The sequence below is a fragment of the Eutrigla gurnardus genome (assembly GCF_963514095.1).
Source record: "Eutrigla gurnardus genome assembly, chromosome: 15".
NCBI classification, from domain to species: domain Eukaryota; kingdom Metazoa; phylum Chordata; class Actinopteri; order Perciformes; family Triglidae; genus Eutrigla; species Eutrigla gurnardus.
This window is the reverse complement of record NC_139938.1, coordinates 19534572-19590314: the sequence shown is the minus strand read 5'-3', so window position 1 is coordinate 19590314 and position 55743 is coordinate 19534572. Positions and strand designations below refer to the sequence as shown.

Genomic DNA, 55743 nt, shown 5'->3' with positions numbered 1-55743 from the left:
GTTCAGTTGCTTGGGAGCTATCCAATCCATTCAAGGAAATTCTTTCCACAATGAAACAATGCCTTCGAGGCATTTAAGTCGGCTGGAGTCCTCCAACTATCAGTGATATTTGACACAGATAACTTTGTGAAAAGTCATGTGTGTCAAAGTCTCTTCAGGCCTCCATCCAAACACACTCCCACAAAAATGAATGTGGCTATTGTTTGAACTCCCAGCTGTCAAGCTAGCAACAAGAGGACAGGTAGGCAAGTAGGTAGATAGGTAGGAAGGTAGGTAGGTAGGCAGGTTGGTAGGTAGGTAGGTAAGTAGGTAGGTAGGTAGGTAAGTAGGTAGGTAGGTAGGTAGGCAGATTGGTAGGTAGGTAGGTAGGTAGGTAGGTAGGTAGGTAGGTAGGTAGGTAGGTAGGCAGGTGGGTAGGAAGGTATCTAGGAAGGTAGGCAGGTGGGTAGGAAGGTAGGTAGGTAGGTAGGTAGGTAGGTAGGTAGGTAGGTAGGTAGGTAGGTAGGTAGGTAGGTAGGTAGGTAGGTAAGACTGATCCTTCATTGTCTGATCACTTCTGTGTTTTCTTTAATATTTCTTTCATTCCTGACACACAAACAGAATCAAATAAGGTCAAAAAGCGGTACATCAATGAACATGCCAATGTACTCTTTAAAAATGCCATCTCCTCGTTACCACCTCTAAACCCATGTCATGCTGATGATCTTGTAAACATCTTTAATTCCAAAATTCTGAATGTCATAGATGTCATTGCACCTGCTACGGTTAAAACAATTTCTGGTAAGCAAAAGGCACCCTGGAGAAAAGCTGCTGTTGTGACAGCCCAGAGAAGAGAGTGCAGGAAGGCCGAACGAATCTGGCGGAGTACTAAACTTCATATTCACCATGACATCTATAAAGAGAGCCTCCGGGCCTACAATTTAGTCTTAAAAAGTGCGAGAGAAACATACTTCTCCAATATCATAAACAACAACACTAATAAGGCGAAAACCCTATTTGCAACACAAATACCAGCTAAACTCCACTCCACGCAGAAATGCAATGAGTTTGCATTCTTTTATACTAATAAAATTGAAGGCATCAGACGCGCCATCAATATCTCAAACAAAAAAGTTGGATCACCACCCTGTTCAGGCAAAAGTAACACAGCAATGATGGCAAGCTTTAATGCCATAGACTCTAAAACTCTAGTGGAAACGGTGACAAATCTAAAATCATCCACCTGCTGCCTTGATGCTTTACCTACCAACTTTTTTAAGAATGTTTTTGACTGCCTATCAATAGACGTATTGCAAATAGTTAATAACTCCATTCAATCAGGCAATTTCCCAAAGGCCTTCAAAACTGCAGTCATTAAACCTCTTCTAAAAAAGCGGAGCCTAGATGCCTCTATTATCAACAACTACAGACCAATTTCAAATCTACCCTTCATAAGTAAAATAATTGAGAAAGTTGTCCTCCAACAACTAAATCACTTCCTGGCTTCAACTGGCTGCCACAACAACTTCCAGTCAGGATTTCGACCTTTTCATAGCACCGAGACGGCCCTTATTAAAGTTGTAAATGACATTCGTCTTAACACAGACTCTGGCAAAACTTCAATATTAATGCTATTAGACCTCAGTGCTGCATTTGACACTGTCGACCACTCAATACTCTTGGACAGGTTGGAAAACTGGGTGGGGCTCTCAGGCACAGTCTTAAACTGGTTCAAGTCATATCTACAAGATAGGAACTATTTTGTATCCATTGGCGACTTTGTATCAGAACCTACCAATGTAACGTGTGGAGTCCCCCAAGGTTCAATCTTGGGGCCAACTTTATTCAACATCTACATGCTCCCACTAGGACAAATCATGCAAAATAATAACATTGACCACCATTGCTATGCCGATGACACCCAAATCTATGTAGCACTATCACCAAACGACTATCGCCCCATAGATCTTCTGTGCCAGTGCATTGAGCAAGTCAAAGGCTGGATGTGCCAAAACTTCCTACAACTAAATGAGGACAAAACTGAGATAATGGTTTTGGTGCTAAAAAAGAAAGGTTTAAAGTAATTCAACACCTTCACTCTCTGTCCCTGAAAACCTCAAACAAAGCCAGAAATCTTGGGGTTATTATGGATTCTGATTTACATTTCGACAGTCACGTTAAATCAGCAACAAAATCAGCCTACTATCACCTAAAAAATGTAGCAAGACTTAGAGGGCTCATGTCAGCTCAAGACTTAGAAAAACTTGTACATGCCTTTATTACTAGTAGGCTAGACTACTGTAATGGTCTCCTTGCAGGTCTTCCAAAAAAAAAACTGTTAGGCAGCTACAGCTTGTTCAGAACGCTGCTGCTAGAGTTCTTACAAAGACCAAAAAATGTGAGCACATTACACCAATTCTTAAATCCTTACATTGGCTCCCTGTATGTCAGAGGATTGATTTCAAAATCCTCCTGCTCACATATAAATCACTACATGGTCTAGGACCGAAGTATATCACTGATATGCTCCCACTACATAAGACTTCTAGACCACTAAGATCTTCTGAGACCAATCTGTTAGTGATTCCCAGAGTAAACAACAATCACGGGAGAGCATCATTTAGTCACTATGCAACAAATGGCTGGAATAAACTTCCTGAAGATGTAAGACTTGCCCCAACTCTGACCACTTTTAAAACTAGACTGAAAACTTTTATGTTCACCATAGCTTTCTGCTAAATCTTTTAATGTCTGCACTGTTTTTAATTATTGCAAATATGTTTTTATTCTCCTTTCTTTCTGTAATGCATTTTTAATTTTTTTTATTATTTTCTTTTAATTCTTCTATTTTTTTTTATGTGAAGCACTTTGAGTCTGCCTTGTGTATGAAATGTGCTATACAAATAAAGTTGCCTTTGCCTAAGTAGGTAGGTAGGTAGGTAGGTAGGTAGGTAGGTAGGTAGGTAGGTAGGTAGGTAGGTAGGTAGGAAGGAAGGTGGGTAGGAAGGTAGGTAGGTAGGTAGGTAGGTAGGTAGGTAGGTAGGTAGGTAGGTAGCTAGGTAGGTAGGTAGGTAGGTAGGTAGGTAGGTAGGTAGGTAGGTCGGTAAGTAGGTAGGTAGGTAGGTAGGTAGGTAGGTAGGTAGGCAGGCAGGCAGGCAGGCAGGCAGGCAGGTAGGTAGGCCGGTGAGTAGGAAGGTAGGTAGGTAGGCAGGTATGCGGGTAGGTAGGCAGGTGGGTAGGAAGGTAGGCAGGCGGGTAGGTAAGTAGGTAGGTAGGTAGGTAAGTAAGTAGGCAGGCGGGTAGTACGGTAGGTAGGTAGGCAGGCTGGTAGGTAGGTAGGTAAGTAGGTAGGCAGGCAGGCGGGTAGGTAGGCAGGTAGGAAGGACGGTAGGTAGGAAGGTAGGTAGACAGGCAGGCCGGTAGGTAGGCAGATAAGTAGGAAGGAAGGTAGGTGGGCAGGAAGGCAGGTAGGTAAAAATAAATCTATCTAATTATATATTTAATTATATACATACATTCTAAAAAAAAGTTGGTTAAATAAATCAAAAGATCATCTGCATATAAAATGATATTTGTGTTGGCCTATCTTCCCAGATATTAACATGATTGATCTAAATTCAACCTGTACCTCTGTTTAGTTTGTAGACTGTCTATTGTAGTTACCTGCAGGCCAGTTAGTACCTAATATTAATAATCTCTCATAATAAATGTGACATTTTTCCAAAGAGCAGTTTCCATGCATCTGTTTATTATTTGTGTTACGTTGCTGGTGTTGATGATTCACTGCTCTATGTAAAGACATCCAAGGCAGTGACGAACCGTAAAGTTTATGTCCGGTGACGTGTGCAGAAGAGTACTCAAACATGAGTACGGCTCGAGGCATCCCCTCACTGACGTGCATGTGTGCAAAGTGGAAGTACATGTTTGGATTTGGGGAGCGGCGTTGTTGCAATGCAAGAGGTGTGTTTGAAGTTGTAATTGTTTTAATCATCTGAGGAGTGTACTTTTGCAGCATTTTTTTGTTGTTGTTGGAAACAGTATCAACTTCCAACCTGTGAGATAAGCAATATTCCTAAAAATGCATCTTGTCTTGTTATATAACCTGGCATTCAGAGGTGATTATTAACAATAGCTAGCAGCACATGGCTGTTATCTTGATTGTATATCTTTAATCAAGTTTAATTCCCCCCTAAATGTCAGATTTGTCATCATTTATTGCTATCGCATATAAATGATCAATGATTTAGTAACGCTTGTTTTCAGAGAGGTGTGAGAACAAAAGGCCATGGGGGTCATTTAAAAACAATCAAGTGGTTTCATCAGCCGAGTGACTGTGAATACACATACACATTTCATGACAAAAGGGTGGACAGGGGTTCAACCTCTGGGAGCATGAATGGGTTATGTAGTTCCCGCAAAACACATTTAAGCCCCATGTGCAGAATGTGTTTGTTATTAAAGCATAATTCAAATTATTCAGTATTCATTCTCAGTGGTGAGCAGTTTTGCATCGCCATTTGCCCCGTTTTTTTTTGTTTGTTTGTTTGTTTGTTTGTTTTTACCGCAGGCAGCACTGACATTGGACATTTTCAAATCATTCATCCTCTGGAGACCATGAATGTCGGTATTAGAAACCACTATATGAAGGATATAGTGGTTTAATATTACAAATATTTTTTTAAATATTTATCTCATTTGTTTGCTTTTTTTTAACAAGGTGGGGCAAAATCTAATCTACGATTAACAAAGGCATCACAAAATCAAATATCTTCATCATGTGGGTACAATGAATATCCAAAGTGAATTAGGTTAGCCATGTTGGTTCACCATGATCCAGATGGAAATTTCTGAAACAACAATTAATTGGTTAGCCAAGACAATTTGCACTACAGACATTCATGGTCTCCAGAGGATGAAATGAATGACTTTGGTGATCCACTGACTTCCTATCAGCACTGTGAATTTAAGATTTGGTTTTCTGGGAAATATCTTCCAGCTATCGGATGCATCGCCATGAAATTTGATTTGGACATCTATGTTCTCTACCCAGTATGAATTTAAATAACTTTCGTGGTCCCCTGACTTCTCCTTTAGGGTCATCATGGGGATATTTATGTGAAATTTGGTACATTAATTTCCCCCCTCAGGATGAATTGTAACAACTTTGGTGATCCCTTAACTTACCTGCATGTCAAAATGTATAATGTCTCCAGAAACACCTCCAACACTGATCACATTCCTCTCGCTCTCAGCTGTACTTTTAGTTTTTTTGTGGTAGTTCTTTAATGTTAGCATGCTAGCACTCGTAAACACACACCCAAAGTGAGTCTCGCTCGAGGCATTCCCTCAATTGACATGTATGTGTGTGCAGCACGACAGGCCTCGCCTGAGAGCAAAGTGGAAGTACATATTTGCATGTTTGAATTCAGGGAGCGGCGGCGTCGTGATGAAGCAGGTGTGATTGAAGTTGTAATTATAACTAATCACTTGGGGAGTGCTTGCTTTTGCAGCGGTTTACTCTCTCGTGGAAAGCAGTATCAACTTTAAACTTGTGATATATAATTAACATTTATTTAAAATGCATGAACTCTTGTCTTTTTGTTATATAACGTGGCATTCAGAGGTGATTATTAACAACAGCAAGCAGCACATGGCCGTTATCTTGATCGTATATCTCCTTTATCAAGTTTAATCCCACACTAAATGTCAGTTTTGCCACATTTTATTGAGATCACAGAAAAATCATTGTTCCAGTAGAGTTTGTTCTCAGAGAAGTGTTAAAACAAAAGGCCATGGGGTTCTAAAATCAAGTGGGTTCGTCAGAGTTGAAATATGAATGTGCTCAGCACGTTCAGCACAATTGACAATTTTGAGGTGAGTGTCTAAATTATAAAAGGGTTCAAGCTCTGGGAGAATGAATGGGTTTAGTAGTGCCCACTTTACAATTAAAGCTCAATGTGCAGAATTTGCATGTCATTGTAGCATCATTTGAATTATTCTGATGATGTATGTTGTAGTTTTGTTGTTGCAAGCATTAGAAATGTTAACACAAACACAGTGGTTATCACATTTTGTTTGAAAAAGTACACATTTTGACCTGATTTATTTGCTTTTGTTATTACTTGGTGGGAACAGAACAAAAAAACTCTTGAAATGACATGGGTTGATCCTTTGGAGATGATGATTCAAGTTTTGTATTTTCATACTTGAAAGCAATGCAAGCATTTGTTACCAGTAATAAGTGTGCAAACTCTTAGTGTTAAATAAAATGAAAGAAAGTAAAAAGTACAAAATAAAATTAAGGATATAATACTTTCAGTGCAAGAGTGCAAAATGTAAACAGAAATTAATAAAAAAATCCAAAGTACATTAGGAACAGATATTGACATTTTCAAATCTTACATATTGTGGTTTTAATATTTAGTAATCATTTCTTATATTTATCCAATGCTTTTTTGGAAACAAGGTGTGGCAAGATTATACAGTTAAGGCAGCTTTAAAAAAATAAAATATATACATCCCATGGGGACAATGAATATTCAAGGTAAATTAGGTCTGTTGATGGGTCTGATCACCGTGGTCCAGATTGAAACACCTGAAAAACAATTAGAAGGTTAGCCACGATGTTTCCCACTACAGTCATGCATGGTCCCCAGAGGATAACATTCAGTCTGATTCTACTGATCTACTGCTGTAAAGTTGGCATATTTTTGGTTTTCAGTGACGTATCTTGGCAGATATTAGAAATTTGGTTCAGACATGTTCAACCTCAGGTTTAACAGGCAAGCAACTTTTTTGTGGCCAAATACGAAACCGCCAAATTCTCACATTTTTCACCAGGCTGCATGGGCACACCAAATTTGGTGGGGTTTTTTATGCTGAGGCCTTCAAAAGGCACATCAAACCTGTCAAAAAATAATAATAAGAGACATTCAAATTACAATAGGCTTGCAGCCCCAAATTGTCGGTGCTCGGGCCCTAATTACATTATTTGCTGCTATGCTGACATTTCCTCTATCGTGACCTTTGTAGCCACGCTCAAATTAAGCATTTTAGCTAATGTAGTTGACCCACATATGCTGTATGGGACAATGACCCATCATTTAAATGCAATCGATATGTTGTTTGAGCAGAGTAAAAAAATGAAGCTCAATCGGAACTACTTCCTGCTGACGTGATAAACCAGGTATTTTATCTCATTAAAGGTTGGTTCAATTAAGCAGGCAACAATACTCTGCCATGACTGTAAGGTGTCAAAGTTAGCCGGGCAACATTCCTTTTGGAGGCCGTTTGAGGTGTTACCTCGCTGACGCATCTGAACTCTAATTGTTTTCACCGGGTGGCAGCTGGGCGTGAATGGGATGGCCCGTTCTTACGTTTTTGTCCGAGTGGTCAGCTACTGGTCGGATTGGCATCAAATTTGATGCATTAAAAATATGACGTGAAATAAACATCATTTACAAAAATAAACATTTACAAAAAATAAACATTTACGATCTCCTGAGGATAGACCCTAATATTGTTGGTGACGCCAGTAAGCTTTCTTCTTCGTGCCACAATCAGGTCAAAATGTCCCATTTCTACACCCAAGGGAGTAAACGCCTTAACTTATTAGCAGACGCATTGTGTGGTTTCAGCCCTGTTCGAATACAATAATACTCGGAGTATATCACGCTACATGACTGAAAGCACTGGACTCAGTGTTTTTTTAAGGACCTGTAAAAGTTTACAAGGCCATGCTATCAAGGTTCTTATCAGACTCCAAGCTGTTTCGGTGTCAAGTCAGAACCACGGTCTAAAGACCAAAGTCAAGGTCACCAAGTCTCTCTGCTCGGGTTGTTGAGTTCTGGTGGTTTTTAAATCTTTAGAGAAAGAACACATTTGTATTTAGCTACACAATATTTCAGAAAAGAACAATAAAGAAAATGTAACCTTATTTTTAACACCATCTTGAAATGTGAATATTGTTGAATGGTGCAGAGAAATTAGTGTTATATTTATTATAATTATTATTATTACAATTATACTTTACTTGAGTATATACAACATATTTGTAATCATGTTTCTGTATGTGTTGTTAGCACCCCAAAAATATTTCCCCGCTACATTTCTTAGATGGTTTAATTTAAAATAACAAATATCCCCACCCCAAAAAAAACAGACAAAAAAAACAATGAAACAATAAACAATTGAAGAAAAATGTATTTGTGTGGCATAACTTCTTCTTTCTTTCCATAATAATCATCACATTACATTGTGGTGTTTGTAATTAAAAGGGAAGAATTATGAGTTAGGCTACTGTTTTTTCTTTGGCACCGTCAATGCACCAACAGTAGTTCTCACATTCCCCACGGCACCTGAAGGCATCGCCTCGCTGGGTGGGAGGGGATGTTTACAGCACGCAGTAAAAACTCCGCCACACGCCACCTCTGTGTTATTCTTCAACAGGAGCAGCTCCGGGTAAACAGTGCGGCACAGACCGACGAGTCCCGCGAGCCGCAGACGCAGCAGGACGACGAGCGAGCCGCAGACGCAGCAGGACGAAGGAGCGACGCGGCTGTCCGGCCTGTCTGATCACATATCGATTTTTTTCTTTTTTCGAAGAGCATTAAACATGCCGTCTCTGCGACACTCGTACACGTTGACGGTCACGTTACCGGAGGAGCCCGCCGCTTTCTCCATAGACAAGCAGGACTTTCGGCGGAAGAGCCCGTCGTTGTCCCGGTCCAAGCTGGTGTCCACGTTCATGGGTCTTATCATCAACCAGGCCAAGGTGAGTCCTGGTCCTCCTCCTCCTCCTCCTCCTCCTCCTGCTGCTGCACCTCTCCTCTTATTGAATATCTCATATTGATCAATTAAAGTTGATTTAACAGCATTTGTATGTCGGGCCTGCTGTGTCAGACCAGATACCTCCAGGAAGGGGGTCCGGCTGGGCCCTGAGATCTGATTATTTATCTTTTACAGATTATTATTCTCACATGTGCAGTCTTTAAAATGAATGTTATTTGGATGGTTTCCATGTCAGGAAGGGGACAACAACTTGTTTTCTTCAATTTGTTTCTAATATGATGCAACAATGTGTCAGATTGTTAAACCTGGGTAAAGTTTGTTCAGGATACTTGAGTTATGTCATCATGTATGCTGACATAACTCTCTCCACTAAAACAATTATAAAACATATTGATACAATCTCATATTGCTCACTTTAAGTTGATTTAACAGCACTTGTAGGTCCCGCCTGCTGTGTTAGACTACATAGGTCCAGGAAGGGGGTCCGGCTGGGCCCTGACATCTGATTATTTAGCTTTGCTGATTTTCTTTAAGTGCAACATTAATGCTTTTTTTTTATTGTTTTAATGTCAGGAAGGGGACAACAACCCGTTTTCATCATTTTGTTTCAAATATGATGCAACAATGTGTCAGATTTTTAAACCAAGTTTGTTCAGGATACCTAGGGATGGCAAAGTTATGTCATCAGGTATGCTGACATTAACATTTCAGAGTATTTTCCACTTAAATATGGCAGTGAAGTCACTAATATCCAGTAAAAAATACTTAATATATACTAATTCATTCAAACTGGACACCATGAAGCAATATGGTTTTTAAAGTTGAATTAAAACACGCCCCGTTCATCTTTTTGAAACCACATTGGGAAGCCATAGAGGGTGGCCGAGTTACAGCCCTGACCTTTTTGACCCCCCCTTTTCTTTTATCTGCCCTCAAGTGGTGAAGGACGTAGAAAAACCAGCAGTCCGAGTGTGAAGGATTATGTTGCGTAACAGGAGGGCTGATAAGCAACGCGTCCGGACTGTCACCTTTATCGCTTGCACAGAACGTTTCATGAACACACAGCCCGCACATTCTTCTCTGTGTGTGTGTGTGTGTGTGTGTGTGTGTGTGTGTGTGTGTGTGTGTGTGTGTGTGTGTGTGTGTGTGTGTGTGTGTGTGTGTGTGTGTGTGTGTGTGTGTGTGTGTGTGTGTGTGTGTGTGTGTTTTGGTCACAAGGGTGCACTTTAGACTGTTTCGTCCTTGAAGGGGATGTTAGTCGCTCTTTTTCTTTTAAGCTCGTTTATGCTTCTGAATCAGTTTGACAAACTTGCTTTTCTCTGATATTGTTTTCCAAAAATGAGATGATATTTCTGCAGGGAGGTGCAGGTAGAGGCAGTGTGGGCTCCTTCGAGTTTGGATGGGGAACAATTTGCAAATGCTAACATGCTAACACGCTCAACAAAGATGGTGAAGCAAATAACCATTACCTTTTATTGTCAGAACATTTCTATTTATAATACGTTAGCGTGTTGATATTTGTTTTTTCAGAGATGACTTAACTTTTTTATCAAGTTTGTCGCATGCACCAACTTTTTGTTATCACCCTTCAAGCGTCTGTAGCAGAAAAAAACATGGCCCTGCCTCTTTTTTTTAATTCGTCCTCTCTAGTTAGTTACATAAACTTTTGCTGGAGTCTGACAGATTTTGGATCTCTGCCCAGCCTTCTGCTCTTATGTAAGGCAGGCTCTTGTTTTCACTGTCTACAAGGGAGCGGCGAGGTCGCTGCACGAGTGTCGGTGCTGCTTTTCCTCGTCACATGTTGTTCGGCCTTGTTGGCCGGGCGTGAATGTGGCAACATCCTCTTTTGGGGTCTTTTTTAAGATCCCAACCCCCCCGCTGGTCTGGTGTTTACCAGATCGGTGCAGCAGATCGGGGACCGTATGGTCACCTTCAAATACCGCAGAGAGGAAGAGAAACACAATTTCATTGTCGCAGCACTAAACCTCTCCACGAGTGAGCTTTAGTTTAATCGATTCTCAAATAGCAAATTCCTCTAATATTGCAAGGCAAGGCCATTTTATTTCTATAGCACAACAAGGCAACAACAAGGCAATTCAAAGTTACATAAAACAGTGAGAAAGTTTAATCAATTGTGTTGTTTACTGAAAGGCAGCGGCAAACATTAAAGTCTTCGGTCTTGATTTAAAAAGCTGAGATTTTGCAGCAGACCTGCAGTTTTCTGGAGGTTTGTTCCCGATAACGTGGTGCGTTTAAAAACTGAACGCTGCCACTCCATTGTATTTGCATTCTACTTCTTACACGTTCACTTACAAAGGTCACATGTGGAGCTGACCCACAGATATGATGCAACGCTGATGGGGAGGAGCGCTGAGGGCAATTTAAGAATGAAGTGGAATATATTTACACTAAATACAGCGAGGGTTTTATGTGGGTGCGTTCGTCATCGTGTTGTTGCCCTGACGACAGCATGACCTGCAGGGTCACAAGCCGACACGTCACCCGTTGCGTCTCCACCCTGACCGAGAACAACTTCTCTTGCTCGTGACTTCTCCTCCGGTTGCACATAAATCAGCAGGTGTTTGGTGGCTTTCATCAGACGCTTAAACCGCCAGATATAAACTCCACTCTCGGCAGCGATTTGAAACTCTCTGCACAAACAACCTGTCGTCACATCCATCGTCCCCCAGATTCTCAGTAGAGATTTTTTGGTCACACGCCCAGTGTGATGTCATCGATGCAGGGACACGACGGTGCGTGTTGGTATTTCATCCAAACATGTGAAACGGTTGCTGATGATCGCCGCTGCCAACAGTGCGACGGTCAGATGGTGTGTGTTGAATAAACGCCAGACGGTCCTGTGGGGGGGGGGGGGGGGGGGGGGATTATTCACACCGGTTACCTCATGTGGGGGAGGTTTAACAGCGAGCTCCACCGATGAGGTAAAAGATACAATAAATATCTGCATGGACGCTTTTAGATTCGAGCTGCTTCTCTTCTTCATCACTAATACATCATCACATGTGACATGGCGGATTAAATGAGGTCATATACAAGACAATAGCTCGGAAGACTGTCAGACTCTATTAATGGATGCGTTGGAGCAGCGCTCACTCATTTTACATTCACATGACACCAAACGTTTCCCGTTCAGGGCCCGGTCTCGTCCCACAGGGGACCAAAGTAGGGCCAAACAAACCCCCAACTCAGCCCCATTAATATCCTTAACACACACATACTGGGCTGATGTGAAACCGATCTAGAAAAGCACATTCTTTCCCATTTAATGCGCCTGTGAGCAAGTTTGCAGTATTATTGTTGTAGGATATGTCGGCACTTTTGTCCCCCCCTCCACCCAAAGAGGGTAAAAAGTTGATGAAAATTGCCCATATTCCCCTTCAGGACTTCAGTCGTTGCAGGGCTTGACATTAAGAGTTGCCGGGTTGCCATAGGCAACGACGCTCTGTGTGCATTGGCTTGCACGCCCGCAGGCATCTCTTTTAGAGACGATCGTGAAGCATATTTGATTGTTTGACTGTGGGATTATAAATTTGACTAATCCCTGAAGAAACATCCTGCCGTCTTTGAGCCGGACAGCCTGACAAACACTTGTAAATACTACGTGTTTCTGCTGTGTGATACCTTTTTTTTTTTATCTGCGTATAATTCTCCCTTAAATGCACGAATCGACTAAAATTAATGTTTTTTCTGTTTGCATAGAACAAGAGTCCTCAAGGCCTGGTGGGCCTGAAGAACCTGGGAAACACCGTGAGTGAGCATCTACTTCACTTTGCTGTCTAACGCACATAACGCCTATGACGCCATCATCTCATTCATCTTTGTTTATTTCCAGTGTTTCATGAATTCCATCCTCCAGTGTCTGAGCAACACTCCCGAGCTGAGAGATTACTGCCTGAGAAACGTCCACCGCTCGGACCTCAACAACAACAACAACCGCAGCAGCAGCTCGACCAACGCCGCCCTCATGGAAGGTAGGGACGAGAGCTGTCAAAGCGATAACGAGGAACATGTAGTCCCTCAGCCGATGTTGAGTCACTTTATGGCTCAGCGGGAGGTCACATATCATGGGGTTTTATGTGCTTTTTATAGTCTGTGCACTAACTCACTGCTGAAGGTCTGACAGTCGTATACCTCGGATCTCTGGGAGGAGCGCCACAATGATTAAAAACCCACATGAGGATCCCAACCCGACCTCAAAGCTTTTATTTCCACACCAATGAGACACATTTCAAGCCCATCAAAACGCTGAATCTTTATCTAAAGAGTGCAGATTTCTCTCAAAAACCTTGTGACGTTGGAGGAAAATGCAAATTTTGAAAGTTAAAACGGGTTGGATTTTGTCAGGGATGTTATTGTGAGCTTAAGAAACCTCTTTTTTTTCATGATCATGTTGTGATTTCCTGTCTTTCCTCCTCCTCAGAGTTCGCCAAGCTGACTCAGAGCCTGTGGACGTCTGTGAACAACGAGGCCATCAGTCCCTCGGATTTCAAGAGCCAGATCCAGAGATTCGCTCCCAAATTTGTGGGCTGCAAGTACGTCTTCCCTCCTCCGCCTCCTCCTCTTCCTCCTCCTCATTAAATCCACTTGAAGAATAACAATAAAGTAACATTGTCTTCTCCTGTCTCCCTGCAGCCAGCAGGACGCCCAGGAGTTCCTGCGCTTCTTATTGGACGGCCTCCACAATGAGGTGAACAGAGTGACAGTCCGCCCTCAGGTGTCTGTGGAGGACTTTGACCACCTCTCGTAAGTCTGACCCCCCCCCCAGCTCCCAATAAGTCACTCATAACCTGCCCTGTCACCGACACCTGTCACTGCCATGACGCACTGATGAATGAATGAATGAATGAATGGATCATGAATGAATGGTGGAACAATTTGAAATAACCGGTTTCTGAAATAATCCCCCTAAATATGTGAAAATACATGAGCCATATGTACTTATCAATCCCTGAACGACCCTTTGCAATGTCATGAAGTGGCTCCTTATTGAAAATAAACTCTCCTGTTTGGTTTCACCCACAGGGACGATGAAAAGGGCAGGCGGATGTGGAACATGTACTTGGAGAGAGAGGACAGCAAAGTCGTGGGTGAGAGACCTTGACGGGCTGCATTCTAACCTTTAAAACCATCCTTAAAATGTGGATTTAAAGTAATTACTCTGGTTTCCTTTTGTAGATCTGTTTGTCGGACAGCTGAAGAGCTCCGTCACCTGCACCGCCTGTGGCTTCCGCTCCACGGTGTTTGACCCGTTCTGGGACCTCTCCATCCCCGTGGCACAGGTACGGAGAAGGGTTAAACCATCTGGATGGAGTGAAATAGTGTGTATTCCATGTAGTTTGCTGACTCTCTGCTCTGAACTTCGCCCCTCCCCCCCCCCCAGAAGAGCTCCGGTGAAGTGTCTCTCAAAGACTGCCTGAGGCTCTTTACCAAAGAAGACGTGTTGGACGGAGAGGAGAGGCCGGTAAGGAGCCGCCACGGTCCACCTTCCTCTGTGAAGATGATGTATGGATGACGACGGTATCTCACTCTCTCTCTCTCCCTCTCTCTCTCTCAGACATGCAACAGATGCAAAACCAGAAGGAAATGCACCAAAAGATTCAGCATCCAGAAGTTCCCTCAGATCCTCGTGCTTCGTATCCTTTCCTCGCAGATGAATAACTCTCCAGTATGAAAGCTAAAATAGAGCTTATCAGCAACAACAAAAAAATGTTATTTTTGTGCTGCCGTTGGTGGTTCAGGAGGTCTAATTGTACTTGCATCATATCTGTGAAGTAGCTCAGACATAAAATATATTTCCCTCTAAAACGCAGTAGAGCAGAAGTAAAAAAAAAAAAAGTACTCTTAAGTGGTGTTGTGCTCCTTGACTCGGCGTTCCCTCTCAGACCTGAAGCGTTTCTCAGACTCCAACGTCCGAACCAGCAAACTCTCCACTTACGTCAACTTCCCTCTCAAGGATCTGGACGTGCGGGAGTTCGCCTCCGAGAGCAGCGGTGAGTATTTTTTACACAATTCGTGCTCGATTTTTTTTGCCAAGCGTGGCTGGATTTCACTGACGGCGTTGTCCCCTCTTGCAGAGCGCCCCGTGTATAACCTGTATGCCGTATCCAACCACTCTGGGAACGCTCTGGGAGGCCATTACACGGCCTACTGCAAGAACCAGACACTGGGGGAGTGGTACAGCTACAACGACGCCAGGTAAATCACATCTATTCAGACGTGTGTTGTCAGACTAATAAGACCACATTTGCACATGTTGTATGAGAGAAAAACAAGGTGTGGCGTAATTATGTGCAGCGAGGTGTTCTCGTGTTCGGGGTGGTGTAACGAGCGTGGTGTACTGTGTGTTCTGTGCAGGGTGAGCCCCGTGTCCTCCAGCCAGGTTCGCAGCAGCAACGCCTACGTGCTCTTCTACGAGCTGGCCCCATCCCCGCACTGCAAATATCAGATGTGTCGGCTCTAAAGGGAGTTCAGAAATAAATAAATATATATATATAAAACCAGCAGTCCGACGCCGTCCAGCCTGCTGGGAGATGGCTCCGCCTAGTGGAGAGAAGCCCGCCGTTACAGACTGTGAATGCTGAGCACAAAAGACAAAAAGTGTTGCAGAGAGAGGAGAAAACAACCTTCCTCTCCCAAGTTTTTTTTTTTTTTTTAAAGCCGGATGTGACGGTGCATTCTTCAGGATGTCGAGAAGCGACACTTCTCGCATCGTCCCCCCAAAATATATTGTTGCAGAAATTCAGCTCAAGGCACAACTTCGGACCTTCTTCATGGCGAAACATGCAACAGTGGATTCCAAAAACGAGGAAAAACATTTTACAGCTGTGCCTGGACCTGAATCTACACGCTCAATCTTTCTTTTTTTCATGCACTTTGGGCGTGGACTATTAACCTTAAGGACGTCAGAAAAAAAAAAGCCTCACGCAGCCACTGCAAATAAATAATTTATTGTATTGAACAGAGTGCCAGTAACTGAGAGAGCGTGGTGTAAATGTCATTGAACAAAAGCCTTATAATCATTTCCTCTTAGAAACGTAGAGAGGATGTTTTATGTCAAAGCACATTTTATTTTTGTACAGTATTTATGGACAGCGCAGTGAATGTAACTGTACTGTGTGTGTGTGTGTGTGTGTGTGTGTGTGTGTGTGTGTGTGTGTGTGTGTGTGTGTGTGTGTGTGTGTGTGTGTGTGTGTGTGTGTGTGTGTGTGTGTGTGTGTGTGTGTGTGTGTGTGTGTGTGTGTGTAAGCCAGACATACCAAAGCAGCTGTATTAAATAAGTGCATCAACGATACTTCTTCCAGCAATAAAGTTGCTGACTTTGCATCTAAGTCAGTTTCAAGAGTCTATAAATGATTAAACTTCGATGTTAACTTACATTGCATAGTGTGTATTTTTTTTTTTCTCCATTTAAACCCTTATTTATGCAGCCCGGCCAGCCAAAAGGAAGAGTCCATGAGGGTAAAAACGCCACTGAACCAGTGACACTGATGAAGCAGAACAAATGAAAAACACAACATCTGACATTCAACCTTTATTGAGTTGTGAGGCGGGCCTCTCCCTGCAGGAGCCGCTCTGTCTGCAAGACTATAAACCGGTGTTCTTTTCCTGTTTTGGTTTAGTTACGTTTCATTTATCATTCCATAACAAACTTTGTTTTCTTAGTTACAACTCATGTGGGCTCCCCTTCTTTTTCTAGAGTTGTAATAAGTTGTTTGGTTTCCTGTTTAAACGTCCAGCAGACACATAGGAACGATTGGTTTAAAGTTTCTGGCTTCATAACGGACATCCAGACCCCTTTTTTGCTCAGTTTTTGGTCTCCACCACCTCCCGAGGGAAATATCTGGCTCTTTAGTGGCTGAATGTTCTCTAACTTTGTCTGTTTGGTATTCGGTGCTGAGTCGGTAGTAACAGTGTGATTAATCGGAGCACACTTTGGCGTGGAGATTAGGTTTACTGGAGGAAAGTTGCGGGTAACCCTCGCCCCAGAAAAGCCTCGTAGAGGAACTCTGTTGGGTGTGTATACCAACAAGTAACACCTTTTACATTACAGACAGTAATTCTATATTGTTCATATAAAAATGTAATGACACAGCTTTAACCTAAATGCTGTAATGGAAAATGTAGTTTTATGTTAAAATGATGCAACCTGATATGATAAAGAAGTTGCATCTTTATAACGGGATGTAACTGATTGTGTACTCAAGTATGCCATAACTGGTTATTTGTGCATTTTCTTCAGTAATACATCAAAGTGTTATAAGGTCAGCGAGTCTGCAGCGCCTGCTGTGAACTTTCAGGCTTAATGAGCTGAGTAAGGTCTGATTGGATTTGTGTCACAAACACCTTTGACCCAGTTAAAAAAGGCCATGTGGTGGAGGTGATTATTTCCCACTACGGCCACTAGAGGGGGCCATGACATGGGGTCATCAGGTCAGATTACCTTGACATGTAACCTCGTCAGTTACTGAATACAAACCACAAGGCGATGTTCCTAATAGGTGAATAGGTTCGTAATAAATATGCTTTTGTCTCTGTAGCGTCCCAAACATATTTCCAATATAAATATATATATATTTTTTCATACTCAGCATTCACAGTTACCCTCACGGAAACAGCACCGGCACAAAACCGGTGTGTATCCTACAACATGTGGGATGCTGTTTCTTTTTATTTCCACTCCATTATCCATGAATCATCATTAAAAAAAAACAGCAATCACAGAATTTGTCAACCTGAGGAGAGCAACTTACTTTAATGAACAGAAGAGCATATTCAGCTTTAAGAATTGGTGAAATTTAATTATGTACTCAAGTAATCCGTTTTAAAAATATAACTATAATCCGATTGCAGTTTTTTTTTTTTTTTTCAAGTGTAATCCGGGTTGATTAGCTACTTATTTATTACAAGATCGTCATCACATTACCGACCCTGGTCATGTGAGTGGATCAATGCAGATGTGAAAGGTGCTATTTCCTAGTCAGTGCCTCAACCCTTTGTTTATTAGAGGGCTGAAGGTCAGATATGTATTCTGGTTAACATGAAGGAAAATGAGGCCAGAAAGGAACTTAAAGCAAAGATGTTTAATATGAAACCCAACACATCAATCTAACCCAGAACCAAAGGTTTACCCGAGACTACGTCCACATCTTTCCTCTCTTCCCTCAGAGGAAACTCTTCTTATCCTCGAGCCACTGAGCCTGTTAACGCCAGAGGGAAAAGAAATGTGTGTGTGTGTGTGTGTGTGTGTGTGTGTGTGTGAGAGAGAGTGATTAGGTTTCTGTGGCTTGAACAGACGATGAGTGAGGAAGCCAATTTGTGAGGAGAAAAAGATAAAGACGTCGGAGCGAGGCCAGTGTTGTTGCAGCTGCACTGCTAACTGTGGCTCTTACAAAACACTGAGTTAGGAAACACACAGTCGGGGATCAGTGCATTCATGTTAATCTGGCATACAAGGGGTAGATTTCCTCCCAAAGTCACCAAAAGTTAGCACGAGAAAATGCCTGGGGAAGAAATGTATGAAATAAAAAAAATAGTAATAATACAAAAAAAATAAATTATATTAATGTAAGTCATCTAGTTTTGTGGGGATATCACCTGAGGTGTCTCCCCTTAAAATATAGTTCTAGTTTGATTTTGATTAAATTAAATTAAATTTTATTTATAGTGTCATATCACAGAAGTCATCTCAGGACGCTTGAGAAGGACTAGAATACGATTTCAAAGTCCCAACATCACCTGAATTTCATTTTCATTCTTACTGAAAGATTGGACAGCAACCCTCCCCACCCCCAACATACAAACACACACACACACACACACACACACACACACACACACACAGTCCCCCTGGCTTCCACGTGCGCCATATGGGCTGATCACGCAGCTCAGGGCATTAACAGTAATTTGCCTGCATGGTGTTTTCAGTGTTGTAACCTAGCGCTGCAGTGTGTTGACACTTCCACCGCTAATGACCACGCCATGAAACAATGCGGGCCTCGCGAGAGCTAAAGTCCACTTTAAAGTGGACCCCCCCCCCCCCCCCCTCCCCCCAGCAAGAAAATCCAAATATAAACACAAAAACATGATAAATTATGGCATCTTTAATATATTTCCCCTCTTTCCCCCTCTCTATTTTCCTCCTCTTTACTTTTGCGTTTTTTCTTTTTTTAAACCTTTTCTTGTGTATGTATTACTATATTGCTTGTATTATTAGTATAGTTGCAAATACTTTTGTTTTGTAAATACGTCTGTTTTGTCACTGATAAATGAATAATTAAAAATAGTTTTCGTCTATGTAATGTAAAAAACAATTAGTGTAGACAAACAATAGATTTGAAGAAGTGCATCTACCAGTATCTGGAATAAGATATAGTTTTGCCAGATCAGAGCTAAAGGCAATATTATAAAAGATTGGATTAATGAACTGTTGTTCAGCTAATTTAAGAATAGTCCGGTTCGTGTGGGTCCAGCAGAGTAGGCTGCTGCAACGTAATTAGGAGAACACAAGAATAAAGGGATTATAGCTTATCTACAGTCAACCCCGTAATAAAGTACAAAGTAGGGGGGGAACTAACAGGAGACAATAAATCACAATAATCCGATTGAGAATCGGACACAGCAACCTTTAGGGGTAGACTTTTCATTGTAGGAAATCAACAGTGTTGTGTAATAGGCTATATATATATATATATATATATATATATATATATATATATATATATATATATATATATATGTTGTTTTATTCACCTGTATGTACATTCTTGTATTGATCTTTTTCCCTATTTTGTTTGCTTTTTTCGAATCTATTGTTATTTAGTTGTTTTCTTTAATTTCTCTGTTATTATGTAGTTGATTGTGTTATATGTATATATATATATATATATATATATTTAATGTATATAGTGTATAATGTGTTCTAGTGTGGAGGAGGGAAAAGGACACGGATGAACAACGATAAGCAGAAGGGGGCGCTAACGTACGTGGAGCCAACTGCCGTAAAACATCAGCGAAGAAGAAGAAGAAGAGCTGTCGTAACGCAGCTTCCCGTGAGATCGTCCATTGGATTTTTTTTTTTACTTTCCCCTTCCTTGTTTTTCCGTGTCTATCTGTTAACCGGTCACTCTCTCTTTCTCTGTGCTAAATCCACATTCATTGCTACCTAATTATTTTAGACTCTTTTGGCGTTAACGGCTAACGGTAACTCTGTTGACGTCAGAGTCCGTTGCTGCGTGTTAGCTTAGCTCCTAGCCTAGCCTCCTAACTTTTTTAGCCTGTTAAGCGATTTAGTTAACTGGGTTTTTACGACTGATTGGTGTTGACTGCCCGTGGCCTCTAGTCTTAAGTCACCCCACTGGACTCTAGACCGGTTACCGACCCTCGGTAGTCCTCCTCGGCCCCGGTGTCTGCGGTAACGCCGCCTGCAGGGGCTAACGGCATACCAGCTGATCCCGTTCATGAACCGGAAGTTTAGTTTAACGACCCTTGTCTAGTTGCTTCCCCAAAATATGTGAATCACTAAAATCAAATTTTCATCCCTTACCTCTCTGGTGCTGTTAGTGTTTACACAAACAGGGTTCATTACCGGTGCTGGAAATCCTTGTTGTGTTTTCAAGGTTTGTTTTTAAAGTCCTTGGATTTGGAATAAATTAAAAAATTTGTTTTTTTTTTCATTTGTGGTCCTTCTGTAAAAAGCTGTCTCCAAACATCATGTTGGTTGTTTAGAGGACAATAACATCTCATTAATGTGATGAACAAGTGACATAATAAGTAGACTGAATACTGAGGATTGGATTGATACAAATATGTAGTTTACCACAGCTGGAAGGTGCTGGAAAAGCATGGAAATGCACTTTGAAATGCTTGAGAAGTGCTTGAATTTGGCTTTGGAAAAGGTGTAGGAAACCTGATTGATTAACACTTTTGTGTTGCTTCCCCGAAATGTGAATCACTTAAATCTCATTATCATCCCTTACCTCTCTGGTGCTGTTGGAAGATAATACATCAACAGGAGCCCCTCAAAATGTGGTTTAATACAGATCAGATCGGTCTACTGAAGCCTCACTGATTCATCATCAAAAACTTGGGGGGGAAAAAAGCTGGTAAATTGTCCTTGATATTTGATAATATTGAAATTCCGCATCCATAACCTTCATTACACCCATAAAATGAACCAACGTTCTTACGTAACCCACACCTGTAACTTTTTGTTACAGTGCAAAGATGTTATATCGTGTCACAGGAGTCAATTAAGAGAACAATGGGCAACATTTATTCATTCAGAAAACAGAGTGATTTCAAAGCCTTTTTCTCTGAGCCAAGTTCATATTAAGAAAATAATGACAGAAATATTCAACATTAAATACTCATTTACAGATATTTTCAAAGTATTTTCCTGTATTTTCTGTATCACAGTGGCACTGAGGACAATTTATTGTTTTGTGAAATCTCAGGAGCTGTACATTTTATACATCATAGACTGCCATCGTAAAAAAAATTGTGTTATTCTGAAAATCCGGCAGCCGTCATCCATATTAAAATCCAAAGCTATCCAGGGTTATCAGATGTAAAGGACATTTCGAGACATTTTTCATTCTAAAAGCACCTTAATCTGCCAATAAAGAAGAAACATGAAAATAATATGAAATAAAAAATGTGTTTTGATCAACTAAAGATTAATTCCCGACAATGAAAAGATACCAAAGTAGTCAATTTCACTTTAACGTCTTCCTTTTTGGCCCATGTTGTTATTATCATGTCTTACTGTTGTAATTATATTATAGGAACATTTTCATTGTCCAGTTAAATGTTCCATCTTAAAATCCACGACCATCCAACTGGTCTCAGACCTTTCCCGTGCACTTCAACACGCCGTAGATCCCGCCACCTGAAAATACATTCATTTTTTTTAAATGCTTGTTAATGTAGATTTAAACCATGCTTGCTTTCAAATAAAACCCTACAAGACAAAATGAGCCGAGTTTGGACTTATTCCGTCTAATTTCTGCATCAAAACCTTTGAGATAATAAGAAAAAAAGTAACAGGACACTGTCTCAAAATTATGTTTAAGAATCTTTTGAATCCTTGAAAACACTTGAATTTTAGTGTGGTATTTTCAAGGTTTGAAAAGTGCTTTGATTTAGAAAAAAGTGCTTGAAATATCTATTCTATGTGATGACATATGATATAACACAGAGAAAACACTTAAATGTCATTATCATCCCTTACCTCTCTGGTGCTGTTGGAAGTGTTGGAAGATAATACATCAACAGGAGCCCCTCAAAATGTGGTTTAATACATATCAGTCTACTTTGGAAAGGTGTAGGAACCCTGGTATCTCATAATCTTGACTTATCCTCCATCTTCCCTTAAATTATGATTTAGTGTCTCACAAGATTCATGTAGATCTTATTGTTTTTGACATCAAAAGTCAAATGTTTTTTTAATCATTCAGCTTTGAAACACTACGTGATATTAACATTTTGAATTCAGTTGATCAGGTTTCAGCAGCGTGAGGCGTGAGCATTTCCTGTTCCTATGAGAGCTCCAGTGTATCCTTGTTAATGGATAACAGGATGAAGGCAGATATGAGGTGTGACCTAACGGGCGTGCTTTTTATTCTACTCACCGAGAGCAGCCACTCCGGCGATGGAGCCGATGACAATACCGGCTATAGCGCCCGATGAAAGCCCTCCCCCTGCTGGCTCCGTGGTGGGGCCTGTAGAAGCAGGAGCTGGTGCTGTGACTGTAGTCCCAGGTCTGGCAGTGGTTGGGGGCCCGGTTGTAGGCCTTGATGTAGGCGCAGCAGTGGTGGATGGATTAGTAGATGGATCAAGTGATGGTGATGGTGATGGTGATGGTGATGGTGATGTTGATGGTGAAGATACTTGTGCTATACACGGGACTACTGTGTTAGCAAATGCAAAAACACAGAAAAATCATTAAATGTTCCTTACATGACTGCGCATTAAATATGTATATTAAAAATATTTAGATGTAGATTCCACAAACACAGGTAGCTACGACGGTGTATTACGGCTACTTTAGGAAAAAAAATGGAGCCGAAAGAGGTGAGCAGAAAAAAAGTGGCAAATTTGCAAGTTGTTTTACGATGCAGATGCAACAGTTTTTGGTAGCTTTCAATTGTTGTCATAGCAACGGCAAACATCCGGTGTTAGAGGAACCAAGCAACTTGTTTGTCGGCTCTATGTGCCGATGTTATGTTTATAAAGTGTCAAATTTGCGAGTTTATAAAGTGTCAAATTTGCGAATTTATTACGATGCTAACAACAGGCATTTATGCTAGCTTGCGGTAGCTTTCACCTGTTGTCATAGCAACGGCGAACATCTGGTTTTAGCGGAACCAAGCAACTTGTTTATATCCCAGTATTTATGCCAAAATTTAGTGATAAGCGAGAGTAAAGAGTGTTCGCCGACGTATGTTTGAGAACTATTAATAATAAATCAATGATAATAAACCCTTATCTGAGAGACAATAGCGCCATTGCAACAGCTTGCCAATGCTTATGACTAACCCTTTCAACAAACACTATCAAAAGTTATGACCCTGAAGCCACGACCTCTATCGACCTTCACCTTCAGATGCCAAAGTTAGAAATACTACAACCTTGACCTTAACATGCGATAAATGTCTTTTTTGCATTTACGTGCAGCCGTTCATATTCCGATTAACGTAGCGTTTGTTGTCTGACTCAGTGATGAGAATCCTTTTTTATTAATAATGTATTAACATTTATATCTTGAACTATGAACACGTTATTAACAATCCTAACTCCATTATTACCAAATCGAACATAGAAACAATCAAGTCTATTCTTAACAATGGCTTGTAGCTGATATCTGAAGCAAAAATTATTTATTAAACATCAATAAAACTCTTTGTAAATATATATTTTACCAGCGCCAAGAAGGCAAAGAGCCAGGAGAGGAAGATACAGCTGCATCGTGTCAGAGTGTCGGGGCCACAAACGGGGGAATAAATGAAAGATGTCCTTTTTGGATTATGAGCTGTGCTGGAAACAACAAAAGCACAAACATACAGTTAATTTCGGTGCAAGCACTCGTGTAACATGTTCTTTGTGCTTTCCCAGATACATTAGAACACATTTTAGTCACAAACGGGAAGTGTATTCGAAGAAACCGAAAGATAAAGATAAAAAATCAACCGGAAAGACTCAGTTTCTTCACCTTTTTATGGTGAATAGAGTTTACAGCCACATTGACCCAAACGGAGCAATTAAGGGTAATAACAAACAATATTTATGGGAATAATCTTTTAAGAGACGAACACTAATCTGAAATAAAGTCATATCAGCTGCTGTTTGATCATCCCGTATTATTTACCACCAGTATCACCGTTCCTGACAAATAAATCAAATCAGACACGTGATAACCAAAACCTTTATAACTAAAGCTTATAGTTTATACATCTGAGAACTTGTAATTACAAGAATAACTACCTGGACTACCTCGCCTTTTCATTTAAAATATCCTCACTGTGCTGAATTGATAATTGTATCTGGTTCCTGTCTGAAAATGTCTTTTAAGATCATCTCACATCTAAGAAGAGGGATAAGCTGTGTTACTCACCTCGGAGGCTTCAATTGTGACTTTCTTCTTTCTCGTGAGCCTAGAGGATATTTGACTTTTATGACCCCTACAACACCTCCCATCTTTGTGTGTGTGTGTGTGTTTGCACACAGATAGGTGCCAACCACAGGGCTATATTAGTTGTTTTTATGGTTCAGGAAGTATATTGTGTCTCTATCAGGTAACTAATAAAGCTGGGAATTAGGTGTGTGAATCTTTGGCTTATTGAAATAAATGCAATAATGCGATCTGTATTCTTCTGAAAGGTGAAAAAATAAACAGACCACTTTATTTATGCTGAATACAAAAATGTAATCAAACGCTGCTCAGTTATTTTTTAACATTTTTCAAAAGACTACATGCTGGCAGGGGAGAGAGTGTCTTAAATGTCTTAAAACAATCATAATTAAGGATCATGATTCATGAGATTAAACGCATTTATATCGATTATTGGTGAAGCCAAAACGATTCATTCTATTTATTTATTTTAGCAGATGGATTTAGTTGAATCCATAGGACTGACAATCGATTGATCGATGCATCGCATGAATCGTTACACCTCTACTGTGAATGTGGGTGGATGGAGCCGGTTTAGCAGCCTGGTGGCTAACTGGCTAAAGCTAATTTCGGGTGAATTTGTGTCACATGAAAGATTTGGCAAGGGTTAAATAGGAAGAGACGTATTTAATAGTGTACAGAAAAGTCTGTCAAAGCTCTCTGTGTTTTGGTGGCAGCCAATCAGATATACAAGCTTTCAAAGCCAAAACAACACTCACAGGAAAAATGGCAGCATTGGTCAAATGATCGGTGTTTCCGGATAAAAAAACCTCACAATAAGCGATCGTGGTGAATTTAATTATCGGGATAAAGAAGTGGAAGAGTAGAATTCAGGATAAAAAAATGTATTCATCCTTACGATTCATCATCATTGTTTGATGCTCTTTTCACTAAAACGGATGTTTGTTTCTAACAAAATGTGAAGTGTTTCCAGTATATTTTACTTCCATTTAAGGGTTTCAAGCACATTTTGATGATTAGCGGGATAATATTGTGAATTGCAATTATTTTAGCAAAGATAACCATGAGATGAAATGATATATATTGCCCCATATAGTTCACATCCTGTTGGTTTCATTTAACAATAACCTGCACTAACCTTTGGGGTTGTAGAAACACTTACGGGCTGAATGGCGCTCCTCTTGCAGCCGTTTGCTCTGGTTTCGTTTCTTGATTGTCCTTGAGTCAGCAGCACCAGCTGAACTCGCCGGTTAGCGTCGGTAGCCGGAGCAATAAAGATTGATCCTGCGGGCACGACGTTGGGTTTTTGCTCTGCTGTAGCTGAAAACCACAGCACTGCAGCACGTCATTTACATGCATAGTGTGGAAGAGCTGCCCATTTCTTTTTCCCAGTCACCATCCTGCAACAACAAAAAAACTGCCCCACTGACGGCCAGTATAAAACCTTTTTACAGATCATATATTATTACATATATAAGACTCTACAGATGGGGAAACAGCTGGCCTGGATCCAAATGCAACACAAATCCAAATATAAGCACTTCGAAAGGGTAAAAGCATAAATGTGCTGTTTTATTGTTGGGTGTGGTTGGATAACAGTGTCACTCGAGGACATCGATGCCTCACATTAAAGTCTGAAAATCGAACAAATAAAATACAAAAGATGAAACCAATATAAATGTTTTTTAAAGGACACGGTTGTGATAGATCTCTTTTATAACATCTTCTCATCGGTTTCACTGCGTGATGATCCGTCACGGTCGGATCGGGTTGTATCAGCCGGCAGGTTAGAGATGTACTGGGAAGCCAAACCATTAAGTGCTTGGCGGACTATTAGTTGGATTTTAAAATTGTTCCTGCGTTGCACTGGGAGCCACTGAAGTGGTTTAAGCACTGGAGTAATACAGCGTGTTTGACTTGAGCCTGAAGCTTTTGCGATTGTTTTCTTTTTCCAATTCAGCAAAAAAAATACAGATGCAGAATAGTTTGGACGTCTTCTTTGGATTCACTTTTCAAGTGATACAATAAACTGGAATTTGGGTTCAAGCAGAGTTGACAAGCCTGGCTTATAGGACCCGGATCACCGGGATATTAATGATAAACTCTTTAATATCTTTGCTTCGGCCAGAAGGTGCCTTCTAGACACGATTAGGAAGTACGAACTTATCAACAGAACTCAAGTCACTTCTTCGAGTACGTGACATTCTGCACTCACAGGACAAGTTGTACTTTCACCAACTTGAAACACCAACGTCAAAAAATTCATTACATTTTTAATAATTGTGTGTATTTCAACGACTTCAATCAGTAGCGATAGTAACGTGGTTTGCAATGGCTTCTATGCAAGACTTGGTTTACCTTCTTTTATGGTGTTACACTTTGGTCTTTGCCATACAGAGTATAAAGTATAAAATAAGATACAACTTTGTGAAGGAAATTCTGGTGCCAGAGTTTGTTTTTTTGTTTTTTTTTAAATTGGGCGTACGTGTACCTTGGCACGTTTTGGTGAAATAGCTTGATATGGTTTTCTAATATGGTTTTAATGTCCTTTTTATGAATCTGTCTTACAGTAGTCTGGTGTGGCGGACTAACACACCTTTAAAAACCTATAAAAGTACTGAGGACATTTATTACAACAATCAAATGGATCATGACGTCAAGCAAAAGTGAACTCTGGCTGATATGGGGCGTAACTGCGTGATTTCACATTTCTTCACTCTTTAGTCTTCACTTTCTGGATTTTCTTTATCAGATACTGGAGATCTGGAAGAACATGACTGCTTAGTTCACTAAAGATTCCTGAAAGGATCTTCTTCCTTTTTTCCATCACTGTTGGAGATGAACAAAAGAACACATCTTTGATGAAGGTCGCCTTTTTGCTTTGAAGGTCATAATATATCTTCTTTCAGATGAGTGTAAAGAAAACACCCAAAATGCAAATTTAGGTTTTTTTTTTTTTTTTTACAAAACTGTGTTTATTTGCATCTTCAGATTTCTCTTGAATTCATGCATTTACATCAGATAATGCCTCATTTGTATATTTAAACATACATTTTCAGAAGATTTTAGTATTTTTTGATTCATAAAACTATCCAAAATCCCCCCTGTAAAAACAGTTTGACTCATATGTCAACAAAAAGAACCTAAATGTATTCAGTATTCAGATTTTTGTCCCAAAATGTAGACAAATTAGGAGAACTTTGCAAATTAGTTAATGCTGTATTTGTATATTTACACATGAAAACAAAAACAAAAAAGTCAAAATGGAACTGGATGTCTGTGATTTTTCTTTTTTAAAACTAAAGCAAGTCAAGGCTACGATAAAGCTTTAAAGATACTCTAAATGGAATTAATAAACTGGGGAAGCGTCCAGGTGATATGTGTTTATTTTTTTTACATATTCACCTGAATTGTCTCCACTTAATCAGACGTTTTTGTCTGATAAGCCTCGATCTGGTTTCAACACACAAACCATCAACTATATGGTCTCTGTGTTCTGATTACCGCCAGATTTTCTCACAGAGCATCCGCTATTCACCGTACGTTGTCAGAAGAAACGAAACTCAACTAGTGATGGGCACAGTAGCAATAAGGAAACTTAAGTCGGGCAATTAAAGCTTATCTGAAGTCGTTGTTATCTGGGAGTCCCATAAAAAAAACGCTTGAAACCATAGATTCAAGAGACGTTCGGCCATGAAGTGTGTGTTGCAGCCCATCGTAAAGATTTGGCTGCCATTGTTTATAATCGCAACAATTTAGTTATTGAGAAAAACATAAAGCTTTATTTGACTTTACGATTGAATTGGGATAGAGCCTTTACTGTATGAGATAAGGGTGTGACGTAAGAGTTATTGTCTGTTGGTCAGACAGTGCTAGTGTGCTGAAAGACCTTGGTCGTCAGGAAATCCTTTTCTAGGCAATAGACAACGAAGATTAAAGGTGCAGTATGTAGGAGTTGGTGGCATCTAGCGGCAGGGTTACAGATTGCAACCAAGTGAATACCCCTCCCTTTTCACGATTGACATTAGATGACAAAAGTAACACAGTTCACCTCATCACAATGACGCTATCTACTGCGGTACCACAGTAGCTGTTCGGCCATTTTTGCAAGGCAGATCGCACTACCACAGACGGCGGCCTCCAGGTAATGTAAAAAGCGAGAAAAGGTGTTTGGTTTGTCCATTCTTGGCTACTGTAGAAATGTCTCCATGAAAGGGAACCGCTCCTAGATACGAAGGGCTGTTTCTATACTACAGAATGATTACACACAGTGGTTACGATAATGAAAGGATGGCTTTCAATGTTATATTCAAATTCTATCCTGCGGAGGCCCTGCAGTGGGTTAATCCAGTCATGAAAGAATTCATTCTTGGACTGGTATTAATCCCAGCGAGTACATTTCTATGCATCTATGGGATGATTGGGGGGAAAAGCCTCTGAGATTTGCATTCAGATAACAGGGTGATGTTTCACCTGGAATTGTTTTGTAAATTATGCCTCTTGGATCACGGTGAATCTTGACGCCAGACACTCTTTAACCAGCAGCATCAGACACTACCCAACAAGGCCAGTGAGGCAGGGTCAATTGACTTTAAAAGGTGGTGTTTACTTAACAGCCGATAGCAGCATCTGATCGCTGATAACCTCAGCGTGTGGACCGCAGATACAGAGACTATCGGACTTTTAGCTTTGTGGCACTCTTTAACCTCTTTTAGCTCATTGTTCTAGTTTTACGACACATTCACAGATTCATACCTCCCCGGAGACTTGTTTCCAGCCGCAGAGGGCAGATGTTCACGAACAAGCTGTGATAAACCCACTACATTCCAACCTACCAAGTGCCAACTAGATATATATTTTTTATCAGGGGTTGGTTGGGACAAATCCATAGCTAAAGGGAAACTCCAAATAACTATATCATATGTCTGTTGGATGTGTAAAAGAAATCATATCCAGAAGAGATTTAAAAGGTGATAATTTATTAATATTGTGATTACAGCAGGCGATACTGACCCCATGTGGCCAAACTGTAACTTAATGCAGATTTTAATAAAGTTTTGATTGCGGGACTTTAGTTTGTGACAGTATTTGGGCATTATAGCAAAAAAAATATGTCTTTATAAAAATATTTTTTTAATTTCCTGCATTAACTTTTCAAGTGGTAATTTTCAGGAAATTATAAATTAAATAAAACATTCAAAGTATGTGTGTATTTATTAAATCATAACTTTTGTTAACCTTTTAATAAATCCGTCATACAGTGATGGAATAACATTTTAAGAGTCTTTTAAAATTCCTCTACCAAATCAAACCAATAATATATCATACATTTGTTACTATTACTTACATTTCATATACATAAATCTAAATTTTCAATTCATAAACCGCTATGTTTAATTTTCGAAAATGAATTCAAACAATACATAAGCCAATTTGAAATTCTTAAAAAGCAAAAAAGCTATTAAAACCCTGCATCTGTGTACCCTATATAACATTAACACTATATTCCGATGCCCTGACATTTCTGCTTTGTTATATTTAGCATGCTGTCTGATTATTGTCACGGTTGATGAATAAATAAGTTAAAAAAGTGCATCTCTCACTAAGGGCCTTCAAAATAAAAGCGCACATTGTGTAATATGACCACCCGCTGTGTGAAAGTTCTCACCGGAAGTACCACCTTTATTCCGGCGCCGGGTCAAGACTTTTATTTTGACAGCGGCCCAGGAAAGTTCCGTTTGTTTCCTCGCCTCCTGAGCTCGACACAGTGGTGCTGCTGCTGAGCCTCGGCATAGAGAGAGTGTGTGTGCGGATGGTGGACTGTTCCCGGTGAAAAAACACCGATCCCCCCGGCCCCCCACTGCATTTTTAAAAATGCCTCATCGCCGCGTGTGAAAACGGGCGAAACTCCGCGGAGGGGGGAGAGAGAGAGTCAGGTCTCCAACGGGCAGTTTAGAGGAAAATAGCGGCACGATGTTGCAAGTTTTAGCTTGTGGCGCCGTAGTTTTCCCCGGTCTCTTCTTCGCCTTCAGGAGGATCCTGCCGTGTGTGTTCAAACACTGGAGTGATGCCGACGTGGTGCTGGTCAGCGAGAGGTAAACTAGCTTACATTGTTCCCTCTCCTCTAACAACAGCCTGGTTTAAAAAATATCACCCAACACGGCTAGCTAATGTATAGCATTTGACCTTGTTTGGTGGCTCGTAGCTAGTAACGTCCCCCCCCTCCTCTCTCTCTCCCCCCCCTCTCTCCCAGGCAGCTAGCTTATATTTTATTTTATGTAACGGTCGTATTTATACTGTATTTCGTGTAGTCGTGTTCCCATTGTGATCATTGTATTAATCGTTATTGCTGTTGTGCAAAATGGACACAGTGGCTAATCCCCCCCCCCCCCATCCAAAAGAATCTTTACAAGGATGATTTGCAAATATCACAGCAACGCTGTAGGAGTGTAGAAATGCATTCATGCCAGAGAAGACGTTAAAAAAAGCGTACGTACACTCCGAGCCACCGTAGTTTTGTATTACAAGTTGTATGTATGCAATATATATATATATATATATATATATATATATATATATATAAATAATAAAAATAATATATATTTTTAAGAAAGAACATGTATTAATGAATTAAAAAAAAAAGTTTGATGCATGTGGGTTGAGTAGTCTCATGCAACACTGAGTAGTCTGGAGGGGGGGGGGGGGGGGGGGGGGGTGGGGGGGGGGGGGGGGGGCTTTGCAACTGCCCCACATAAGTAGTGACCTTATTGGTCCGTGGGAATAAACTTTGAACCCCAGTTAGACATTCTGCGAACAAACAAGCCTCATTACATCACAGCAGCCTTCCTCAGTGACTCGTACATCTCGTGCCAGTATATACATGGGTTGTGTGCATGTGTGTGTGTGTGTCCGTGTGGGTCAGTGTGACTTGCTTACATGTGCACGGCTCAGTTCAATGCTCATTTGTACGCTGTCACTCTTGCTAATCCTCCTCTTGAGCTCCGTTCAGGGTCGACTGCTGAGTTGGCGATGCACTGTAAAACCAACCCGGACCCTACTCCCCGAATAATGCTATCTACTAATTTACTAATGCTTATCTTAACGGAAAATGTTCTTTCTTGCCTAAGGGTGGGTGGGGGGAGGACTTGACCCAGTATCCAAAGTCCACTGTATTATCGCCCCCAAGATGCCACGCAGGTCCCAACCTCGAACCATGCCCTTGTCTTGGATTTGGTGGGACAGTTTGGCCTGATTTGCACAAGTGACAGTTTGTGTCCATTTAGATGTCATATAAATAACTCAAATCCCCGATTGGATGATTAGTTTCTTGCTCACCTCCAATTAGATACACGTGGCGAAACGCAGCAGGCAGCACATGTCCCTCTAACTGTGCTCATCTCTGAATGCAATGTGGTGTGTTTTGAAGTAATACATTAGGTTACTTATGTTTAGCGAGTTCACCAAACCACTTACGTAACCGTGATGGTCATTTAATCGCTGTGATAGCACTCGGAAGTAAAAGCGCATGATGTTTGTGACTTTAATGGATTCGGGATACAGTTGACTTGCAAGAAGAAAAGTTGAATCAGAAGAGGAAGAGATATTAACTCTTAGTCTCAAGTCTAAAGCTCCTTAAAACATTGAATCATAACTATACCCGATTACAAATTGATTGAGCTCATATTTGTGCTAATTTTAAGGATATATTATATTATTTTATGATAAAGTGGCAACGTAAATTGTGGCACGAAAGTTGAATGTGTGTATACATTTTTATGGAGTTTTTATGTTTAAAACAAATTATATCAACTCATTTTTGATCATGTAAAAGACACGTTTACATGGTAAATGACCCCGAAACCTGCACGAGGTCAGGTCCTTGAAAAAGATCCCAGTCACCCCCTAAATTGTTGAGTTCACGCAGATATATCTTGCTAGCGGACTTAAAGACTAATTCATCCCTGCCCCACTTCCCTTTTTAATTACGTGCCATTCATTGTTCATGGTCATTGTTGCGTTTGTTCTACTGTCTGCGCTACAAATTGCCCCTCAGGGTTAATAAACGCACCTTGAACCTTGAAAATGTAACATTCATTCATGCTGAACTTGCTATTTATTATTTGACTTGGAAAAAAAATGCTGCCAGGTACGTAAATACAACTAGGGAGGCTAGCTGCCCTTTTATTTCCCAGAAACGTGCCAATTCAAAAACTAAATTGTACACAAAATGACACTGTAAATCAGTTTTTTTGTGTGTTTTATTTTTTCTTAACAAATCGTATGCATCATGTCCTAATTGGCCACAAGTGTATCTCTCCGTTTTGAGCAATGGATGAAGAACGACAACGAATTGTTGGCATTCAAATTCTTAATCAACAATCAATTCCCTCGCATCTTTTAAACATTTTTTTAATATCTATTCATTGTGTTTAAAGCTTTTTTTTCTGCATAGTTGCAAACAAGGATTGTTATTCGTATTAAACTATATGAGAATACGATTCCAGTTGGATTGATTTGGACTTGTGTGACCCAAACATTTCCAGTAACTTGTTGTGAAGTCTGAATTAATTTATCGAAATAATATCAATATAAACCTTCCCAAAATTCTGCTTCCATTCATATTTGTCAGCGCTTTTAGCCTTTTTTGTGACAATATTTTCACTGTGGTCGTTGCTCTCCTGCTTCCTACACACCAATTTAACAACATTACATTCACACAACTACATAAACAATATATTTTTCCATTTATTCATTTTTGAGTAACTAGGAACATTAGGTTCAGACAGCCTGGCGACCTTAGGACCTCTCAGACTATCACCGGCTTTAACCTGCATATGTGCATCCGCTACACAGGAAAATAAACTTCCCCCACATGGGTCCACTGTGTCTGCAAAAGAGAGAAGTAGATAATGAGTGTCAGCAATGATGAGCTTTCAAAAAATATGTCATGGCACTGCAGAAATATCAAATATATCAAATCAACTTTAAAGGATCTCATGGAGACTATTTTCACAGCTGTAAAGCGGTAAACATGATAAAAGCTGAGATAAAAAGTAAACACGGACTCAAGCTGATGCCGAGCAATGCAGTTCTGCTGAAACGGCCTCGGGTACCAGGTGCAGTATCAGCCTACTTTTAAATATTGACTTCATGAGGGATTATGCTCGACATCACCCGGCATATTCTCACTACGAGGGTCTCATTGTTGTCATCAAGTTTCATACAGCAGGTGATTCATAATGATTCATCTAATAGAACTTTAACAAGACTGTAAATTACATGTCAACTCTTCATTGTAACTCGATAAATGTATGTGGAACCCCCCCCCCCCCCCCCCCCCTACATACTACTATAGTACTATAATAGAGTTCAATACAATGATTCCATAATAAAATCCTTAAAAATGACCACACATTTTGAGTTTTAAACAGAACGTTTCTCAGAGCTAATATTTGCCAGGAAAATTGAATTACATCATACAGGCTTAAAGCGCTGCAAGTCATTGATACCGCTCCTTTTCTTTTTTTTTCTCCGAATATTGATTGCCCTTTGCCTTATGATGAAGACGACTAAAGGCCATATTTCACCCACCTTAAGGGCCGCAAATTAGGGTTGTTTAATCAAGCGATTTTTGATCAATTGTAATCCATCAATTGACAGAAAGTTGTGCCAAATTTGCCAGAATGGTACGTCAGTTTAAGTTTAAAAAAATTATATAAAATGTATTCAGAAGTCACGTGTCTGAAGGTGGAACCAGCTCTTATTTAAGCAATTAATTGATAATTTTCTGTTGATTAAGTGTGTATCTACCCCTCCCAAGGTGGTTGAGGGTACAATGCAGAGAGATGGCTCTTTCTTGCCTTGAAATGGCACTTTGCCCCATTTTTTTTTGCCTCCACTGTCACTTTCTCCCCCCCCTCCTTCACTCTGCTGCGGCGCCAATGCAACTCCAGATTACGTGGCCCATTTACCGGAGGAGTAAAAAAAAAAAAAAAAACGCCGCTCCCCGACTGTCAGACACTGTACGTGTGACGGGACACGAGAACGAGAGCGCAAGTCGTCCGTGTACAAACGGATCGTTCGGGAGGAAGACTTGGGGGGGGGGGGGGGGGGTGCTGAAAGGGGAAGCCGTGGTTTGTTCACCGGCACTGACACAGCAGGAAAGAAAAGACAACACCGGCCGAACAAGGCAGCAAAGCATTCTTCCCTTTTTCCCCTCTACATGCTACTCAACCCGTCAACCTCAACCTTTCATCAGCAGAGAGGGAGGGAGGGAGAGTGAGGGGGTTATTGGCGGACACACAATGAATGGGCTGTGTAAAATCTGGGTCTTGTGATGGAGTATGCGACCATACAGACCTAGAAGGCAGCGAGGCGTGGGGGGAAAATGTATGTGTGTGTGTTTCTGCAGGTCGAGTTAGCGGGGAAAGGGACGAAAGAGAGAGAGGCCAGTTAGTCTCTTCCAGCTCAGGCCTGTGTGTGTGTGTGTGTGTGTGTTTGTAGTTGCCGGTCATGTGGCCTTTCGTTGCCTTGCCGATTGCCGGTGTCATGGCTGCATTCCCATGGAGATTTGGTGCGAGGTGACAGCAGGTTCAAGCAGCAAAAACACAAATGCACTCTTTGTTTTCTCAATCTTGCCATTTTACAACACACACGATTTCAAAAGGAGAAAGAAAAAGCACCCTTCATTGGTCTTGTAAAACTGGCCATTACTCTCAGCAGGACTATAAGTATTGACCTTTTTCTTTAGCCGTGGGGGGGGGGGATTTAACAGGTCCTGTCAATTCCTACCGAGACCTGACTCGGAACTGAGTCATGCTGCCTTCAAGTGATTCGTTCCTACTCAGATCTGGGTAGGGTCCCCGGTGTATTGGCTTGGGTCTTGAGCTTTGTGACAATGTGTCGCGACTGTGATACCCGAGTGGATTCGGATGTCTGTTTTTTTTTTTTTTTTTACAATTTGAATATTATATTCAAAGTTAATTTATTCGAGTTGACACCCCTAGACTGGATCCACGTGGATTTGCTATCAGCTCTGATCACGTGGTCTGTGAAGCTCAGGAAAAGTGACACGTGCTTGTAAATTGATGGAGCGTCACTGCTGCTGCCAGTGTTGGAGGTTCTCTATCTACTGATTGATAGTCTAGTTTTGGTCGACTGTATTTTGCATCAGGTCTGAACGGGTCTGTTTCACTCCATTAAGGTCCCTTTTGGATCAGTTATCTTAATTTGAGAAGAATATGCTTGTTAGGAACAATCTTTGTAACCCACAAAAGTGTTTTGTTTTTTTTGTTAACCATGATGTCGTTTAGTCTTTAGACAAAAGGCTTTGTCCCTTTGGTGATTGTGCTCAGTGGATTTCATGGTAATCTGTCTGAAACATCATGAGTTGATCACATGTTCACTGTCAACTAAGTGAACTATGGGAAAGATTGTGGAGCGCCAAAAATAGGAAGGGTTCATGGTCGTGCTGGGCGATATGGTCAAATCCTTCTAATCAGATGGAGATATATACTGTAGATCATAATGCACTATATATATATATATATATATCAGGATTTAGCATCAAATTGCGAATATATTGTCGTGATGTGATTACTCTGCATGCATGCAAACAAAGAGAGAGTATCTGCTACAGTCCTGTCTCATAGCGTTTTTCATGCAGAAATAATGAATTTCTGGTGGTAAAGTGAATCGATAAGTCCTCGGCACTAATACAGGCCTACACATGTTTAGATTCAAAATGAGTTTTCTTTGTGGCCCACACAAGCCTCTCATCTGCAACGAGCAACGGCTGAGTAATTGTGCCGCACTGGACGCAAAATGTTCACAAGGCAACCTGCGTCTGTCTCCGTTCATCGCTGTAGGTGGCGATGAGTAGGTGGTGAATGTAAACCAGACTCACGAGCCCGGAACATTAAAAACACAGCGGTGTGTTAAAAAAAGGGGGCAACCATCTATTATGGACGCAGTGAGTGTTGGGGAATAAATTACATGTTTTCTGATTTCAAAGCAGCTTACTGTCAATGCGGCCAAGTTGGACAACGGCCAATGAGAGAGCTTGTCTGGGCAGGGGGGCAGCCATTCATAGTTTGAACAAATTGGTGATATAGTTGAACATCCTGTTTTGAAAATGACCAGAAATGTACTCTGTTGAACCATTAGCTTAACAATCAGTACTGTGTACTTGAACATTCATTGTTTATGGACAAGTTACTGTTCAACACACCACCTGAGTTCATGACTTTGTGAGTATACTCTTAAGATCAGGGCAACGCCTATGAATGTTACGCATGCCTTATGCCACTTCACACAGTGTCACTTCAAATAAAGATGTACCAACTTCTCCTGTGTCACAGGTCTGTTTATAGACGCGGAAAGTCGAGGCCCACCACTGCTAATCCCCCCGATGGTGCATTGAACTTGTAGGTCTGGCTGCTTGAGTTGTTAACCTGCAGGAGGGAACTTTTTTTCCCCCAAAGTTGCCCCAGATTTAAGCAGGTTTTTACCAGGCGCCAATGTTAAGCTGTTGCAGAAGCGCCTTGAACTGGCATTCTTCTAATGACCAGTAGAGGGCGACCCCTTGGGTTAAAAAATCTGATTCGAAACCGGTCCGAACCAATGGATGATGTCACAGCGCCTCTGTCCACTTCTAATAGTGTCACATCTATACCGTAGTTCTTTCCATGCTAATGTCTCCAAGCTAACATGCTCAAAAAACCAATGCTAACACCTTGATGTTGAGCATTTTCAGCATCTAGCTGGTATGCTAACATTGGGCCGATAGACCCACATTGCCATGGCTAGCATGACTAAAATTAAAAAAAAAAAATCCCCTGAAGTTACATTAGCTGCTGTAGCTACCCAGAGTATGATTAATGATTGTGTTTGCTCACTTTAACACAACATTTTCTGTCTTAATCCCTTCATGCGTTTCTTTCTCAGGCTGGTGTCCTCCATCCATGCCGTCATGGCAACCACGGCAGGAGTCATCGTTGTGTCATCATGCCGGGAGAGCGTCATTAACGACAGGTGAGGCTCATTGTCATAAATCCCCTTCATGAAATCTGTGGTAACTCCTCTGAATCCCACTGATTTAATTTGACTGTCTTACCTCCGCCCGCCAGGGAGATAAAAAGTGGCGATGTGGCGGAAAATTCAGCAACCTTATTAATTCGACATGCAGTCAACACACCAGTCATAGTTCTGTTTTAATGAAACGGGCATCTATTCATAGTTAATAACACGAGTAACGGGCAAACCAGCTTTAAAACTGGGGAATTTTCTTTTCTTTTTTTTCTTTTTTTTTAAAGAAGTGCTGTCAGGTGGATCTAATTTATGCCAATTTGAAAAGGGTTCATGTGGATTTCGTAAGAAAAAAAATATTTGGAAGAGTTGCTGATGAAATGGAAAAAATGAAATGAAACTTTAAAGTGTTATATTTGAGACCATAATTTACTGTTGTGGTAGAATTAGCTTTTAACTGGCTTTGCTATATTTGTACTTCTTAACATATTATATTGCTATATACTATATTGCATTATGTCAAAAATGCATTACAGGGTTTATCCTACGAGACTGGGTTGTCTATTGAGAAGGTGCACAAAATATACAGTATATAACTATATACTGTATATTTTAGTTATATTATTTTCTTTTCATCTGCCTCCAGATCAGCCACCCGGCAGCAAGTTAGTGTTAGCATAGCGTTAGCCTTTCACCGTCCATTTTTTTTTTAGCCAAGTGTGACGCTAAGCTAATGCTAACGTATTAATCCCCGTGTCACAGCGGCCAGACCCGGGCAGGCCCAGTTTCACGCTACTAATCTCCGGCGGGCCCTCCCCCTTCACCCACACGGCTTAATTCCTCCACAGCGCTGCTCAGTTCTGCCGTGACGTGCACTCGGCCCGGAGCTTATGAGACACATGCTCCAGTGTCAGACACATGAACGCTCTAATACTCCGTCACAATCTGTCACTTCATTTAGCCTTCGTTGCCTCGGTTGCAGTAACTTTTTTTGCAATGTTTTTGTTGTAGTGAAAAGATATTCTTCTAAAACGAGGATGATTTGAGTTTCTGTGTTTCCTAACTGATGAATAGACAATCTCACAAAAAGTTGGTAATCCTTTTTAAAGGAAAATTCAACAATTTGAGTTCTTTTTCCCCCGTAGTTTGGGTGATCATTCCTGTCGGTTCTTGATCAAACTTTGCCACGTCCCCATGTTTCCTTTGTGTTAATTGCCAAGTGAAGACTACAATTATCCCTTAAATAGTGCAACCTGCAGAATTATAGCTGCTCTCCACACATATGTTTTACGTACATACGCTGTAAAGCTGCAGAGCAACTGTTTGGTAGTTGTGCTACAATTCATTTCGGTTTGTATTGCTGTTTTTGCGTTTAGTTTATTTTGCAGATTAGGGAGAAGAAAATGTCCATTGTGGTTGAACTTCACAAAATTGATAGCTTGATTGATAGTAATGAATGATAGTTCTATATTCTGTGAAGCCATAACACTGATTTTATGAATGAAATAAGGCAAGCTTCTTAATCAGATACATCTCTAGCAGCTCATCAAATAATTAGCAGGCCTCGTGTAGTAGTAATGCAATGTTTCAACAAGCACATAGTTTGGTTTGTGTGTCATTGGACAGTTTTTTTAAAGTTCAGTTTTCATCCCTAGTATAAAGCTAAATAAACCTTGATATATGTCTTGATCAGTCGCTCCTCTGAACTACGTTGACCTTAAAGCAGCAGTCTGATCCGTTGAAAGGTGCAGCTCAGGGCAAGTGTAAAGGATATGTGTTGGGGTGTCGGGTCATTTTGCTTTTGATACATGTTTTTGTACAGTAGCTTGTACAGTAGCATGTGCACACGGCTATTTTGTTTTTATCTCAACCAGTATAAACTGCCCAAAAACCTTTACTTTGTTGTAGTTATCTATAGTGAATATTTGCATAAAATTATTATTATAAGATGTGAAGAGCTGCTGTTAGGGAGTTAAACAGGCCACCAGTCCCTCTTTAATACCTCCTAATAGTTTGTTTTTTTGTGTGAAAACCTGCATTTTTCAAGATTTCATTTGAACACATCACTATGACGTTGTAATTCACGATTAGCCAACACGATTTCTTACTTGTTGGACATGGTCGCACCATAATTGAACCCAATGTAAGCTATATATATATTTATTATATATCTTTTTTATATGTTGCACAGAATTGACTTCATTCTTCCCCCGAATGGTTTGTTGTGCCTTCCTGCTCTTAATCTCCATTCACTGACCTTAAAAGCTGGAGAGTCCGGTCAGAGGTCAGTAGCTCGGCTCTGCCCTGCAGCTTTACTCCGTGCTGTCCATATAATTAACCATCACGGTAATCGGTGCTCATTAGAGTGCTGCAGTCATCCAAGCTGTTTATTATACTGTACTTACATAAGCCTGCCTTAAAGCCTAATATGCTTACGGGAGAGACAAAAAGGCATATAGGTTAAACGAGTTTCCGTGTGTTTACTTTTACTGAAACTAAAGGTCGTCCAGTGTGCCATCCACATGGCTAATACTCCTAAAACCTCTCATCATTGACTGTGAGATGGCTTATTTGGCCTGCTTGATAAATGTTGAGTCCATCCAGGTCATTTTTTAAAATAATTTTAAAATAAATATCCTTATTGTCTTCATGCAAACCGAACAAACAGGACACACTGCTTAAAAAAACCCAAATAAAAATAATAAAACAAGTCCGTTGTCTGCTCTGCAGAGCACATTTGAACACATATTTCGACAAATAATGTAAATAATACAAAACTCAACTATAGCCAGATGTTGCCAATGTTGATGCCATTTCTTCTTCTTCATCTTCATCTCCTTCTTCTTCTCCTTCTCTTATTCCTGATCCATACAATGATGTGATGTTGAGAACGTACGTGTTTTTTGTTTGTTCCCCTCCTCAGGCACTGGCTGGCCACCTACTTTGTCATCTGGTACGGCGTGCCTTACATGACGTATGACATCTTCGCCATGTACCTCAGTCACTACCACCGCTTCCGCGTCAAAGGGCACGAGGACTACAAGCGGCATTCGCTGAAGACCGTGAACTCCTTCGTCCGCCGAGAGTTCCTGCTCGTGTTGCATCACATCGCCCTGCTCGCCATCCTGCTGCCTGTCACACTGGTGAGGAGGGGAGGGTGGGGGGGGGGAGGTGAGGAAAAACGAGGGGGGATTGAGGCAGTGTTGATGAGGTCTTGTTGTCAGTAGTCAAGGCCGATTATTGGCAGATCAAACTGAATGTTAATGCAGGCGTTACTGGTGGTGATGGATCACTAGCTTACTACAGCAGCTGCTGGTAGGAATCACTGTCCCGCAGTGTTGATGCTAAAACGATTAGCACCACAGATCTACACTGTTTACTACAACTGGCATGGATCTCGTGGGTTGCAATGAGTGGTATTTTTACTTGTGTAATAATTTTTTCTGTGATTATGGAGAATAAGTTTTGTGTATTTTAAAGTTGAATGCATCAATCTGGTGCACTTTGAGGGCAAAATTAAGAGGATTTGAATTTTATTTTCCTCGAATACAAAGTACAATATTTACATGACATAAAATACATCATACAAATATTCAAAATAAATCAATAAAATCATTCAGTTTGAGGAGGGACAGGAGGAGGAGGAAGCTAAGCTCATCTATACATCTATATTTACATATACTGTAGATAAACACCTTTGTTCTTTCTTTATTTCGAATGATTTGAAAGAGATGAAAATGAATAAACAAAATTATATATATATATATATATTCTATTTAATCATAAACAGATGTTGTCTTGCTAACTGAATTTTTGGCACTAGTTTAAAATCTGCTTTCGCATGCAACCCCTCGTGAAGTCACAGCATGAAGCCATCTACGGTTTCCCACTTGGCAGATAGATGAGACTGTGCCCTCGGTGTTGAAAGTTGTGAGTTTGAGCCCCGGGTGATGCAGAGTAAATGAGACTAATGGCCGCTCAGGCATTGTTGCTGTTTGAGTTGGAGGCACATGACTCCAAGGTTTAATTATTATTCTGCTTCATTGTCCTCAAATTGCCCTGGCCTCGACTCACTGCTGCTCAGCAGCTGTAATTTGGGATGTCACTGCTGCTGTAGAGTAAATATATTTGCTGTCTAAAGTCTAAAGCTGCTGTTTAGCTTGTTAGTGTTGCACGTAACGCATGTTGTACATTCTCCCCCCAAAAAAGAAGCATTCTTTCTTCTTTAGTGATGGTAAATGAAGGGCTTGAATGTAGGTTTTGGATTATTGATCAAACCTAACAAAGACTTTTGGTATATGTCAGCTTGTACTTGCTTTTTCCTGATATTTTTAAAGACCAAATGAATAATCTATGAATCGAGAACATCATTCATACTGAATTAAAGTTAAAATGTGCCCAAAAAAAGTATCCTAATGTTGCCGTTGACATCAGGCATTACATCAAACAGAGTTGGCGATAAGTCATGTGTCCACTGCCAGTAATGCGTTATGAGCGTGCGCCGTAATGTAGTGCATTGTTTTCAAATCACTCCTCCTCGCTCTGAGCTGCATTATCTCCTAATGATTACTTAAATGGCAACGATAAAAATCGACATGATGCCCACTGTCATGGATTACCAATCGAGTGATATTCATGTCTCTGCATGTCTCAGATTCCAACCTGTACTGATGGGAATGAACCTTGAGGTTGGCTAGAATGTAGAGACACTACTTTTTAATAATAAAACAAGTAACAAGATTATTCAAATCACCAAAGTGTTTGGTCATTTCTCATTATAGGAGCTTAACATACAGAAAAATACAGATACTTTCTGGAACATCCTGATCAACGAACACCCTATGTAATCTCCCAAAGCCAACACTTTTGGCACTTTGGCACCGCAACTTCACAGCAGTTTTCCAGATAGCAAAGTAGGTTTTGAACCTTTATCTTTTGCTTATTTTTCATATCTGCGTCAACACCTCGAAGGCCATCGAGGAAAAAGATTGTCCGAAAAGCACACACTGTTATCGCTGTTTGAAGAGTTTATCGCGTCTCACTCAGGCTCTCCACTTTTTCTTTGGCGTGCTTTTCAAGCCTCAGAGGTGGATTACACTAATGAACCAGATTACATTTTATGGCTGAATTATTGGTAAACTCTAACCACAGTGTGTGTGTACTGTTTATGGACCAACAAGGTAGTAAATGGCAGGAAAGGGAAGAGGATGATAACATAGCAATTATTGATTAGATTCTTTTGAACAAATAACAACAAAGAAAAATAAATTTCTTTCAACGTCCTTGAATTGTAAGCGTTTGCAAAGAGGACTGTATGGAAAGAATGGACAGGAAGAGAGAATGAAAGGTGTGGGTTGTGTGCACTGAGAAAAAAATGAGCGCCATGCAAAGAACTCAATATAAAAGGAAGCGTGGGGAGACAAAAATGATTTGAATGGGTGAATTATACAGTCAGTTGTTGGCAGAGGGCAACCGGAGAAGCAGGGCCGTGATGACTTTAACCTCAGGTCTGAACGGCAAATTGAAAACCTGCTGAACTGTTAAACCTAAGTTCAGCGTGAGCAGTTGAGCGTGCAAGGACATTTTTTTTAAATAGTGCAGAATAGAAGCCACTTTACACCATACCGAGGACTTCAATACATTTATCTAGGAGCTTTCTCTAGTCTACAACCGGCCCGGCAGAGTCTTTATATGGTAGTGTACAGAAACGTGTAACATAGCCACCCAGGTTAGCGAGCCAGGTGCAGTGGAAACCCGGCCCTATTGTTTGCAGTGGCGATATGAGATCACATTACCCTACATTATTCAGCTCTTTTCTCTAAACTGGCCACCCCTCTTGTTCACTCACTCATCAGCTTTATGACACGCCGGCTCGCCATGGCAACGATGAGCCGGTGGAGTCGTGCAGCAAAGCTCGTTAAAGGAGGAAGTGTGGATGATGCGGTGGTATGAAAAAAAAAAAGATAAACATTTACATAACTGGATGGAATCAATTTTATTTTATTTGGATAACGTATGGGGTTGGTCTGAGAAATACCTTCTTGCTCTAATTTTGTAGTAAAAGCCGGGATGTGGACTTTTTACTGCAGCCATTTGGAAATATGTTGAAACCTGCTCATTATATGTTAGCCGTATACTTACACAGGTTTAATTGGTGGTTATAACAACATCTTCTCGAGATTGCTGGGTTTTTACAGGTAGACGTGTGCAGGGATACATGCGGTTGATTATATGTTCAGGTCAGCCTTTTAGCCGAGGGCTAACTGTGATTCTCGTGTTTATAATTTCATCCTAATTTGCACACACAGTATGTATGTATATCACATGTATGCTTATCTTGCATGGACGAAAATCCACCATGTCTTCAAGTGATGCGCATGTGTCCGGTATGCCGGAGTGCTATGTATGCGTGGCGTAGGTTTATGCAAGACGATACAGAAAGGCGACACAATAGCATCAATTATATGAGAACTGACTGAAGTCTAAGAGTTTTATTCAAGATGGTTTTATCCAATCGCCTGCCACGTATGTTTTTGAGCGTGCCTTGCCCTTTTTCCCAAACTGTTTACAAAGATGGCTTCACAGATGGTTTGACGAAACCAGCTGGTGTGTCGGGTTAAATGTATGTAGCAGAACGTTTGTGTAAATCCCCGGACAGATGGTGGTAATCGTCAGACGTTAGCAACCACAAATACATCTATTGTTTTAGGCGGCAAACTAATTGCGAGGTGGGGAGCTTCACAATTGTGTGTTTATAAAACCTTCAGAAGTATTCAGCGTGTTTAAGTAAGTGAAAATACTTCTTTACTGGTAAAAGTACTGCATTCAAAACTGAATGTATCAATTTTGTTTTATTATTATATTATATAAAAGTTTACTGCATTCTTTTTACTGATGTATTAAAAGTAGCGTGCAAGCTTGGACTCAGAGCATCATTTAGATATTTCAAACATCAAAATTTCAGGACTAATACCGAAACAGTCCTTTAAGAAGCCTTATGTGGCCTGCATAGACTGTATAGAAGAAGTGGACGTCGTCATCGTGACGTCGCCCATTGGTTTCGTAGACTGCCATTTTCAAACCATCTTGGTTTTTACCATTTGACGTTGTTTTGTAACCACAAACATACATATGTGCGGGGTTCAGTCTAAATGACACCTTTTGCAGCATCTCAAACGTACGAAGACAAAGGTAACGCACACGCCCATGGCAGGTGGGGCTGCGGTTAGGTAGCCAGGTAGCTCGTTAGTCGCGGTGTTGAGTTTCTCCTCCGCGGGCTCGGTCGTCCTTTCGGCAGATGGCAAGGCCACGTCTGAAGCCACTCATGCTTTATTCATCACCGGCACACAGCGAGCTAGGCTACCAGACAGTGCTCGTCTTTTGTCTGGAGTCTCTTTATCCATCTAGACTGACTCACCTATTTTAGGATGGCCTCTCTAACGACACAGCGCTGGGCTGCTGGTCAATATTTGAAAGCTTCATTCATTACTTATGTACAGGACATCACTGCCTCCTCTGCCCCTGCTCGCCTGGGATAGAATAAAGACATCTACGTTTGTGGTTTTGGCATTGTAAAAGAAACTCCAATACCAATGTTGGGTAAAGGGTTTTATTCTGGGTGTTGGCCTTAAATATATTCAACAGTCTTGAAGTGTCAACAATTTTAGAAACTGGTCCGGTACTGAGCGGGAGCTGCTTTGAATTTTTGCTGAGCAAAAAGCCGTTACACAGGTTGTACCGGCCTTATCTCACAGAAATGGGTTTAATGACCCATGAGCTCCTCACAGCACATAACATGGGCATGACAATTTAACACATTACATGCCCCCAACACGGATACAATGTGTGTAAAAGTATCTTTTGTCGAGGTGGACACGCACGTTTTATTAAAAGTCCATATAAGGAGTAGTTTGGGGTCAAGCAGGGGACATTCACCCAGGAGAACAGTGTTCATGTCCTGTGTGAAACCAACATTTTGACAATCTGAGCTCGTCATAAACCAGCACTTTTAGTGGACGTCAATGAGCAGTGAGGAATTGCCCGATTAGGATTACATTGTAGCCCATTTAGCAGCTGCCCACCACAGCGCTGTCGCTCAATACTGGACCGGTTTCAAACATTGTTCTCCTCAATTAGTCACCCAGACATAAACATATGGGAAAATAATATCCAGGTTGAAAAGTACGGAAGTTACAACTCAATCTGACACATTATATTGCAGCAAGCTCGGATTCAGCCTGACGTCCTTTTCCCAACAGATACTCCATGAACTCTACACAGAATATTTATATTCAACCGTTTAAAACTACTAGTGGCACCATCAGTGCAAATCCATCAGAATCAACCTCGACAAACACGTGTTACATCGGCCCATGTCTTTCGACATTTCACTGAGAATGTTCCAGAAATTGCCCTTGAATGTCAGCTGTGTTTTTTTTTTTTTCATGCTAATGTTTGTTTGCTCATTCTGTGTGTGTGTGTGTGTGTGTTCTGTTTCCTCAGTTCTTCAGAAGGGACCAGGGGGATTTCTTCATTGGCTGCTTGTTTCTAACAGAGCTCAGCACACCCTTCGTGTCTCTAGGGAAGATACTTATTCAGGTGAGACGGTGCATATACACGTGAGCATTCACCCGACGCAAACCTGGAAGTCACACACCCGTCATGTGCTGTTTGGTGTCCCCATTTTATCTATGAAAAAATCTTTTATGATGACTTTCTCAAATAGGTCAGCTAGCGTCAATCATTTGCCAAAACGAGCAGTGACTGTCCAATCATATTTTGTAACCACTCCTTGGTTCCAGAAGTATTTTTCCACACGGAGAAATGGTATGACATGGGGCTATAATGAGAGTGAGCCTTTCAAAATGCAAAAAAAGAAGAAGAAAAGTGTAATAAATTAATGTAATTACCAAAATACTGATAATGTGCCATAAAGAACAACATGAGACATATAATCTGCTTAAAAAATAGTGGATATATGCAAAACTACTCTATTATTACAGGAGCGCCAAATATTTAATTTATCTACCATACTTATTATACTACTACTACTACTACTACTACTACCACCTCCTAGCCCTACTGCTACTACTAGGCCTTCTACTACTACTACTCCTACTACTATAAGGCCTCCTACTGCTCCTACTACTATAAGGCTGCCTCCTACTAATACTTCTACTACTACTACCACCTCCTAGCCCTACTGCTACTACTAGGCCTCCTACTACTATTACTCCTGCTACTATAAGGCCGCCTCCTCCTCCTACTCCTACTACTACTACTACTACTACTACTACTACTACTACTACTACTAGGTCTACTAATACTACTACTACTACTACCAAGCCCCCTACTACTACCACAAGGCCTACTAGGCCTACAACTACTACAAGTACTACTACTACTACTACTACTACTACTACTACTAGTACTACTTGTCTTATTGAATGAGTTGAACCATACACATGTAACTAATCAAACTAATCTGAAATATAACATGAAACCCCAAAGTTATATATATTTCATTGTATAAAATAAAAGCCGAAATTATTATTATAAATTATATTTTTTTAAATTCAACTTTCATAGATGTCATCTGTCACTATGGATTGAGTTAAAGCCATAATATAAACTACGTCAAATGCGCTCGTGGCATTTGGAGCTAAGCTGAGCCATCGAGGATCGACATTCTGAGTCGTCCATCCTCTTCCTTCTGAACTTCCCGTCCAGGTGATCAACAAAAAACCTGGGTGTCTCCATTTCAGTTGGGATGTAGCTTGTCACTGTACCATCAATAATTAAGGTGCATGTGGCTCACCAAAAAAAAAAAACCCTCCGCATCAGTCAACAGCATTCAGCTAAGAAGCCGTGTTTACTCTCCCTGCATCTTAACCCATTACCAGCAGTTAATGCCTTCATGCCTTCACCCATAAAGCGGCATTACATCCTGCACTCTGACTGTGTACAGTACACACACGTATCGGAGACGTTCTAGTAACGCTGTCATCTAAGAATAGAAGACTGTGTGTGTCCTGGTGAAATCAGTGGACCGTGGGCTTTCAGGTCTTTGCTGACATCTGGTGTCGGCACGGAAAAAAGAGCAAAAACTCTGCTCCAAAACGCTGCCCTCCTTTGGGCTGGATCCGCACCGACTGACCTTTTTACTGCTCTCAATAACCTTGTGGATTCCTCCCGTGGGCTTTCACATGACCGATGAGAAGATAACAACATAATAGCATATAATGTTGTTTGGCATGATTTTGTAAAGAAGGGTGAAGAGGCGGCAACGATGATTGAACCCAAAGAATTAAGCTGGATGATGAATCCATTCAGAAAAATGGACATAATTGATGACATATCCAAATAAACTGCCATGCTATTACCATGACCACCGTTAATTGGATAAAACAGAGTTCAGGAAAAGTCATCAAACATATTTTAATATTTAAGAGGAAAGGGGGCCCAACAAATGTTGTGCGTGAATTAATTTCACCTGGCTCATTGGGACACAATATAATGGAAATCCTTGAAAAGACTTGAATTTTAGTGTGGTGTTTTCAAGGTTTGAAAAGTTCTTGGATTTAGAAGCAAAGTGCTTGACATGTATGTTGTATGTGATGACATGTATGATATAACACAGAAAAAATCTCCATATTTGAGGGACTGAAAACAGCATTTTCTGACATTTCTTTATGAAAAATGACTTTTGATGATGAAAATAGTTGGTGATTATATTTCTGTGGATCTGTTAGTGGAATTAGTTTTCCTTTAATTTGTGGTCCTTCTGTAAAAAGCTGTCTCCAAACATCATGTTGGTTGTTTAGAGGACAATAACATCTCATTTAATGTGATGAACAAGTGACATAATAAGTAGACTGAATACTGACCATTGGATTGGATACAAATATGGAGTTTACCACAGCTGGAAGGTGCTGGAAAAGCATGGAAATGCACCTGGAAATGCTTGAAAAGTGCTTGAATTTGAAGGAACCATGAATTTAATCATTGCACCTCGTCAAAAGTGATTGGTGAATTTAAATAGGAATAAACAGATTGTCTTAAAGTGATGGTACTTTAAAATGTTCTCATCACCCACAACCTCTTTGGATCCCCTCCCCCCCCTTTCTGTTTGTCTCCGCCCCCTCCACCAGCTCAGCCTCCAGGACTGCTGGCTGCACAAGGCCAACGGCGGCATGGTCCTCCTCACCTTCTTCATGTGCCGCATCGCCCTCTTCCCCTACATGTACTGGGTGTACGGCCGCCACTACGGCATCCCGCTCTACAGCGTGCCCTTCCACCTGCCGCTGTCCGCCAACCTGGGCAACTCGTGCATCCTGGCGCCGCAGGTCTACTGGTTCGTCCTCCTCTGCCGAAAGGGCTTCCGTCTTTACCGGCGCAGTCGTATGCCAGACTCGTCGCCCGCAGCGGCGGCCGCTGTCACTGACAATTCCAAGGATGATTGATATTCACTTTTCACGATTGCTCGCTCAAGCCGCACACTCAAGCTACTAACGCAACTACTTCTGCAAAAAGGCACTAGTTTGACTTAACACATTTCAAACCCCACCATTGTACTGTAGTACACCAGGACTGCCTGCTCTCGTCCCACAAACCTCCTGGGCATTTTTCCGCACACTTTAAAAAAAATCCTCCGTTAACGAAAATCTTGCTGCCGAAAGTGGAGACCTCTCCACTGATCCAGCTCTACTACTGAAGTTTGATGATTTGGGTGTTTTTTTTTTGTTTTTTTTTGGCTCTTGACTGGATCTTGTTGAAGTGCTACACTGCGTCTGTCAAAAATTTACAACACTGAAGGAAGGCCATGCTCGCGTCGCTGTGAGTACAAAAAAAATAAAAAAATGTGGAGTAAAAACACACAAAAAAAAGCACCGGAAACTGAAGAAGAGCTCCCATGGAAAGACATTATCTTATCTTTGCTCCTCCCGTGTTTACAGCCCTCTGCTGACTTGGAAGGTCTGTTACAGTGTTTGTGTGAGTGGCTGTTAGGACACGCCGTATTTATTTTTAATGATTGTACTGTGATGTGTCGGGTAGTTGCATTAATTTTCCTCTCCCATCCGTTCACCGATCACACCTCACCAGAAGGATTAGGAAAAATGGTTGCGGGTTGGGGATGCATATTCAGGCAGTATTAGCAGGAGTTATTGTGAGGAAAACACAATCAAGAGCTAAAAACAGCTACGTTCTAAAAACACCCCCCGTTAATGTGACTTTTTCACCCTCATTTTGTCTCCCATGCAGCATGTTACCATGGTATCACTTTTTTTTTAATCTGCAGCAACAATTCCCCCCCCCCCCCCCGTCTCGCAACTGTGACATCACTTTTGTTCCCAGAAGGCAGCCCTCCTTCATCAGGGTGCGAGCTCTGTTCCCATTGGTGTACGTACATCATATTTAATACAGCGCTCGTGTTCTTTGGGAACAGTTTTTCTTTTTTTTTTACTTCCATTTCAAGAAAGCTTTTCAGGAATTCACTTCAGGCAATATCCCTCCCGATGTTGGAGTTGTAGAATGGTGGCAACGACGAGGGATTTTTACCTCCGGGTTGTGGAAGCCATTCTTCATTTTCACAAGTCATTTTTTTACTGGTATTCATGGCATAAAAACAAGACCTCAAATAGATCACCTGGTAACACTTTAGATTAGGGAACACATATTAACCCTGAACTAGTTTCTTATTAAGTGGTTTACAACAGATCCCTAACTCACTATCAATAAGCAGCGATTAGGAAATTATTGAAGGAAAACTCTCACAGTAGTTAATGGCCTAGTAGTTGCAGAATATGATCATGCAGACATTAGTAAGTGATTTATAATGGCTGCCAATATGCTACTAATACGCATGCTAATAAGAAACTAGTTCATGTTTAATATGTGTTCCCTGATCTTAAGTGTTACCAAACACCTTAAGACCAGGCTGCTCTAAATAATAACATAAAGCCATGATGGGATAATATTTCAGATGTATTTGGACTAACTTCCACTTAAGTGCAAGGATTTGCATGTGTGAATGTTTTCTCAGAGTTTGGGGGTTAGTTGGGTTTCTTGCTACTGAGAGATTCAGCTTTTGAGTCTCTGTTCGGATGACACTGGAGCGTCTGCAGCTGCCGTAGAATTTGCTGCAATGCTGGCAGCCGGAGCTCGGAAGCAACGCAGTCTTTGAGGGTCACTTTGGGTCAAACCAGATTTGATTTCTCTCCTGTAAAAAAAAAAAAAAATCCGATCGGGGAGAAGGCGGGACGTGGCGGCGCTTAATTTGGGACGAACTCAGGGCCGAGGTCAGAGCAATAAGGTGAGCAGAGGCTCATCAGGGCAAACTTATACAGAGGATTTACTTTTTTTTTTTATCAGTAATGCCACAAAAATTAAAAAGTGATTATTCCCTGAAGCTCCACAGACTTGTGTACTTCACACAGAGCTGTATATACGCTTCATCACAAAAACCTGCATCTCAACATCATAATTACACCTGAGAGGACCTTTTTTTTATATCATACAAAGCAATTTTCTTTGTTGCTATATTCACAGTTGCATAAAGACATTAATCTTATGAAAGTAAAAAAAAAAAAAAAGGTCCATGTCACATTGCTTCACTTTTGAACTTATAGAGAATAATATTTCTTCATATCAAAGAATAAATAGAAGATATTATTTTCATAAGAATGCAGCAGGGTCGGTTTCGTACCCAATCTGGACCTTGTGGTTTAATTTGACTCTTAATATTCTTGGTCATTTAAGCTTTATAGTGAACTAACTGTTTTAGTTAACTGTTAGTTGTTTTAGTTGCGTTCATGGCCTTCTTTTTTTTTTTTTATGTCCTGCAAATTCAATCTATGCAAAAAAAAAAAAAAAAAAAAAAAAAAAAAGAGGCTGCGGTGCATGTATACGACACTAATGTCAAGTCATATCTGATTGTTATTGTTTCTGGGGACCATGCATTCATTTCTACTGTACATTTCTACTAGGACTCCAAACTACAAATCATCAGTCTCGTGTCTTGCATTTAATTTAAATTTTTTTTTGCTTCTTCTTTTTAAATTTTTACCTCAGTTGTGTTTTTGATTAATTTAAATTAATGTGAAAAAATAGGTGTATATTGATCATTAGTAACACTACTCGTAGCATAAAAACCAACAAGTTTACAAACTGCAGCTCGGTTTTACAAACCGGTCGACTTATCCTGTTTGGATGCTGACTTTAGAGGGCTGTCACTCTTTTGTAATAAAAAATAATAATAAATCGACTTTGAACTGAAATCGTTGGAATTAGAACTAACGTGCTGTCCTGATGAGGCATTTTTACAACATTTCTGGTTTCGATTACAACGCAGTCAAACTGCGATAAAGTTTTGTGGTGCGGTCCGAGCAGACCAACTAAGGCCTCTATAAGCAAACACCCCCCTCCCCCTAAATATCGAGTCCTCCTGTCGGGAGACGGAGGCATGAGGATGAGGGAGTAAGCCGAGCCGAGCTGCTGAGCGATGGGCTTGTGTGTCTCGTTTGGCCGGAGCCCAGCTGGAGTGCTCGGCCTCCCTTTTGTCCGCTGCTGACCAGGCGGCTCTCGCTGGAAACGGTCCAGGTTTCTCTGCTGCTTTTCAGCCGAAACTCTCCCGCCGTCACGGTTCACCCTCGGGCCTCTAGCGCCCAGATATCTCCAGATATGTAAACGGTGGTTACCTCTGAGCCGATAAGAAAGACCTTTAATTTACACTCATGTCAGAAGTCTCCATTCATGTTTACTTTTGTATTGAAGATGAAAAGCTGCAGGTCATTCTCACTGGCGATGTTCCCTCCCATCATGCTCTGCTCCGCCTTTCTTTTCCGTTGTCATGACCTCAACCTTCACTAAATACACTGGACAAAAAAAAAAGAAAGGAAAAACGGACACATGGCACTGTTTTAATGCTTTTTATGACATTTTCTTTTAAAGAGCGATGCTGATTTAAATCGATGGTTGGGGATTCTTTAAAAACGTCAAACATTTCAGCATTCTTGTTTTTTTTTGTTTTTTTTTAATCTCTGATAGAAATGCTATTGAAACAAAACTATTATACCAAGTATAGTCCCAGCTCTTTAAAGTCTAGCATGTTGTGAAAAAAACCCCTCCTGACTTTTACTAGAATCACTTAGATTTTCAGAATGGTCATTTTAAAGCCCCCCCGTTTTGCCCGGGACTCTGTGTTGGAACAGAGTCGTGAGAATTGTTTAAATGGACCAATGGAGGAGATGCAATTTAAGGTTCGTTAAGATTCAGCAGGCAGGCTTAGCTTTGAAATCACAGAATAAAAATAGAAAATGTAACATTCCGCATTTTTTTTTGGATCATCTAAAGTTCCCCTTTTTATTTATATTCTTTATTTTTTATATATATATATATCCCTCTGGTAATTAAGGAAGCAAGATGATATTCATGTGTCCAGAATACAAATGGCACCCATATCAACCGATGACATTGACTTGCCGATACCTGATTTTTTTTTTTTTTTTTTTAATAATACTAATAAAAACCAATATCCGATGAATTGGTCTCCTCTGATCTCACTGACTTAACGTTCACGGGGAAGACGAGCCACCTTATTTCCATAAACTGCATCAGATCCGAAAACCTTTCGAAACCCCTCAGAGCTGTGAGGCGTTCAAGGCCCCTCAGAGCTGTGAGGCGTTCAAGGCATGCGGAGTCACTCATATCTTAACGGTTATCTTTTTCTTTTTTTTTCACTTGATAGAATCTTATTTATCGAAAAGTCTTAAGTTCCTCCTCTTTGCTCAGGGTTTGATATGTGAAGTTGTGTGTGTGCACGTATAGAGGTTTATTGTAGGATGATGAAAACTGTGAGGCTGATGAAGATGAGTTTCTTTTTTTTTCTAAATTATATTTTCAAAGCAGTTTTTTTTTGTAGGCCTATTTATGCTTTCTGACGCGGCTCGTGATCCGTCGACTTCTAAGGGTTGGTACAAACCAAAGACTGGCTGATGTGAAGGAGAGACAGGACCGGCTGCTTCTCTTGCTTCTAGATTCATCTTTAAAAAAGAAAAAAAAACATAACTCCCCTCCAGTCTCGCATCTTTTTCTTCCCCAGAGAGTGACTTGTTTTGGGTTTCCTCTGAGGAGTTAATGGAGACTTAGCTGTGATTCTCCACGGAAACAAACCCAGTTCGAAGGTCGACTGTTTATCGGCAGTGACGCTTTACTCCTACGTAACGATTATTGCATTACATCGTAAACAAATACATGTTTAAAAAAAAACAAACAAAACTTTGTACTTTCTTTGTACTTGTGTGTGTGAGGACAGAATGGGAACACGGACACCAAAGTTAACGTAACACTGCAAAGCGATATTTGGGTCAATTCTCGCTCCGTTCACGTTAGCATCGTTTTTAGGCTAAAAGGTTGTAAAATTCATGCTAACACGTTTATTTGACAGTGCCGAGCCATATCAAGCTAAATCTTTAGCATATGCCTTGAGTTCACTCCTTGCTAACACTTTAACATCGATGACTAGCCTCTTGCTAACGTTATTTTTGAGTGAGCGTATACTCTACATGCTAACACTTAAGCATCAATGACCAGCCTCCTGCTAACGTTATTTTTGAGTGAGCGTATACTCTACATGCTAACACTTAAGCATCAATGACCAGCCTCCTGCTAACGTTATTTTTGAGTGAGCGTATACTCTACATGCTAACACTTTAGCATCAATGACCAGCCACTGCTGCTAACTGAGTTTTGAACACTTTAGCATGTAGAATCACACAAATACCATAGAAAGCATTGTATGAACACTGAATTTCCTTGCTAAGGTATTAGCATCGAGCTACATTTGTTAGCTTTCTTTAAGCTCCCCTGAGGTCTTTGGCTACTCTGAGATGAGTGAAGGTTATTGTTGGATGCTAACTCCGAAATGGGGATTAATGAAGGCGAACGCTCAAGGAACAGTAGGAGTTAATGACACTACTTTTATCACCTTTAATGTGATTTATTTCTGTTTTTATTTAGTCTAAAACCACATGAGAGCTCTGAATCACCTGAGGGTAATTTACATTTATCTTTTAGATAAATAGTCGACAATTGTGGCAAAGTTTGGTGTCCATATATCCATAAGAGCTGATGGATTGAGAGGAGCCGTCACAAGGTCTTTGCTGGGATCAGACCACACAATATCAACACAAATGAGCCAAATTGCTCTGTTGTTTACCCCCGGTTAGTCAGCATGCGGGACGCCTCACCATGACCTAAAGTCGGACGTTTATGATCTTTACGGTGACCCAGAAGCACAGATCGCTCCTCCATGCACAACTGTAGAGACTACGAAGTGAATGAATTTGATAGGAAAGATGAAGTCATCACTTATGAATCTATGACTGCCGAATCTGACGCCTCAAAAAAGCATAAATATTGTGCAGTCTGATCCCCGACATTAGAAGTAATTTGTTTCTGCTGAAAAAAATATGGAAGAAAATTCACAGAAATCAGTAATTCAAGGAAGTCGGCGCCACCTAGAGCATCTAACGTGTCCTCTTTAAACACTTCACATCAATATTTAGTTGTTTGATTTTCTTCTGATATGATGTGAATGCGGCATTAGGCTGGTGAACTGCACAAAAAAATGACTTTGAGACGTTTTATCATAAAGATTTCAGATTTGCTTGTGTTGCTGGGACTGATTTTGATCTGTGGGAAACAATGAACCCAATTTGGTCTCCGGTGGTGCCTTGTGGGGAAATAAAATCTATTTGTGATACCCACAAAAAAAAGTCCGTGTGAAAGAGATAAGTTGGCAGGCGGTGTTTACAGGTTGTGGCTGTATTTATTTATCACGTTTAATTGGAATCATATCCTGGATCATTCATGATGTTCACACTGCAATCATCAAGAAAGTCTCATTTGTCTTAAAAAAAAATCATATCATTCATGTTTGAAACTATTTGAAATTGCTATGCATTTACTGCATATATATATATATATATATATATATATATATATATATTCATATTATTAAGCAAATCCCATAATGTGTTTTTTTCATGCATTATTTGAGGTTTATCCCCTTTAAAGCGTAGATATATATATTGTGAATTTGCTTGCTGTGTTTCTGTTATGTTCGACCTTTCATCTGTCAGTTTGGTGGATGTTTTATGTTTTTTTTTTATTTTAAGATTTTGGATTTAAATCTTGAACTTCTGTCCACATCACTCACTTCTCCACCCGTTTTTTCGGGTGCATCTCTGACATTAAAACGCAGCACCTTTCATAACCGTTAACACTTCCTGCCCACATTA

At 40.7% G+C, this 55743-nt stretch overlaps 2 protein-coding genes across 3 annotated transcripts; both read left to right on the top strand.

Moving 5' to 3' along the window:
- The first annotated feature begins 8412 nt into the window (after positions 1-8412).
- LOC311025638 (ubiquitin carboxyl-terminal hydrolase 2-like) lies at positions 8413-16068 on the top strand. Of its 2 annotated transcripts, none has more exons than XM_084028640.1 (12): positions 8413-8752; positions 12490-12537; positions 12623-12761; positions 13211-13322; positions 13423-13533; positions 13813-13877; positions 13966-14069; positions 14174-14251; positions 14345-14423; positions 14673-14780; positions 14865-14985; positions 15145-16068. In XM_084028640.1, exons 1-12 carry the CDS (start codon positions 8594-8596, stop codon positions 15248-15250), a joined length of 1230 nt encoding a protein of 409 aa, XP_083884766.1. In that variant the 5' UTR covers positions 8413-8593; the 3' UTR covers positions 15251-16068. The 2 variants fall into 2 exon arrangements, with proteins under 2 accessions (XP_083884766.1, XP_083884765.1); XM_084028639.1 differs by having other exon boundaries at positions 14171-14251.
- Positions 16069-30246: 14178 nt separating this feature from the next.
- On the top strand, positions 30247-55218 carry tlcd3a (TLC domain containing 3A). Its single transcript, XM_084029602.1, has 5 exons — positions 30247-30513; positions 37364-37450; positions 40368-40587; positions 45947-46042; positions 48595-55218. The coding sequence occupies exons 1-5, from the start codon at positions 30392-30394 to the stop codon at positions 48904-48906; spliced, it is 837 nt and encodes a 278-aa protein (XP_083885728.1). The 5' UTR covers positions 30247-30391; the 3' UTR covers positions 48907-55218.
- Positions 55219-55743: the final 525 nt, after the last annotated feature.

Excerpts from the sequence above, each read along its gene's own strand:
- LOC311025638 (XM_084028639.1), top strand. The coding sequence starts at position 8,594 with ATGCCGTCTCTGCGACACTCGTACACGTTGACGGTCACGTTACCGGAG. Across the intron at positions 14,252-14,344 it reads TGGACGGAGAGGAGAGGCCG|ACATGCAACAGATGCAAAAC; the intron begins GTAAGGAGCCGC and ends TCTCTCTCTCAG. Across the intron at positions 14,424-14,672 it reads CCCTCAGATCCTCGTGCTTC|ACCTGAAGCGTTTCTCAGAC; the intron begins GTATCCTTTCCT and ends GTTCCCTCTCAG.
- tlcd3a (XM_084029602.1), top strand. The coding sequence starts at position 30,392 with ATGTTGCAAGTTTTAGCTTGTGGCGCCGTAGTTTTCCCCGGTCTCTTC. Across the intron at positions 37,451-40,367 it reads GAGAGCGTCATTAACGACAG|GCACTGGCTGGCCACCTACT; the intron begins GTGAGGCTCATT and ends TCCCCTCCTCAG. Across the intron at positions 46,043-48,594 it reads TAGGGAAGATACTTATTCAG|CTCAGCCTCCAGGACTGCTG; the intron begins GTGAGACGGTGC and ends CCCCTCCACCAG.